Source organism: Nerophis lumbriciformis, linkage group LG38 (assembly GCF_033978685.3).
Source record: "Nerophis lumbriciformis linkage group LG38, RoL_Nlum_v2.1, whole genome shotgun sequence".
Taxonomy (NCBI): domain Eukaryota; kingdom Metazoa; phylum Chordata; class Actinopteri; order Syngnathiformes; family Syngnathidae; genus Nerophis; species Nerophis lumbriciformis.
In genome coordinates this window covers 19,634,086-19,706,174 of record NC_084585.2, presented here as the reverse complement: position 1 = coordinate 19,706,174, position 72,089 = coordinate 19,634,086, and the positions used below count along the sequence as shown (strand labels likewise).

Sequence of the window (72,089 nt, the reverse complement as noted above, 5' to 3'; positions counted from 1 at the left end):
TAGATTTTCCAGGACAAAAATTTTAAAAGCAATTCAAAAGACTTTGAAATAAGATTTAAATTTGATTCCACAGATTTTCTAGATTTGCCAGAATAATCTTTTTTGAATTTTAATCATAATAAGTTTGAAGAAATATTTCACAAATATTATTCGTCGAAAAACAGAAGCTAAAATGAAGAATTAAATTAAAATGTATTTATTATTCTTTACAATAAAAAAAATACATTTACTTGAACATTGATTTAAATTGTCAGGAAAGAAGAGGAAGGAATTTAAAAGGTAAAAAGGTATATGTGTTTAAAAATCCTAAAATCATTTTTAAGGCTGTATTTTTTCTCTAAAATTGTCTTTCTGAAAGTTATAAGAAGCAAAGTAAAAAAATTAATTAATTTATTTAAACAAGTGAAGACCAAGTTTTTAAAATATTTTCTTGGATTTTCAAATTCTATTTGAGTTTTGTCTCTCTTAGAATTAAAAAGGTCGAGCAAAGCGAGACCAGCTTGCTAGTAAATAAATAACATTTAAAAAAATAGAGGTAGCTCACTGGTAAGTGCTGCTATTTGAGCTATTTTTAGAACAGGTCAGCGGGCGACTCCTCTGGTCCTTACGGGCAACCTGATGCCCGCGGGCACCGCGTTGGTGACCCCTGATATAGAACATGCTATACGTTTACCAAACAATCTGTCACTCCTAATCGCTAAATCCCATGAAATCTTATACGTCTCGTCTCTTACGTGAATGAGCTAAATAATATTATTTGATATTTTACGGTAATGTGTTAATATTTCACACATAAGTCGCTCCTGAGTATAAGTCGCACCCCCGGCCAAACTATGAAAAAAACTGCGACTTATAGTCCGAAAAATACGGTAATATCATTTAAATAGATATAAAATATAAAATATTAATATTAAATGGATAAATAGTTGAAAAACATCAATTATTAGGGTTACTCCAGAGTTTCCCCTACATCGTGCCGCCACACCTGTAAAATATATTTTTTCCTTTTTTCCCATAACATTTTTTTTTAACCTGAAAACAAGCACTATATTGTATAAAAATGGGACCCATTACCTCCCTGCTTGGCACTCAGCATCAAGGGTTGGAATTGGGGGTTAAAGCACCAAAAATGATTCCCGGGCGCGGCCACTGCTGCTGCTCACTGTTCCCCTCACCTCCCAGGGAGTGATCAAGGGTGATAGGTCAAATGCAGAGAATAATTAGTGTGTGTGTGTGTGTGACAATCATTGGTAGAAGAGAAGAGAGAAGAGGAATTGATATACTGTGTATATAGTCAATTATTTACAAACATACTACTGGCCATAATATGTTTGAAAAACATCTCAAATACCATAAAAAAATTCCTCTATGCTTTATTTATAAAAAAAAAAAAAACGTGCATCGCCTGTTAGGAACGCAACAACTTGTCACTCGGCAAAAGTAAGGAGAGAAATTTGAAAAGAAAGGTATTTCAAGTTAATTAATGCATTTCTGGTTTAAGCTTGTGTAAACGACACAAATTATATTGTCAGTAATTACCGACTATAACGTTTGGACGTCTCTGTGTGGAGTGAGCATGTTGTCACTGTGCGTGTGTGGGTTTTCTCTGGGAACTTCAGTTTCCTCCCACATGCCATAAATATGCATGTTAGGTTAATTGGAAACTGTAAATCAGGCCTATTCAACTGGCGGCCTGCGGGCCATATCCGTATATGTTAGTGTATTATGATGGTCATCATCACCCAAGTAGGCATTTAAACTGGGGTTGCTCATTTATGCAGTACTTCCGCCACCCCACATGAGGGCAACAGCGAGGAATGTGTCACGATGAAGCAGCAGTGGGGTGAGTAGAAGAAAACTACTCATTCAACCCTGAAAAAAGGGGGTAGCACAAAAGAGGAAATAATTTCATCATGTATTTGATTAGGACACACCAGACTAAATAAGACACTGCACATTTTAAGGAAACACCCAGCAACATTATGTGACAGCTGCAAAGAGGTAGAGTCAGTGAAACATGCAATCATTCATTGAGGGAAATACAGTAGAGAAAGGAGAAAACTAAGAGAGGAAGTTAGAAGACATGGACAGAAGGAGTGTACTCTAAAAGGGGTACTAAGCAGCAACCAGAACATTTTAGTGAAGTTTCTAGAAAAGAGAGGTTAATGGAATTTAATTTTGTAGAGAAGGTATTTATGTATGTACTTATGTGAGGGAGGGCAAAGAGAGGGAACTCTGGTTCACACTCCAATCCAACAGATGGCGGTAATGCACCTTTAACGTTGAGTAGCCTGCCATAAAACAAGAACCCTGCACATGTTAATAAGACTTATGATAACACTGAGAGGGGCTGTTTACAACATTTACACAGGTGCCTGGAGGCAGCTAACTTTTCAATGTATTTATATCCCGCCCTCTTACGGCTTTTCATACGTAATGACTTAATTATGTGCGTACGTAGTTGTTGGCTAACAATAGCAGTTTGGATAGCTAGCATTAGCTGGCAGTGAATGTATATTTTGTCATAACAACATGACTGTAAATTAGTCATGGCCAAAAATATTGGCACCCCTGCATTTCTGTCAGATAATGCACCACTTCTCCCAGAAAATTGTGGAAATTACAAATGCTTTGGTATTCACATGTTTATTTATTTTGTTTGCATTGGAACAACACACCCCCCCCTCCTCCCAAAATAAAAATAAAAATGCCAAATCTGATATTATTTTACACAGAACTCCAAAAATGGACTAGACAAAATTATTAGCACCCTCAACTTAATATTTGGTAGCACACCCTTTGGAAAAAATAACTGAAATCAATCGCTTCCTGTAACCATCAATGAGCTTCTTACACCTTGCTACTGGAATTTTGGACCACTCTTGTTTTGCAAACTGCTTCAGGTCTCTCAGATTTGAAGGGTGCCTTCTCCCAACTGCTGTTTTCAGATCTCTGCACAGATGTTCTATAAGATTTATATCTGGACTCATTGATGGCCACTTCAGAACTCTCCACCGCTTTGTCTTAAGCCATTTTTGTGTGCTTTTTGAAGTATGCTTTGGGTCGTTGTCCTGCTCGAAGACCCATGACCTCTGACGGAGACCCAGCTTTCTGACACTGGGCCCTACATTATGCCCCAAAATTATTTATTAGTCCTCAGATTTCATGATGCCATGCACACAGTCAAGGCATCCGGTACCAGAAACAGCAAAGCAACCACAAAACATCAGTGAACCTCCACCATGTTTGATTGTAGGAATGGTGTTCTTTTTTTTGAAGGCCTCAATTTGTTTTCTGTAAACCGTGTGATGATGTGCTTTACCAAAAAGCTCCACTTTAGTCTCATCTGTCCACAGGATGTTCTCCCAGAAGGATTTTGGCTTCCTCGGGTAAGTTTTAGCAAATTCCAGTCTCGCTTTTTTATGTCTCTGTCAGCAGCGGGGTCCTCCTGGGTCTCCTACCGTAGTATCCCTTTTCATTGAGATGGCGACGGATAGTGTGAGCTGACACTGTTGTACCCTGTGTGTGCAGGTCAGCATGAATTTGTTTGGAAGTGGATTGAGGTTCTTTATCCACAATTCTAACAACCCTTCCTTGCAGTCTTTCATCAATTTTTGTCTTCCGTCCACGTCCAGGGAAGTTAGCTACAGAGTTTTTCCCCATGCTCAGTGTGGTACACACAACACAAAAGTTGAGTAAACTTTTCTCCATTTAAACTGGCTGCATGTGTGATTTATACATTGCCAGCACCTGTTACTTGCTACAGGTGAGTTGAATTACAAATTAAAGGAGCATCACAACTATTTCTTACAATTTTGAAAAAGTGCCAATTATTTTGTCCAGTCCATTTTTGGAGTTCTGTGTAAATTAATATCAGATTTGGATTCTTTTTTTTTTTTTTTTTTTGTTCCAATGCAAACAAAATATATATACATGTGGATACCAAAGCATTTGTAATTTCAACAATTTTCTGGGAGAAGTGGTGCGTTATCTGACAGAAATGCAGGGGTGCCAATATTTTTGGCCATGGCAGTATGTGTGCACGCACTCCCTGCGCGTACGTGGTGTCAAGACCGTGTGAGTGACCGCCGTAAACACCAATTGTTTTATTTGGGCCAGTAAAACTTGTTACATAAACTTTGTAATTGTGAAAAATATAAACAATTGTCAAACAAATGTGTTCTGTTAAACCACTAATTGTAACATAAGCTAGCCGGTGGTGTTCTTGTTATATTATTTGCTTTGAAAAATGTAACTGAGGAAGTTGCAAATGTCACCTTTAATTCAACCTATTTACATGAAAAAATTTAAAGAAAATATGTCAGGTTTTAAAAAGCTCCGGGCACGAAGCCATCTGCAATGGTCAAATATGAGGCTCTTTTTCAGGGTAAAGAGAGGAGTGAAGAGCACAGAGGTCGCTAAACATTACGAGAGTCGAGGTCTCATATTTTAACAAAAGTTTATATAACTGTCACCCCAGCTTTACATGTCTGGTTTTAGATGTTTAAATGAATAAATACAGCTATACTTACATTTTACATTCCTATTTTACCGTGGGAATGTTCAATAGGCAGCACTTTAAAAAAGAAGACAAGAAACACTATTTGATTCAAGAAATAACTAATAGCAAAGTACAAAGGTGGCAGCTCATTGCCAACAAGAGTCTTTAGTAAGGGTAAATTTGTTGATTTACACATTGTATGTGTCATTTATGTTTTCTGCATCTAAAGTGTAATTATTCTTGATAAATGTGTTTTGGAATTATTTGTTTGGAGCAGATTTATTTCTGTCTTTATTTCCTATGGGAAACAAAATTTTGAACACCATTAGCAAATCTTGCAAGACAAGAAATAGTACCAAGTTGTCCAGCTTGCTTTTTTGCTCAGCAAAAAAAAAAGACTGAATGGCCAAAACTGTAATCTCCTCCAGGAAAAACAAACCAACCCATATATTAATATTATACTGTTTTTAACTTATTTTTTACACTTACTGTATAACAATAGCAAAGTCATTTTGATGGCACCAGTTCTTAACAAACATGAGTTTAACCCACATTGTGTTTGATCTTAAAAGTTCCACTATTTAATTTCATATGCAGTACTTTGGAATTTGCCCACATGTGAGTCTGACATAAATATCATAAGAATGAATCATCCATTCTTCCTGAAAGAGAAGTGCTTTAATAAACTCTTGGCCTATGAAATGTCTAACGGTCATATCTCCTCGACGTCCTGTTGTTTAACAGTTTTCTTGTAAAGGACGCCAAACTAGTTTCACTTAGCGCCGAGGCAAGGACCAGCTACATAAAGAGGCTAGCAAGGGCGATGTGGAAGGAGAACAAAAAGTCAAAACGTGATCCAAGCTGAGACTAATGGAAAATGGCAAAATACTTAGACTGGCAAACAATCCACTTGACTCTGCGTGACGCCACCGTCGGCACAATAAAATGTGCTTCTTGCCGGGAGGAAAACATCTGCATTCTTTGAGCTCAGTCTAGCAAACTGCCAGCTGTGCAAAAGTGCCTCTCGTGGCCGAAGCAGCTCTGCAGCATATGTTCTGCTAAAGGCAATTGTTAAAGCTTGTTTATGGTGAATCTAATGTCATTTGCCAAGCTGATTAACAGTGTTTGAGACCACACCAACCATCCACCATTTATGTGAAAATGATAATCTTGTTGTGGTGTTGCTAACATTTAGTTTGGTTACTTGCAACATAGTGTTCTGTAACCACTGGTAAGCTTTTTTTTTGTATGTGTCAACAATCCATGTGATTAAAAAGGTAGTGGGTAGAATTTTGTCAAAGAATAAACAAATATTCCAAAAAAGGACGCTTTGAGCTTGGTGAGGATTTTCAGCCTTGCTGCCTGTAGCTGTTCTATTGCCATACAAATCTTTTCATTATGCCCACTGGAGGACAAGTTGATTCCAAAGGACATGCAGTGTTCCCTCAAACAAAGAGCAAGAAACATTGGGTCTTAAGTTGAACAAAATATTTGTATGAAAGCAAATGCATATGGTTTAGTGCTGATCTGGACTGATAAATGAAGATGAGCTTGTCGTATTTGACGTTTCTAAAGCTGTGTAATCGAAAACAGTCGGAGGGTTCTGGTTGAAGTGCATTGGTCATGCTGCATAGCTCTCTGAATCCAATTAAGAGTCAAGAGGGGCCCAAATCGCTGGTTTTATGTTTTCTGTACTTGCTGTTCTGCCATTGGGTGTGGTGTGGCCTGCAGCAAGGTGAAGCTCCGCATACAAACACATAATTCCTCAAGTACCTCTTCAGACGGAGACAAAACAAGCGTTGGCGATTTGTGTGCCACTGCCCAACTGTATGTCACATGGCATTGACCCCACAGGAGCATAATTCTTAGCTACGCGTAGCACCGTTTAACCTCCACACACCCTCCGGACCCTTTTCCCACCGAGGACCGCATACAGAAAAATTGAAAGATTTTATACATTTTGTGCATTAAAGATGCCAAAATAAATCCAAGTTAGGACAATATATGTGAAGATATCTGAGTAAAATACTCACATCCTAGCTTTGGGTATACATTTTGGCAAAGCAAATTAGAAGGCCGTAATGGCTCCGATGGTAGGGCGGTTGTCCAGAAACATGAAGGTTCCTGGTACAAATCCAACTCCTGCCATCTTAGTCACTTCACCCACGTTGCTCCCAGTTGTACCCACACTGGTGTGGGGAACTGCAGATGTAAATGAGCAACTATGCTACAATCTGGTTCTTTTACAGTATGTACATCATAATGTTCATTAATGTGCAATGTCCTAAATAAATCTAACAGGTTTAAAACCAAAGCATTTTTTCCCATGAGAAATAACGCAAAGCCAGTTAATCAGTCCCAGACACCCAAAAATATGAAAAAAAAACACATTTTATAAAAACAACTCAGAGAGAGCAACGACACGAAATCTTTAAAAAATGTCCTGACTTCAGAGATCTGGGTCACCCCTATAATCTGATCATAACTGCTTAGCAATGTAACTGTAGTTGTACATGCATTAAACGTGAAATAGGCAATACATATTAAATACAACAGAAATGTACAAATGAGCATTTTATATAAATTTTACCTTTTTATTGATGACTATTGGGGTGGCGTGGCTCGGTTGGTAGAGCGGCAGTGCCAGCAACTTGAGGGTTCCAGGTTTGAGTCCCGCTTCTGTTATCCTAGTCACTGCCGTTGTGTCCTGGGGCAAGACACTCTACCCACCTCTAACCAGTGCCAGCCACACTGGTTTAAATGTAGCTTACTTTTAATTTTCCTGAGGGAACTCTCCTGAAGGAATCAATAAAGTACTATCTATCTATCTATCTAAAGATGTAGACAATGGGTTTCAGTGTGTAAAACACTTTGAGACACTACAAAAAAGGAACTATATAAATATAATTCACTTCACTTCACTATTGTTGGAGCGAAAAGAGCAATAACATGGACGCCACCTTTGTACTTTGCTACGATTTATTTTTTGAATGTAATGTTTCTCACCTCCTATAAAAGTCCTGGCATTCTCTGTCACAACTTTGTTTGGGCCTGTGATGGATTATTTTGCGGAGAACACTGGGGTGTCTGAGAACCAAGGTGAAACTTGGGATACACTTTGAGTAGTCAAGGTACAGCTTGTATAAATTCACTGTCCACTAGAAATACCCCAACTTCATTCTTGTTTTACAAACTTTCACTTTTTGGAATTGTGTCAAAAGCTTTCATTGACTGTAAGAGATTTCCTTCTATGTTTTTGGGAGTTCTAAATGCACATGTATGCAAGCTTGGCCATTATTTCTCCCTGCAACAGAAGTTTATAATTTATTATTCCTTTATCCAAGTTATAGTTCACCTCATTTTTTTTTTTTAAAGTTTTGTCAAAAAACCTATTTCAACAGTATATATTTTCGATATTTGTGTGTGAATGTGAGTGTGAATGTTGTCTGTCTATCTGTGTTGGCCCTGCGATGAGGTTGTGACTTGTCCAGGGTGTACCCCGCCTTCCGCCCGAATGCAGCTGAGATAGGCTCCAGCACCACCCGCGACTCCAAAAGGGACAAGCGGTAGAAAATGGATGGATGGATGGTGTATGCAAGACAGTTTTAGGTAGGAAGTGCTCATAATGCTGTCTGTCTTCTCCTTTGCAGCAACAGGCCTTGGTGCGGGCATCTTCTTCTCGCTCATTTTCTTTAAACGTAAGTCGTGGCAGTAAAGAGAAGCAGGCTCTCCTCGTCTGCCTAATGAATGAGCGTTTTGTTCGCCCCACAGGACGCACATGGCCCGTCTCGTTTGGCTCCGGTTTGGGTCTGGGCATGGGCTACGCTAACTGCCAGAACGACTTCAAGTTGCCGTATTTGACTCACGGCCGCCCGGTGAAGGTGAGCATGGCTTGGCGTGCGAGAAGCGCTCTTGTTGTCTAGCCGTCTGTCGCACATGCACACCTCAGGCTACTTGTTTTCTGTTTCCTCTCAGGACCAGCAGTGAAGGATTAACAGGGATGCGGATTCACTACACAGGCATCTGTTTTCTGTTGCCCCGTCGCTTTAAGTCCAGCTCAGGGCAGTTGGTGTATATTTAATAAAGTAACAAAGGAGAACTCTCTGTCTCTCTGAGAGCAATGCAACGCGGATTGGGTGTGGGAGGTAATATTGTGTGTTAATGAGTTCAGAGACTTGAACTCCTGCTGCTTTGGAATGAAGGCCAGGTTCAACATCTGCAGCCATGTTGTAGAGTGGGAGAAGAAAGACTGTAGGAGAAATATGTTAAAATAATGGGGAAGAAAGACACTTGCTTAAAAAAAAGTTCATCTAAAATAAATTCTAGAAACTGACTTATCTAATGTATAGTTGATTGTAATGCTTTTCATAAGTTATGATCCTTTAGAACAGTGGTCCCCAACCACCGGGCCGCGGCCCAGTACCGGTCCGTGGATCGATTGGTACCGGGCTGCACAAGGAAGAAATAAAAAAAAAAAAAAAGTTTTTTTTTTTTTTTTTTTTTCAATTGTTGTAATTAAATCAACATAAAAAAACACAAGATATACTTACAGCTAGTGCACCAACCCAAAATATCTCCCTCCCCCATTTACACTCATTCACACAAATGGGTTGTTTATTTCTGTTAATATTTCTGGTTCCTACATTATATATCAATATAGATCAATACAGTCTGCAGGGATACAGTCCATAAGCACACATGATTGTATTTTTTTAAGGCAAAAAAAAAAAAAAAAAAAAAAAAGCCCCTCCAGCCCACCCCCCCTCCCCCGGTCCGTGGGACAAATTTACTAGCGTTGACCGGTCCGCAGTGACAAAAAGGTTGGGGACCACTGCTTTAGAATGTTGCAAAAAATTGCATTCCCAAAAACGGTCTATTTCTATATTATATAGAAAAGAGTGAATAGTATTGGCCTGAACTGTGGATAAAGTATCGCACAAATGTCACATTTAAGCTACCATTTTATTACAGTATATCTTGTCAAGGGACAATAGTAACAATAGTGAGTTTAATATACTTTAGAGCAGGGCTGGGTGTTGGCAATGCCTTCCATGACACAATCATATCAAGTTTACACTATTGTGATATTTGTACATGTTCACAACTCTATTTAAAATGCATCTTAAAATCCAAGTTCTATATTATACACTAGCTGACAGTAATAGTTCAATAGACAAACTAAGTGTACAGATTATACAGAAAGTCAAGTTTCGTGCCACTTAAATGTAAAAAGCGCTCTACTTACCACCACTTAACCCCACGCGAGGAGGTAGCAGTGCAATGACACTTTGCAAAGTGGAGGTGCAGAAGTCGTTCTTTAAAAAATACATCGTTAGAAGAAGTATCTATATATTTCCCCATTACTAATTTAAAATAGTACAAAATTATTCATATTCATTCTCCAAAACAATTACATCCATTGGCCTGCATATGTATTGATTATAATGCTCTACATTCACTATCACAATCCTTTAAAATGGCGCAAAAGATTGCATTTCCTCAAAATTGTCTGGTAAAATGTGAATATGAATATTTTCACAAAATAAACGATGAAAATGTCATGATTCGTAAGGTTTTATATCGATTAATCACTATTTGGGGCGGTATAGCTCGATTGGTAGAGTGGCCGTGCCAGCAACTTCAAGGGTTGCAGGTTCGATCTCCGCTTCCGCCATCCTAGTCACTGCCGTTGTGTCCTTGGGCAAGACACTTTACCCACCTACTCCCAGTGCCACCCACACTGGTTTAAAAATGTAACTTAGATATTGTGTTTCACAATGTAAAGCGCTTTGAGTCACTTGAGAAAAGCGCTATATAAATATAATTCAAATTCAAATTTGATTCGATTCGATATACACTTAAATATTGAAAATGTCTCATCTGTTCCAAAATACAAATACACTTAGATTTTTTATGCATCATAAAAAATTTTTGGACAGCTTAAACCTCAAGTGTCAAAAGTGCAATTTTGAAATAAAGGAATTGTCTCAGAGCAAAATAACAGTATATATGAAATTGTATTTTGTTAGCACAGTCACACTGGATGTAAAGCACAGCAATTTTATTGACATGACCAGAAGTGTCTGCTCCGTGTGGGAAATAAATATGTGAACAGAAGTGACCACCGTCTTCTCTTCAAGCGGTGATCTCAAGGCTTTCAGTTACATATACAGTATAATCAGTAATAATAACCGTTTCAGTCAGATGTTTACGTTGCATGATCATAACACAGTATCGGTATCGTATCGGAAGGGACACCCCTAAAAAAGATCTACAAATATTTGCATAAAACTTAGATATACGTTAGTCTGTGTACAGTTTGTGTAGCAGTACACATTTACTATCCACACTGCCATTATTGTCTAACAACTGGCAACATAAATGAGTACCAGGACAGTCAAAACATGGTGGCGGTAGTGTCAGGGTGTGTGGCTGCATGAGTGTTGCTGGTACTAAAGAACTGCGGTTCATTGAGGGCAATATGAGCATCGGCTCCCCACAGGGCTGTGTGCTGAGCCCCCTCCTCTACTGCCTTTACACCCATGACTGCAGTCCGGCCCACAGTGACAACCTTACCGTCAAGTTCGCCGACGATACCACAGTGGTCGGGCTCATCTCCAGGGGTGACGAGGCTGCCTACAGAGAGGAGGTCCTGAAGCTGACGGCCTGGTCTTCGGAGAACAACCTCGCTCTCAACACCAGCAAGACCAGAGAGATCATCTTCGACTTCAGGAGGAGCAGCACCGACCCTGCCCCCCTCTACATCAACGGCGAGCGTGTAGAGAGGGTCCACACCTTCAGGTACCTTGGAGTCCACATCTCTAATGACTTCTCCTGGACAGTCAACACCACATCAATCATCAAGAAGGCTCAGCAGCGGCTACACTTCCTTAGAGTCCTCGGGAAGTACAACCTGAAGCCTGACCTGCTGCTGACCTTCTACCGCTCGTCCATCGAGAGCCTGCTGACCTACTGTATTACGGTATGGTACGGCAGCTGCACTGCAGCAGACAGGGAGAGGCTGCAAAGAGTGGTCAAGACGGCTCAGAAGGTCATCGGCCGCCCTCTCCCCTCTCTGACGGACATCTACACCTCCCGCTGCCTCAACAGAGCCAGTGCCATCATCAAGGACAGCACCCACCCTGGCTCTGACCTGTTCCACCTGCTGCCCTCTGGGAAGCGCTACAGGTGCATTAAAACCAAAACAAACAGGCTAAAGAACAGCTTCTTCCGCAGGGCCATAACCATCCTGAACGGACTGCCCCATTGTCCCTCATAACTGCCTTCTCTTCGGTGCAATAACCCATTCCACCAACCACCCTGTTTTTTTTTGGTTTTTTTTCATGTATATATTCATTTCACACCATATTCATTGCACTTCTACATTTTTTATATTTTTATATATTTGCACATTGTTTTTCTAGCATGCACACATCGCACTGTATGGAATGGCCTCAATCTCGTTACCTTGCGTAATGACAATAAAGCTGATTCTGATTCTGATTTTGATCATGTCCTGAAGGTGATGGATTGTCAAAGTGTGTGTCCTCCACACATTTGAGCACCTCTGAAATTTTAAGCAGAAGGACGGAAGGTGGAGTGTAAGGTGTGTAACATTTACCAACTGCAGCAGTGACGTCATCATGAATTAAGAGAAGAGGATTCTAGTAACAAACAACCTGTGCTGCTCTGAAATTAAAGTTGATTCTTACAGTTTCCACTTTTCTGGACTTTCTACAAGATGTTACTTTATATGCCATTTTTCTCCGTTTGTGAGGTCACCTGAGAGAAGTCGTTATTGTTCACGTTTGCATTTTTCCACACCGGAGTCTTCCAAACCTGCTTTTATGGATCTTGCTTTGTCTGCTGGAACAGAAAATAGGTTCCACTAAAGATTGGAAGTATAGGATTGCCCTGGGCCAATAAATCAATGAATAAAGATGTATTTATATAGCCCTTAATCACAAGTGTTTCAAAGGGCTTCACAGCTCACGACGACATCCCCTGATCTAAACCCACATCCGGGCAAGGAAAAGCTCAAAAGACCCCTGCTGGGGGAAAATACAAGACCTTGAAAAAGGACCACAGATGTAGGGACCCCCAAGTGAGTATTATTATGGAATTGTTTAATAATAGATAATGTTGAAGTCCATTCCATCAGGTCGTCTACACAAAGACGTCCACAGCTGTGCATGGAAGTGGGATCCACGGCAAGTAACAACTCTGGTCAGCTAGTACCTCATCCAGACTGGTCTTGTTAAAGTGAAGAATTAAGATTCAAGAGGAACTAAAATGTGTAGTCCAACCTGTATTGTTATTTTGTGAACTCTTCTATTATATTTTTGACGCTCAACTACTTTCACATTTCTCAACGATTTTAAACCATTCACACATCAAAATGTCTAAAATTGTCACTTTTGCCGAAGTGCCACAAGACTAATTTCCTTTAATCTTGAGAAGTCTTACGACTTTCACGTTTGTCCATTGATTCAAAACATTTTGACGACAAAACCTTCCTGCATCTATCGAAATTTCACATCTTCTGGCACAACATTTCCAATGACGTTATTGGAACATTAACATTTCTCAAACCATTTGAACATCAAACCAGTCAGAAAAAAAAAAAAAACCTCCCAAAATTCTTAATTTTCACTTCAAATTTCCCATAACACCTAATCCCTTTGACCTGGAGACTTCTTACTACTTGGACATTTCTCAACTGATTCATACCATTTCAACATCCTAATCTTCAGTTCTTTCAAGACACACTTTCTCATATTCCCCAAATTCTCTTTTCTCCTTAAATTCCACATTTTTTCCATCACACTAATTTCCGTCTGATATTGAGACTTCTTACTACCACATTTCTCAACATAGTCAAACCATTCCATCATCGAAATATTGGAGCTAACATTTCCAACCCAACAAAACATTCAGTTCATTCAAAACATTGAGGCTATCAGTTTTTGCCTTTCCAAAAATTCCCGGTTTTCCTGGAATTCCACATTTTCCACAAATTCCCAATGAAATGAAGGGCCTTTTTCCAAATTCCTTGAACCATTTTAACTTAATATCATTCAGCCCCAAAAGTACCTAACTGCCTAAAATGCCACATTTTTCTTTACACCAATTTTGCTTGATTTTGAGACTTCTTAATACCGGATTCAACAGAGTCCAACTGTTCCATCATCAAAACATTCAGCCTAACAACATTCCGATTCCCCCAAAATTTCCACTTATCCTGAAATTTCGCATTTCCCTCGACACTATGACCCTTTGTCTTACAAATTCCACGTTTCTTTACTGATTCAAACATTTCAACGTCAAAGCATTGTTTATTCAAATCATGAGGCTGTATGTAATACCTGGAATGTCACATTGTACAGCCTGGAAATTCTAAACATTTTCACATCTCCAAAATGCCCACGTTTCCTCAATTTACTTTTTCTATCACACTTTTTGATTGTGAGCATTTTTTCAAACCACTCAAACATCAAAACAGTTAGGCTCCATGAAAGTAAAAAAAAAAAAAAAATTCCTGAAATCCTACATTTTGCAAATTACCTGTATCTTTGATCTACAGAAATGTTACACATTCCTCATTTACTTCAATCTAGCTTCAAAATATTCGGGTTAACTGTTTTCAACATTCTAGAAATCCAGTTTTCTCAGAATTCTGTTTTTTCTGGTACAGAAGAATCCCCATTAAAGCGGATGGCCTTTGTCCACCTGAAATCTCACAATTTCCATGATGGAAATGATCTTCAATCTTCAGAATTGTTACCACCTCTAAATTTCTTAACCGATTCAAAACATGTGTCTCATTCAAAACAATCAGTTTATTTGTTTTTGACATTCCAGAAAATCAGTTTTCCCGAGATTCCGCTTTTTCTGGTGAAAAAAAATCCCCATTAAAATGCATGACCTTGGCCCACATTTGTCAACCGATTTTAAAACAACTCCAATATAAACAATTCAGATGAACAATTTTCAAACTGCTCAAAAATCAGAAATTATCTTTTGATCTACACCAGGGGTAGGGAACCTGTGGCTCTTTTGATGACTGCATCTGGCTCTCAGATAAATCCTAGCTGACTTAAAACGACAAGTAATGAATAATTCCGCTGGTAATCACAGTGTTGAAAATAACGTTCAAAATATAAAACATTCTCATGCATTTTAATCCATCCATTCGTTTTCTACCGCACCCGTTCAAGAAGTCGCATTAATGCTAGGAAGTATTTTATTCATTATTGGTTAGCTTCAGAATAACAATGTTATTAAAGAGAATAAGAGACTTATTATACTCTAAAAATGTTGGTCTTACTTAAAAATGTAGGTTTTTTTCAGTGTTAAAAAATATTATATGGCTCTCACAGAAATACATTCTAAAATATTTGGCTTTCATGGCTCTCTAAGCCAAAAAGGTTACTGACCCCTGATCTACACAATTCTTACTCCTACCACATGTTCTCAACGGTTTCGAAACACGCTAGCGTCAAAACATACTTGAAAATCATGCGGGAAAATTCAGTTTTCCTGGAAATCCACATTTTTTGGTGAAAAAAATCTCCATTAAAACTGATGGCCTTTGTTCACATTTCTCAACTTTTTCAAACCATTCCAACACAGTTAAAAAAATCAGGATTACAATAATCAAACACCCAAAAATTCTAGCTTTTCCTGCTGTCCCGTATTTTCCATAATGCAAATTCTCCTTTATCTTCAGATTTATTACTACTTCCACATTTCTCAACTGATTCAAACCATGCCAGCGTCAAGACATCCAGACAATCTATCTGGTTTCGGCATTCTAGAAATTCACAGATTTCCACATTTTCTAGTGGCCTTAATCGATTCAAACCATTAAAAAAAAAAATCAAGTTAACAATTTACCAATTCACATAAGTTCCCACATGTGCGGTAATCGTACATTTTGCATAAAGCTACAGTTTCGTTTGTTGAGCATTCACAAGTTATTCTCTTTCTTCGTACGTTTTAGGTTTCCTTGCTGCATGTGTGCCTTTTCATGGTGAAGACGACCGCTTGTGTAATCACTGGCAGCCTCATCAAGATTGAGTACATGTGCTCGGACCACTCCTGTGCGCGGATTGAAGAGAAGGGCTGGTTAGCGTGGACATTCGTAGATGTTTAGCCCCCTGGTGAAGCAGAATCCCTGGAATGCAGACAAGGGCCGTTTCTGGACTGTAACTTGGGTCTTATAGCTAACAGGTGAGTGCAAGACTTTTGCATGTCTGAGCACACTTTGTCGTGTAGGACAACATGGAGGACGTGTTTTTAGTCGGTCCTCGCACAACACATTCCAGCTCACAAAAGAACAGAGGGTTTATAAGGTCTTTGACTGCCAGAAAGTGAGCCTGTCGCTCATCCCCTGTTCATAGAAAGATGTGTTTGCTCGTGAAACAGATAAGGGCGCTGGTGGACGGCCGCCAGGCTCGACACCTGTGCAGTAGGGACTTGGTGACAGGTAAGGTGAACGCATAAAGCCAGGGTTGTTTTTTGTTTGCACTGCGTAAGGCATCACCTTCCTGTCTTTGCCAGTCATTACATGCCCGCCTGGGCACGTCTCGGCTCACTTTTTGCACTGAGGCTCAGTTCTGCACATCTAAAGAGCTTTAAGACAATAGCTGCCTTTAAAACAATAACATTAGTTTATTTGATTTCAACAATTATTACTGCATCATGTTGAGAGACACTTCAAGCACTTCTTTTATTGTCCACTGATATCTAACATTTGTATTATTATTACAAAACCCAAAACCAGTGAAGTTGGCACGTAGTGTAATTCGTAAATAAAAACAGAATACAATGATTGAATTATATTACAATTGAATAGACATGCACCTGGGGATAAGTTGATTGGCAACACTAAATTGGCCCTAGTGTGTGGATGTGAGTGTGAATGTTGTCTGTCTATCTGTGTTGGCCCTGCGATGAGGTGGCGACTTGTCCAGGGTGTACCCCGCCTTCCGCCCGATTGTAGCTGAGATAGGCTCCAGCGCCCCCCGCGACCCCAAAGGGAATAAGCGGTAGAAAATGGATGGATGGATGGATGGATGAATAGACTGCAAAGACAAGATATTTAATGTTTGAACTGAGAAACTTGTTGGTTTTTTTTGTAAATAATCATGAAGTTAGAACTTAATGGCAGCAACACATTGCAAAAAAGTTGGCACAGAGGCATTTTTACCACTGTGTTACATGGCCTTTCCTTTTAACAACACTCAGTAAACGTTTGGGAACTGAGGAGACCAATTTTTGAAGCTTTTCAGGTGGAATTATTTCCCATTCTTGCTTTATGTACAGCTTAAGTTGTTCAACAATCTGGGGTCTCCGTTGTGGTATTTTAGGCTTCATATTGCGCCACACATTTTCAATGGGAGACAGGTCTGGACTACAGGCAGGCCAGTCTAGTACCCGCACTCGTTTACTATGAAGCTACGCTGTTGTAACACGTGGCTTGGCATTGTCTTGCTGAAATAAGCAGGGGCGTCCATGATAATGTTGCTTGGATGGCAATATATGTTGCTCCAAAACCTGTATGTACCTTTCAACATTAATGGTGCCTTTACAGATGTGTAAGTTACCTATGCCTTGGGCACTAATACACCCACATACCATCACACATGCTGGCTTTTCAACTTTGCGTCTGTACCAATCCAGATGGTTATTTTCCTCTTTGTTCCGAAGGACACAACGTCCACAGTTTCCAAAGACAATTTGGAATGTGGACTCGTCAGACCACAGAACACTTTTACACTTTGTATCAGTCCATCTTAGATGAGCTCGGGCACAGCGAAGCCGGCGGCGTTTCTGGGTGTTGTTGACAAATGGCTTTCGCTTTGCATAGTAGAGTTTTAACTTGCACTTACAGATGTAGCAACCAACTGTAGTTACTGACAGTGGTTTTCTGAAGTGTTTCTGAGCCCATGTGGTGATATCCTTTACACACTGATGTCGCTTTTTGATGCAGTACGGCCTGAGGGATCGAAGGTCCGTAATATCATCGCTTACGTGCAGTGATTTCTCCAAATTCTCTGAACCCTTTGATGATATTACGGACCATAGATGGTGAAATCTCTAAATTCCTTGCAATAGCTGGTTAAGAAATGTTGTTCTTAAACAATTTGCTGAGGCATTTGTTCACAAAGTGGTGACCCTCGCCCCATCCTTGTTTGTAAATGACTGAGCATTTCATGGGAGCTGCTTTTATACACAATCATGGCACCCACCTGTTCCCCATTAGCCTGTTCACCTGTGGGATGTTCCAAATAAGTGTTTTATGAGCATTCCTCAACTTTTTCAGTCTTTTTTGCCACTTGTGCCAGCTTTTTTTTTTAAAACATGTTGCAGGCATAAAATTACAAATGAGCTAATATTTGCAAAAAAATAAATTTGCCAGTTCGAACATCAATTGAATATAGGTTGAAAAGGATTTGCAAATCATTGTATTTTGTTTTTATTTTCGATTTACACAATGTGCCAACTGGCTTTGGGGTTTGTACAATAGTGTTCCTTATATAAAACAGTACACAAATTGAATATATTAAAATGTGTTGTGTTTAATTTAAGTCAACAATATGCACAATCATGCTTTACTTATATGCAAATTTTCAAAAATATATTCTGGGTATGTGGTATTGGTAGATATTGGCTTGATGAAGCATTTTTCAAGCATAAATATTAGGGATGTCCGATAATATCGGCCGATAAATGAGTTAAAATGTAATATTAGAAATTATCGGTATCGTTTTTTTAATCATCGGTATGGTTTTTTATTTTTTTTATTTTTTTATTTTTTATAAATCAACATAAAAAACACAAGATACACTTACAATTAGTGCACCAACCCAAAAAACCTCCCTCCCCCATTTACACTCATTCACACAAAAGGGTTGTTTCTTTCTGTTATTAATATTCTGGTTCCTACATTATATATCAATATATATCAATACAGTCTGCAAGGGATACAGTCTGTAAGCACACATGATTGTGTGTGCTGCTGGTCCACTAATAGTACTAACCTTTAACAGTTAATTTTACTAATTGTCATTAATTACTAGTTTCTATGTAACTGTTTTTATATTGTTTTACTTTCTTTTTTATTCAAGAAAATGTTTTTAATTTATTTCTTATTTTGTTAATTTTAAAAAAAAGTACTTTATCTTCACCATACCTGGTTGTCCAAATTAGGCATAATAATGTGTTAATTCTACGACTGCATATATCGGTTGATATTGGTATCGGTTGATATCGGTATCGGTAATTAAAGAGTTGGACAATATCGGAATATCGGATATCGGCAAAAAGCCATTATCGGACATCCCTAATAAATATTGCTAAATGAACTAAAAAATTCACTATTACAGTATTAATGGCAACCAGATGAAAACAAACTACAGTAATCAGAGTGCACTTTTCAGTATCTTGGCCACTGACTGGCTCAGCCTCAGGCAGCACTACTTGGTGTCAGGCTTGTCCCTGACAGTTTGACTGTGTTTTAGTTTTTTCTCTGCGTTTGTCTTAGTTTTCTGTCCAGCACTTTTATTTTGTCTTTATTTCCTACTTGTCTCCCTGAGTGCTGTGTCCCCTCAGCTGTGGCTGATTGGCACCTGGCCACACCTGGTGTCAATCAGCCAGCTGCTATTTAAACCTGCCTTCTCCTCCAGTCAGTGCTGGATCATTGTCATTTCTACTTGTCGTTGTCAGTGTAGCTGGATGCGGTAGCGGTAAGCTATATTCTGTAGCTGTTTGTAGTCTGCTGTCTTTTTGTTCCTCGTCTTCCAGTTCTTGTTTCCCTGGCATCCTGTTTCCTGTTCCTAGTTCCTGGTTTGTGTTTTTTTCCTTTATTTTATAAACATTAAATCATGTTTTCCCGTAAAACGCCTTCCGCCTTCTCTGCATCTTGGGGTTCGTGTCCTACAAACTCTGACACTTGGAATAAAAGAGGTAGAGGTGACTTTGCTTGTGTTATTTCATGTCTAGAGGGCCCTCATAATATTATACACCACATTTAACATGTAAAATATTTATTATACTCTCGCTATGAAAATATTTGATGTATAATTAATCATTCACTCTTGACAGAAATTCTTTCTGGCGAGGAATGTTCCGTTGTAATTCTGCACCTCTGCTTCTGCAAATGTTTTTCTTTGTTATTTAATGTACATGTTTCACATAAACAAATGTAATGATTTATTAGGTTATGTTTTTTTGCCAGGTAGCTGAAAGTGCCACCATCATGCCTTGCTACACTTGATACTTAAAGGCCTACTGAAACCCACTACTACCGACCACGCAGTCTGATAGTTTATATATCAATGATGAAATCTTAACATTGAAACACATGCCAATACGGCCGGGTTAGCTTACTAAAGTGCAATTTTAAATTTCGCGCGAAATATCCTGCTGAAAACGCCTTGGTATGATGACGTCAGTGCGTGACGTCACGGATTGTAGAGGACATTTTGGGACAACATGGTGGCCAGCTATTAAGTCGTCTGTTTTCATCGCAAAATTCCACAGTATTCTGGACATCTGTGTTGGTGAATCTTTTGCAATTTGTTCAATGAACAATGGAGACAGCAAAGAAGAAAGCTGTAGGTGGGAAGCGGTGTATTGCGGCAGGTGTTGTGCCGGATAACGCACCCCCGCCGTAGAATGCACCCCCTGACTGTTGTGCCGGATAACACAGCCGATGTTTCATTGTTTACATTCCCGGAAGATGACAGTCAAGCTTTACCATTGGCCTGTGGAGAACTGGGACAACAGAGACTCTTACCAGGAGGACTTTGAGTTGGATACGCAGACGCGGTACCGTGAGTACGCATGCAGCTGCGGCTTCCAAACATTTGATCGCTTGCCCATACGTGCGTGCCGCTATGTGCATGTCACGTACGTAACTTTGGGGACTTTGGGGAAATATATGTGCTGTATGAACTTTGGGGAGGTGAACGGTACTTTGGACTGTGGGATTGAGTGTGTTGTGCAGGTGTTTGAGTTGTATTGGCGAGTAATATGGACGGGAGGGGGGAGGTGTTTGTTATGCGGTATAAATTTGTGCCATATTAAATATAAGCCTGGTTGTGTTGTGGCTAATAGAGTATGTATATGTCTTGTGTTTATTTACTGTTTTAGTCATTCCCAGCTGAATATCAGGTCCCACCTGCCTCTCACAGCATCTTCCCTATCTGAATCGATCTTACTGCCCTCTAGTCCTTCACTCTCACTTTCCTCATCCACGAATCTTTCATCCTCGCTCAAATTAATGGGGAAATCGTCGCTTTCTCGGTCCAAATCGCTCTCGCTGCTGGTGGCCATGATTGTAAACAATGTGCAGATGCGAGGAGCTCCACAACCTGTGACGTCACGCGCACATCGTCTGCTACTTCTGGTAGAGGCAAGGCTTTTTTATCAGCGACCAAAAGTTGCGAACTTTATCGTCGATGTTCTCTACTAAATCCTTTCAGCAAAAATATGGCAATATCTTGAAATGATCAAGTATGACACATAGAATGGACCTGCTATCCCCGTTTAAATAAGAAAATCGCATTTCAGTAGGCCTTTAATATATCATACATTAGATTGTTTAATAGTTTGTAGTGTAAAACATATATATTCAATAGCAAAATACAAAAATATAGCGTTATTTAGTGGAACAAATGTATTCATATACCCATCCCTTCCATCCATTTTCTACCGCTTATTCCCTTTTGGGGTCGCGGGGGGCGCTGGAGCCTATCTCAGCTACAATCGGGCCGAAGGCGGGGTACACCCTGGACAAGTCGCCACCTCATCGCAGATATACATATATATGCACATATTTATATATATATATATATATATATATATATATATATATATATATATATATATACACACATATTTATATATATATATACATACACACACACACACACACACATATATACCGGTACAGGTAAAAGCCAGTAAATTAGAATATTTTGAAAAACTTGATTTATTTCAGTAATTGCATTCAAAAGGTGTAACTTGTACATTATATTTATTCATTGCACACAGACTGATGCATTCAAATGTCTATTTCATTTAATTTTGATGATTTGAAGTGGCAACAAATGAAAATCCAGAATTCCGTGTGTCACAAAATTAGAATATTACTTAAGGCTAATACAAAAAAGGGATTTTTAGAAATGTTGGCCAACTGAAAAGTATGAAAATGAAAAATATGAGCATGTACAATACTCAATACTTGGTTGGAGCTCCTTTTGCCTCAATTACTGCGTTAATGCGGCGTGGCATGGAGTCGATGAGTTTCTGGCACTGCTCAGGTGTTATGAGAGCCCAGGTTGCTCTGATAGTGGCCTTCAACTCTTCTGCGTTTTTGGGTCTGGCATTCTGCATCTTCCTTTTCACAATACCCCACAGATTTTCTATGGGGCTAAGGTCAGGGGAGTTGGCGGGCCAATTTAGAACAGAAATACCATGGTCCGTAAACCAGGCACGGGTAGATTTTGCGCTGTGTGCAGGCGCCAAGTCCTGTTGGAACTTGAAATCTCCATCTCCATAGAGCAGGTCAGCAGCAGGAAGCATGAAGTGCTCTAAAACTTGCTGGTAGACGGCTGCGTTGACCCTGGATCTCAGGAAACAGAGTGGACCGACACCAGCAGATGACATGGCACCCCAAACCATCACCCAACCATGCAAATTTTGCATTTCCTTTGGAAATCGAGGTCCCAGAGTCTGGAGGAAGACAGGAGAGGCACAGGATCCACGTTGCCTGAAGTCTAGTGTAAAGTTTCCACCATCAGTGATGGTTTGGGGTGCCATGTCATCTGCTGGTGTCGGTCCACTCTGTTTCCTGAGATCCAGGGTCAACGCAGCCGTCTACCAGCAAGTTTTAGAGCACTTCATGCTTCCTGCTGCTGACCTGCTCTATGGAGATGGAGATTTCAAGTTCCAACAGGACTTGGCGCCTGCACACAGCGCAAAATCTACCCGTGCCTGGTTTACGGACCATGGTATTTCTGTTCTAAATTGGCCAGCCAACTCCCCTGACCTTAGCCCCATAGAAAATCTGTGGGGTATTGTGAAAAGGAAGATGCAGAATGCCAGACCCAAAAACGCAGAAGAGTTGAAGGCCACTATCAGAGCAACCTGGGCTCTCATAACACCTGAGCAGTGCCAGAAACTCATCGACTCCATGCCACGCCGCATTAACGCAGTAATTGAGGCAAAAGGAGCTCCAACCAAGTATTGAGTATTGTACATGCTCATATTTTTCATTTTCATACTTTTCAGTGGGCCAACATTTCTAAAAATCCCTTTTTTGTATTAGCCTTAAGTAATATTCTAATTTTGTGACACACGGAATTTTGGATTTTCATTTGTTGCCACTTCAAATCATCAAAATTAAATGAAATAAACATTTGAATGCATCAGTCTGTGTGCAATTAATAAATATAATGTACAAGTTACACCTTTTGAATGCAATTACTGAAATAAATCAAGTTTTTCAAAATATTCTAATTTACTGGCTTTTACATATATATATATATATATATATATACACACATATTTATATATATATATATATATATATATATATACATACACACACACACACACACATATATGATATATATATATATATAAATATGTGTGTATATATATATATATATATATATATATATATATATATATATACACACACACACACACACACACATATATGATATATATATATATATATAAATATGTGTGTATATATATATATATATATATATATATATATATATATATATATATATATATATATATATATATATATATACACACACACACATATATAAATATACAGTATATAGGGATGGGAATTTATAAGATTTTTCCAATTCCGATTCCACTTTCGATTATGCTTAATGAGTCGGTTCCTTAACGGTTCTCTTATCAATTCTTATTTGGGAAAATAAAAGAGAAACAAAGGTGGATTAGCATCAATGTTGTTTAGTTTAGAGCAGGGGTGTCAAACGTATGAATTTGCTAAGTACAAAAATGAGCCGAAATTTTGAATGTAAGAAACTGCTGTTCTAAATGTGTCCTCTGGGTGTCGCAATAGCAATTCTTTGTATCTTTGTAGATGATGCTACATATGTAAAACAAAATAAACCAGTGATGTTAGTGCACCAGTCGAGGAAAATGAGCTAACTACATAAATAACATCCTGATTTTAATATTATTTTTTTATCTTGATAGATTGAAAATTAACACCAATGAGTTGACTGATGAACATGATCACATAATTTATTCAGAAAGTGTAAATAACGACAATAAAGATGGAATACTATTAACCGCAACATGTAAATGAAAAAAACAAAAAAACAACAACATTATGATTTGTACATTTTCAGAATGTGCTTGTTCTATTTTTAAACAAAGAAAACAATCTGAAGTTGTCTTTATTTCTAAGTTATCGTGCCGTGATTTTACCAGTTTGTCCAACTTGGGAGTAGATTTCTCTCCATGTGGCCCCCGATCTAAAATGAGTTTGACACCCCTGATTTATAGGTAACATTGCCTTACCTATGTTGGTTAGTACCTGTTGTATTCAGATGACATGCTAGCGTTACTGCTGCTCGGATGAGATAGGAGCGGTTAAAAAACGCGACTTCCATTTATAGTTATTAAATGCTGTGTTCAAATGTTTCAGCTCATTGCTCGTATGTCCCCTCTTGATGAAATAGCAGCCTTTTAATTATTACAAGTAGCGCTACTGCAATTTTTCTTGTAAAAAGTTAGTGTTTTGCTGCATTCCATTTACAAACCCCAAAGCCAGTGAAGTTGGCACGTTGTGTAATTCGTAAATAAAAACAGAACAGTTTTGTACATATGTAGACACACTGGTGTCGCCTGAGGGATTGAGCATTCAATGTTACGTGCAGTGATTTCTCCAGATTCTCTGAACCTTTTAAGGATATTACGGACCGTAGATGGTGAAATCCCTAAATTCCTTGCAATAGCTGATTGAGAAATGTTGTTTTTGAACAATTTGCTCAGGCATTTGTTGACAAAGTGGTGACCCTCGCTCCATCCTTGTTTGTGAATGACTGAGCATTTCATGGAAGCTGCTTTTATACCCAATCATGGCACCCACCTGTTCCCAATTAGCCTGTTCACCTGTGGGATGTTCCAAATAAGTGTTTGATGAGCATTCCTCAACTTTCTCAGTCTTATTGCTACTTGTGCCAGCTTTTTTTAAACATGTTGCAGGCATCAATTTCCAAATGAGCTAATATTTGCAAAATAAAACAAAGTTTTCCAGTTTGAACGTTAAGTATCTTGTCTTTGCAGTCTATTCAATTGAATATAGGTTGAAAAGGATTTGCGAATCATTGTATTCTGTTTTTATTTACCATTTACACAACCTGCCAGCTTCACTGGTTTTGTGGTTTGTACATTGGAAGTGGGAAGTGGGAGCTGGGAATGACGTCAGAGCCGAAGTGAGAGCGTTCCAGTAACGATGTCGGAAATCAAGATGGCCTCATCCACGACAGTTGTTTTTGCGCTTGCCTTGTCTGAATATAAACATTTTATGGGAAAATATGCACTCTTCCTCCAAACCTTAAAACACGGTGGATGAAGCGGAAACACTAACATGGAAGTATTATAGTTTAGTATCCATCCATCCATCCATCCATCTTCTTCCGCTTATCCGAGGTCGGGTCGCGGGGGCAGCAGCCTAAGCAGGGAAGCCCAGACTTCCCTCTCCCCAGCCACTTCGTCCAGCTCCTCCCGGGGGATCCCGAGGCGTTCCCAGGCCAGCCGGAAGACATAGTCTTCCCAACGTGTCCTGGTCTTCCCCGTTGCCTCCTACCGGTCGGACGTGCCCTAAACACCTCCCGAGGGAGGCGATCAGATGGCATCCTGACCAGATGCCCGAACCACCTCATCTGGCTCCTCTCGATGTGGAGGAGCAGCGGCTTTACTTTGAGCTCCCCCCGGATGGCAGAGCTTCTCACCCTATCTCTAAGGGAGAGCCCCGCCACCCGGCGGAGGAAACTCATTTCGGCCGCTTGTACCCGTGATCTTGTCCTTTCGGTCATAACCCAAAGCTCACGACCATAGGTGAGGATGGGAACGTAGATCGACCGGTAAATTGAGAGGTTTGCCTTCCGGCTCAGCTCCTTCTTCACCACAACGGATCGATACAGCGTCCGCATTACTGAAGATGCCGCACCGATCCACCTGTCGATCTCACGATCCACTCTTCCCTCACTTGTGAACAAGACTCCGAGGTACTTGAACTCCTCCACTTGGGGCAGGGTCTCCTCCCCAACCCGAAGATGGCATTCCACCCTTTTCCGGGCGAGAACCATGGACTCGGACTTGGAGGTGCTGATTCTCATCCCAGTCGCTTCACACTTGGCTGAGAACCGATCCAGCGAGAACTGAAGATCCTGGCCAGATGAAGCCATCAGGACCACATCATCTGCAAAAAGCAGAGACCTAATCCTGCAGCCACCAAACCAGATCCCCTCAACGCCTTGACTGCGCCTAGAAATTCTGTCCATAAAAGTTATGAACAGAATCGGTGACAAAGGGCAGCCTTGGCGGAGTCCAACCCTCACTGGAAACGTGTCCGACTTACTGCCGGCAATGCGGACCAAGCTCTGACACTGATCATACAGGGAGCGGACCGCCAAAATCATACAGTCCGATACCCCATACTCTCTGAGCACTCCCCACAGGACTTCCCGAGGGACACGGTCGAATGCCTTCTCCAAGTCCACAAAGCACATGTAGACTGGTTGGGCAAACTCCCATGCACCCTCAAGGACCCTGCCGAGAGTATAGAGCTGGTCCACAGTTCCACGACCAGGACGAAAACCACACTGTTCCTCCTGAATCCGAGGTTCGACTATCCGGCGTAGCCTCCTCTTCAGTACACTTGAATAGACCTTACCGGGAAGGCTGAGGAGTGTGATCCCACGATAGTTAGAACACACCCTCCGGTTCCCCTTCTTAAAGAGAGGAACCACCCCCCCGGTCTGCCAATCCAGAGGTACCACCCCCGATGTCCACGCAATGCTGCAGAGTCTTGTCAACCAAGACAGCCCCACAGCATCCAGAGCCTTAAGGAACTCCGGGCTGATCTCATCCACCCCCGGGGCCTTGCCACCGAGGAGCTTTTTAACTACCTCAGCAACCTCCTCCCCAGAAATAGAAGAGCCCACCACAGATTCCCCAGGCACTGCTTCCTCATAGGAAGACGTGTTGGTGGGATTGAGGAGGTCTTCGAAGTATGCCCTCCACCGATCCACAACATCCGCAGTCGAGGTCAGCAGAACACCATCCTCACCATACACGGTGTTGATAGTGCACTGCTTCCCCTTCCTGAGGCGGCGTATGGTGGTCCAGAATTGCTTCGAAGCCGTCCGGAAGTCGTTTTCCATGGCTTCCCCGAACTCCTCCCATGTCCGAGTTTTTGCCTCCGCAACCGCTGAAGCCGCACACCGCTTGGCCTGTCGGTACCTGTCCGCTGCCTCAGGAGTCCTATGAGCCAAAAGAACCCGATAGGACTCCTTCTTCAGCTTGACGGCATCCCTCACCGCCGGTGTCCACCAACGGGTTCTAGGATTACCGCCACGACAGGCACCAACTACCTTGCGGCCACAACTCCAATCAGCTGCCTCGACAATAGAGGCGCGGAACATGGTCCACTCGGACTCAATGTCCAGCACCCTCATGACATGTTCAAAGTTCTTCCGGAGGTGGGAATTGAAACTCTCTCTGACAGGAGACTCTGCCAGACGTTCCCAGCAAACCCTCACAATGCGTTTGGGCCTGCCAGGTCTGTCTGGCATCCTCCCCCACCATCGCAGCCAACTCACCACCAGGTGGTGATCGGTTGAAAGCTCCGCCCCTCTCTTCACCCGAGTGTCCAAAACATGAGGCCGCAAATCCGATGACACAACTACAAAGTCGATCATGGAACTGCGGCCTAGGGTGTCCTGGTGCCAAGTGCACATATGGACACCCTTATGTTCGAACATGGTGTTCATTATGGACAATCTGTGACGGGCACAAAAGTCCAATAACAAAACACCACTCGGGTTCAGATCGTGGCGGCCATTCTTCCCAATCACGCCTCTCCAGGTTTCACTGTCGCTGCCAACATGAGCATTGAAGTCCCCCAGTAGAACGAGGGAATATCACCCGGGGGAGCACTCTCAAGTACTCCCTTGAGCGAATCCAAAAAGGGTGGGTACTCTGAGCTGCCGCTTGGCGCGTAAGCGCAAACCACAGTCAGGACCCGTCCCCCCCACCCGAAGGCGGAGGGAAGCTACCCTCTCGTCCACCGGGTTGAACTCCAACGTGCAGGCTCTGAGCCGGGGGGGCAACAAGAATTGCCACCCCAGCCCGTCGCCTCTCATTGCCGGCAACGCCAAAGTGGAAGAGAGTCCAGCCCCTCTCGAGAACTGGTTCAAGAACCCTTGCTGTGCGTCGAAGTGAGTCCGACTATATCTAGCCGGAACTTCTCGACCTCGCGCACTAGCTCAGGCTCCTTCCCCCCCAGCGAGGTGACGTTCCACATCCCAAGAGCTAGCTTCTGTAGCCAAGGATCGGACCGCCAAGTGTCCTGCCCTCGGCTCCCGCCCAGCTCACACTGCACCCGACCTCTATGGCCCCTGCTATGGGTGGTGAGCCCATTGGAGGGGTGACCCACGTTGCCTCTTCGGGCTGTGCCACCAGGCGCTCGCCATCGTGCTCCAGAGGGGGGCCCCGGTGACCCGCGTCCGGGCGAGGGAAATCTGGGTCCTTTATTTTTATTCATCATGGAGGTCTTCGAACTGCTATTTGTCTGATCCCTCACCTAGGACCAGTTTATCTTGAGATACATAGTATAGTATCATGTATCTCAATCTGTGTGCGTGTAACCCAATTTGCACATACTAATTTGTGTGTCTGTATATACATGTGAGTGTGTGTATTCAGATCCGTTTGACTTTTGTGACACTTCTGTCGTGTAAGATTTGAGCGCGCACATCCAGATTTGTGAGCGTGTAATACAGTTTGTGCGAGCACATTCAGAAGTGCATGCGTGTAATACAATCTGCGTGTGCGTATCTGAGGTGTGCCTACATTCAGGCCCGGCCCTAACCAATCTGGCGCCCTAGGCAAGATTTTAGGTGCCGCCCCCCCACATCGGCAGTGAAGTGTATATACTCACAAGAAACCGAATAGCTTTGTCTTTGACCTTTTTTTGACTTAAAGAAAGCAAATTAACAATCAGAATAGTTAACAAGATAAAAAAAATATGAATAAATAAATGAATGCAAAAAATAAAAAATTAATATATGAAATACAATATTTTTTACATACATATTGCTTAATTTACATTAATGATGTGCACTTTAACAACTAGGCTTACAACTATACCTAATATAAAAGGGGTGGAAAAGTGACTATTACCTGCAGGGCAAACATTAGCTAACCAGAAGGCAATAACAATGTAAACAAAAACACCTGCTTAAAAGATCTAATACAAATGTCCCTGAGGAATGTAAGGTGGGAGTACTGTAATTACCTAACGTTACATTATTATTTTCCATAACAATTTAGCCCCCTCCACAATATTAACCGGACGTTAAAACAGAACTAGCTATTTATTGATTAGCAATTGCCGAATCATGTAACATTAGCTTAATGCTAAAAAGCCAGGTTACTATCACATTCTGTAACAGACAAATAATTTCATGTAGGCTAACGTTACCTACCTGCTACCTCTTGTCTTTTTCTCGTTTCTCCTCCTCTTCTTTTCTCTTTTTTCTTCCCTGGGCACCTGACAGTTTTGGCCGTTTTGACATCTTGTGTTGATTTTTTGATGTGGTGACGTCCAAAAAGAGTCATGATACGGGGCGGGGGGCGTAATGTTGTAACAAATAATATTTCTATTATATAGGCTTTACTTTTCATTTTAATTAACGTGGGATTATTTTTTGTATTTAGAAATAATAGTACCAACTTTTTATTTTTTTTCTCCAACATTTGTGGCACTGGCGTGGCGCCCCCTGATGGACGGCGCCCTTAGCATTTGCCTATACGGCCTATGCCACGGGCCGGCCCTGCCTACATTTAACCAACCACGAAAGACACCATGCAATTTAAACCAATTAGAAACAACATACAGCTGAGGTGCGTGAAAGAGACTTGGTCCGGAATTGGTTATTTCGATCAATGAATCAGAGTTGCTCGAACTACGGCAAGGTTGCGAAAAGCAAAAATTATTATTATTTAAAAAAAATATAGAGTATAGTGAATGAGGAATATAAGCGTGAAACAATGTCAAATGTGGCGTGAGAAAGGGTTAAATTGCGTGACTGTCACTTTCAAAGCGTGAAGCTTGGCAGCTCTGAGAAAGTGTTCGAGTTTGGTCCATCGTTGACATCATTGCAGAATACACAAACACTAGTGGTGAGTATAAGGAAAGGCAAGGGGGAGTTACAGACAAACAACTCTTTTTACACGTTCAAATTGCTGTACAGACAGATCGAAATAACCAATCCATCAATCCACCGTGCCTACATTTAACCAACCACAGAAGACACTACACAATTCAAACCAATCAGAAACAACGTAAGGCGGGTCTTTGTTCCTCTCTTTCACGCACCTAGACTGTATGTTGTTTCTGATTGGTTTAAATTGCGTAGTGTCTTCCATGGTTAGTTGAATGTAGGCACACCTCAGATATGCACACGCAGATTTTATTACACGCACACACTTCTAAATTCGCGCGCACAAGTTGTATTACACACTCATGAATCTAGATGGATTCATGAGTGAGTAAGGTGAATGAGTAAATCTAGATTTATCTGTCTTGTCTTTTAACAAAGAAACAAGGAAGTCACAATCTTCGTTCAATGAATGTTCTGCAATTTGTCGTCCCCAAAGTAAGAACTGAACTGGGCAAGAAAGCATTTAGGTTTTCAGCACCGAAGGCATGGAATAACCTACAATCGAATATCAAACTTCAAACCCTAGTTACGTTGAATGAGTTTAAAACTTCTGTGAAAGGACTGCAGTCTACCTTGTCTGTATGCACATGTGTCATGTGAGCAAGTTTTAATGTTGTAAATGTGATGTTTTATGTATTTGTTTACTGTTTTTAATGTAACCTTGCTGCTGCCCTCTTGGCCAGGTCTCCCTTGGAAAAGAGATCTTTGATCTCAATGGAATTTTACCTGGTTAAATAAAGGCTAATAATAATAAATGGGCTCGCTCAAATCGTGTGTGTCACAAAAGTCACGTGTAAGTAGACAGCCTATCAAAGGTTCTTTCTGAATACGTACGCGGATCTGAATACACACACGCCCAGATTGAGATACACGTTTGCAAATAACTTTGCTACAAAAATGAAACTTGACCACAGAACTTTCCTCCAGAAGGTCTTATCTTTGTCCATGTGATGTCAGATGAAACAAACATTGAGTCGTTTTGCCACAATACCCAGCAATATGTTTGGAGGAGAAAAGGTGAGACCTTTAATCCCAGGAACACCATGTCCACCGTCAAGCATGGTGGTGATAGTATTATGCTCTGGGTCTGTTTTGCTGCCAATGGAACTGGTGCTTTAAATGGGACAATGAAAAAGGAGAATTACCTCCAAATTCTTCAGGACAAGCTAAAATCATCAGCCTAGAGGTTGGGTCTTGGGCGCAGTTGGGTGTTCCAACAGGATAATGACCCCAAACACATGTCAAAAGTGGTAAAGGAATGGCTAAATCAGGCTAGAATTAAGGTTTTAGAATGGCCTTCCCAAAGTCCTGACTTAAACGTGTGGACAATGCTGAAGAAACAAGTCCATGTCAGAAAACCAACAAATTTAGCTGAACTGCACCAATTTTGTCAAGAGGAATGGTCAAAAATTCAACCAGAAGCTTGTGGATGGCTACCAAAAGCGCCTTATTGCAGTGAAACTTGCCAAGGAACATGTAACCAAATATTAACATTGCTGTAGTATTCTTTTGACCCAGCAGATTTGCTCACATTTTCAGTAGATCCATAATAAATTCATAAAACAACAAAACTTCATTAATGTTTTTTGTGACCAACAAGTATGTGCTCCAATCACAAAAATAAGAGTTGTAGAAATTATTGGAAACTCAAGACAGCCATGACATTATATTCTTTACAAGTGTATGTAAACTATATATATATATATATATATAGATTTAAGATGATTTATTGTCAATTCTTAACATGCACAAGACACATAAGAACTGAAAAGTACATTTTCGGCACAGTTCCACTAAGAGCAGACATACGTTACAGGGAGACAAGACGAGACCGCCAACGGAGCAGCCATTTTTACGGCGCTCCTTAAAAAAGGTGGGAAAAAGGTGATATTCGGAAAGGGTGGAAGAGTAAAAAAAAATATCAGTCAAAGGCTGGACCCAAGGGAGGGGGTCCAGACTGAGTCCAAAAGAAAAAACCTAATTTGCAATGCACACATAAACACGTTACATTTAGTCACAACAAACTCGCAACGGAGGGAGGGGGAGTTGGAGCAAACAAGCAGTGGTGAAGGCGTGGGTTGGGGAAGGGGCGGGTGCGTGCATGTATGCCCAATTATCTTGGGTGTGATGTTGAAATGTTTCTGTGGACTAGGGCCGATCTGCAAAAGTTCGACACCAGGTGTTGTTGAGAGAAAGGGAGTTCAAAAGCGTCCATCGTTGAGGTGTCCTCGGGGGTGTTTTTCAGAACAGCCTGTTCCTGATAACACAGCGTCAAGGCCATTCGAGGGAGTCAAATCGTAGATTAGGATGTTGTTTTCCGCTAGCAGTCAAAAAAAAACAATGACTTGCCTGCTCTATTTGTCCATGCCGGTTTTTCTCAAATTCAATTACATTTTCCTTCTCAGCAAACTTCTCCATGATGTGATCCATCTTGCGATTAAGATCAGAAATCGCCGCAGTCTGTGATCCCACAGCCCTGCCCAAACCTTCCATTGCGACGAACAGCCTTTGGGCTCCTTGAGTGGCTGCCATCGTCTTCCGAATTTGACGATACACCAGAGCAATGCCCAGCCCAATCAGCAGGTGCCCCGCGATCACGGTTCCAAATAGGTAGATGTCTTCCACGTCCTCAATGGAAAGGACTGAGAGGCACATGATTCTCCATTTATCCCAGGAATCTCTCACGTACCCCGCAGCAATGGTTCCATCAGGGCAGCCAGGCTCCCCCGAAACCTCTTTTCCTTGTCGAAAAGAATTTGTCAACTGCGTCGAGAGTCCAGCTGATCATATCCATGTTTGATGTTTAGATTTGAGGACAGCGCAAAGAAAGAGGCTTCAAAAAAGTTCCGACAAGACAAAAACGAAGAGAGGCAAGACAGAAACCATATATATACATGTGTATATATGCATGTGTATATATGTAATGTGTTCTAGGGTTACGTGATATAGACAATATACGATATAAATGGTATACATTTGGCCGACGCTAGAGCTTCTAATATACTATTGTTATATCGTGATAATGATGTTGATGATGACACAGTCTAGCTATGTGACACAAATTTGACATTGACAAGCAAACATCCTCAACGTAATGCAACATTCTTGCTAGCGGCTAATGTTCCTCCACAGTGCAAAATCACTTTTAAGTCAGCAATCTGTTGTACATTAATAATAGTTTTGAGAAAATTATACAACTCAAAATGATACATGTTACTGCATAAAATTAGAGGCTCTTGTAACCCGTTATTTATTATTTAAATGCAGAAAAACATATAGAGATACGGTACCGCAGGAGGCTGCAATATATATCACTATTAAGATTTTAGGCTGTTATATATTGTATATATTATATAAAAATATAATATAATAATATAATATATCAGTACATATTATATACTGTATATATAATATCTAAATATTACATATGTTATATTTTATATTAGTTTTGTTTTCGCCCTCTTTTTGTGCCCTTGTGTGCATTATCCTTTCCAGCCTTACCCTTTCCATCTTTTGTAACTGAGCTACTGTGTGGAACAATTTCCCTTGTGGATCAATAAAGTTTGTCTAAGTCTAATAGGTTCTAAAAGAGTTACATTAAAGTTGCGACTAGAGTTGAGGAAAGAGTACAAACAAATCGCAATGTGCCTGGTATTCAAAATACTCAGAGAAAGTGTCCCCAAGTACCTGTCCAACTATTTCACCAGAGTAAGTGATGCTCACAGGTACTACATGCACGAGAGGAAGTTCCTCAGACCTCGTTCCCCCCCAAATTCAAGACTCTTATGGGAAAAAATGCATTCTACTATTTTGCCACCACACAGTGGAATGCACTACCAACAGACCTTAAAATTCGAGCGTCCCAACTAAATTTTAAAACTGCCATAAAATCATGTCTCAGCTCAATCTCTACCTGATCTGAACCTAAATTGATTCCTAGCAACTCTTCGAAGCATCAAGCAGGTTTATAAGTGGTTATAGTGTATATATATTTTCTCATTCTGTTTTGCACACTCTTGGAGTCAACATGTGCATAGTCATGTACATAATGTCATGTACATAGTGTATATATACCCCCCCCCCCCCATTGTTTGTATATATTGTTTTTCAAATCACCTGACAGGTGATTTTTTTAACGTCACTTTTTTATATACATGTTACAGGTTATATATATTTTATTATTGAATGTATCAAATGTGATGAATATTTAATGGTCCACAATGGAAACAAGCCTTTTGGTTTTTAAGTTAAGTTAAAGTACCAATGATTGTCACACACACACTAGGTGTGGCGAAATTATTCTCTGCATTTGACCCATCACCCTTGATCACCCCCTGGGAGGTGAGGGGAGCAGTGAGCAGCAACGGTGGCCGTGCCCGGGAATCATTTTTTGGTGATTCAACCCCCAATTCCAACCCTTGATGCTCAATGCCAAGCAGGGAGGTAATGGGTCCCATTTTTATAGTCTTTGGTATGACTCGGCCGGGGTTTGAACTCACAACCTACCGATCTCAGGGCAGACACTCTAACCACTTTGTGCCATCCATTTGCCTTTTTAAAGCATTACATGAATTCAATTCTTTAAGATGTCAATACACTTGTCAATCAATCAACCAAAACTCCACATAGCAATGTTTTTTTTTGGCGAGGACAAATATTTTTCTTGCCTTATTTGCCATTTTTACCAGGACAAGATAACATATTGTAAATGAAGTCACCAGAGAAACTCAGTACAGCTACATAAAGGTGCCTTTTAGTTGTGTTGTTCAGGTGTCCCTAATGAAGTGTCCCTGCATGCTTCATTTATGCTAATTTCAGCGGTGCGTGTGCGTAAAAGTGTGTGTGCGTGCGCCCGTGTGTGTGTGTGTGTGTGTGTGTGTGTGTGTGTTTTAAAACAGTGTGAGTAATCCGTGTTATCATCACCTGATCAGTCTCGCCTCGCCCCATTTGTTATTTTTTTCTCCCTCGGACTTTCCAGCCAGCTGCTGGTGCGCAGCAGGATCTCCTTTGGATGTGAAACTTGTAAAAAGCTCAGGTTCGGAAAGTGCCAGAAAGCAAAGAAGGGGAGGGTCGCTCCGTGGATTTGTCCTGATGGAAGCTGCTGTGAAGATCTCCTCCCCATCCTCCTTCTCTCTCGGCCTGCGTGGATGATGACACGCGGATGGAGCACCATGGATTAGACAACGCGCCTTCGTTTCCCTTTTAAACACGCATTTTTTTTCCAATCGAATTCGGAATGCAAAGTGTTCAAGTTTGGAGGCGCAGCGACGGTAAGATCTGCGTGGACTTACTTTGTTTTTAAAGTGGTTGCGTCATCGCCTTTATTAGTTTGTTCAAGTTATTTCTTCGAGGAGATGGCTGCGCACATAAGGAGACACTAGCATTTGAAATGTTCTATTGTATATGTGGCTCTACTCCATTATGTTGTGCAAATAACATTCTAAACTCGGAGTTTGAACCGTGCTGCACATAAAACAAGAGTGTTCAAAGGCTCCTGGGGCCATTTGTCCCCCAACATACACTGTAAATGCTCAAAAATAATTAATTCGAGTAAGTAGTGTAAACTTAAAACGTTGTTAAAAGTTGTACTTTCTTAAAAATGTTGAGTGTGAGTAACATTTTCCTTCTTTTTAAGTTGAATACACTTGTTATTTTTAGTTAATATTAACTTGTTTGCAGATTATGTAACTGCTACTTAAAATAATTAACTCACAGTTACTTAAAACGCAGTGGATTGAACATAATTTTGTCTTATTTTGAAAGAACAAATCATTAAATCGAATCAAGAATAAATTAAGAATGAATCAATCGCATTATAGATTTGTATTGTTATTATACTCTGTGTGTGTGTGTGTGTGTATGTATATATAAATTATTACATACACGCACGCACACACACACGGAGGAAGTGCTTTTATTTTGTAGCATTTGCGTGCACTTCCTCTTAAGGCAGCAGACACGAGGAGGAACATTTTTGAGTTGGCTTAATTGGTAAGTTTAATTTAATATAAACTCCAAATATTTACGATCTGATATACTCAAATATTTAAGTTTATGAAATTAAAAAATATTTTATATCACTTTTTTTGTGTTCTGCTTACTTATACGGTTTTACAGTGTATTAAACATCCATAATGGCTCAAACATACAACGGTAATAGCCTATTGCAATTATATATTTCATTGTTTTATCATATTATTTACCTACGTGGTTTTAGTGGCTTACAGCATGTTTAAAACACTTTATAGAACTTTTTTTTTTTTTAAGTGAGCCTCTCCTTCATGTAATATAATACAGGAGTGTCGAACTCATTTTCATCATTGGGCCCCTTGTAACAGGATGTGCCACATGCTATTCATACATTATTTGATTATTGTATGCCAACAAACTGATGGAAAAAATGACTTTGCAATCAGAAGGCAAGGTGACAAGCAGAAAAAAAGGCTTGAAATAGCTTATTGCATGAAAAAATATTGAGTCAAGATTTTTTTACACATTTGACACAAATGAGGAAATAAGTTATTGAGACATTTCCGCCGTTTTGTGGGCCGCATAAGATGAAGCGGCGTTCCAAATGGGGCCCTCAGGCCTTGCGTTTGATACCTGGGGTTATTATAGTTTTGGCCTCGACTATCACAAAATACTTTTTCTTGAGCAAATTAGTGACATTTTCCGCATCAAATAGCAACAAAAAAATAGGTTTATTCTGACTTTTAACATAAGATATAGTTCAGGGGTCCCCAAACTACAGTCCCAAGTTTAAAAAAATTAAAAATACAATTTTTGTAAATGTATTTTTTATTTTTAAGTACGTCCTTTCTAATCCATTGTTTTACCACTTGTAACTCTGTGTCTCCTAGCCGCTCAGGCAAATCATATTGTCTAAAAATGCATTTTCCCATCGATAACGTGACATCGCTCTTGGCATATTTCTTTACTTTTGTGTCTCTGAAAATCCATTTGTGTGCGTCTTAGTGTGTCTCTCCAAATAAGTCATGCCGCAGTAAAAAGTGTCAGTGAGGAGACATTTTTAATGTGTTTTCCATTTACTACACGCAGAAAAACTACAGTATTATCTCCAGCTTTAAGGAATTGATATTATTGCAAAAAAATGAAAGCATGAACAAACAATTAGAATTGTGTTTTCTCTCCGTGACTTAAATGTACTAAATATGTAATAGCTTTGTCTCCAATGGAATACTTCCATTATACATGTCAATACTGTGTACAGTGCATACAGAAGTACCTCGGTGTTTGCAGGCAATTTGTTCCAAAATTAGACAGAATCTATACTGTATTGAAGTAGTGTAAATCCAATTATAATGTGAACACAAAACACATCTATACAGAATAATTGTGTTTTTACATTCATAAAACAAAGTGAAAATACATACAAATGACAGCTAGTATGAACTTTTAACATCACTTTTATTTAGGGGTATGCCAACAAACTGATGGAAAAAATGACTTTGCAATCAAAAGGCAAGGTGACAAGCAGAAAAAAGGCTTGAAATAGCTTTTTGCGTCAAAAAATGTTGAGTCAAGATTTTTTTTTACACATTTGACACAAATGAGGAAATAAAGTAATTGAGACATTTCCAGCGTTTTGTGGGCCGTATAAGATGAAGTGGGGTTCCAAATGTGGCCCTCAAGCCTTGCGTTTGTCACCTGGGCTATTATTGTTTTGCCCTCAACTATCACTAAAAAAAATTCCTTCAGCAAATTAGTGAGATTTTCCGCATCGTATAGAAATGTGTTTATGCTGACTTTTGACATAAGTTTAGTTTAGTCTTTATTTGAAGGGACAATACACAGAAACATTAAGCTCAAAGACAGATATGTTCTGCACCAGATTATAGCTAAATAGCTCATTTCCATCTGCAGTCCCTGGCACCTAAATTAAAGAGATACAAAAAACATGCAATACAAATATAACAAGGAAATTATACTATAGGATGTAATCAAATGAAGAAAAGTCATAAAATGCCCTTTTCATTGACACATACTTATTATACAATACAACCACCCCTCCTTTACATCATAACACATAGACAATACATAAAACAATTAACTCACAGTTACTTAAAACGCAGTAGATTGAACATAATTTTGTCTTATTTTGAAAGAACAAATCATTAAATCGAATCAAGAATAAATTAAGAATGAATCAATCGCATTATAGATTTGTATTGTTATTATACTCTGTGTGTATGTATATATAAATAATTACACACACACACACACACACCACGGAGGAAGTGTGCAAAAACAACCAAGATTTTAACACACACACCTCACAGCTTACAGCAAAATGTTGTCATGCATAAATATAATACACATTAAGTTGACATGTCAAACATAGTGCCCACCTGTGTGAGCAGCTTTTTTAACTTCAATTGTGAATGAAGAGTAATCTGTTAGACTTTTCAAGTTTGTTGTGAGATATATGTAGTTTATGGGGAAAATGAGGTTAAAAGTGCCAAAAAAAAGTTATGAAAATTAGTATTTCTTTTGTCACCTATTTGTCATTTAGGCTACTTTTGCTTTTTTTAAAGGGGCCCACTCCACGGCTTATTTTAAAAAGCTCTTTTGATAATTGAGAATAAACATTCGGGCCAAAAAACAAGGAGTTATGGGGGAAAAAGTAAAATATAAACAACAACAAAACACACAGAAAACAAAAAATAGGATTCTGTAAGCAGGCACTGATCAATCAATCAATCAATCAATCAATCAATCAATCAATCAATCAATCGATCGATCGATCAGTTTGATTACACAAATAATGCTACAAGAGAAGTATTCCACAGTTTTATTTTATTAAGTAAATCAAAATCAATATTATTTGCCCGTAAGGCTGGACATTTTCAAATGTTTTTATTTTATTTTATTATAAATGGCTGTGATGATAATGTCAATGAGGGATTTCTAATCACTGCTATGTTGGAATTCTTATTAATATTGACACTGTTGTTGATACTATTCATTTTTGTTTGACTACTTTTGGATTGTTTTGTGACATGTTTGTGTGTCCTCTCAATTGCTCTGTCGATTGCTATTCTGAATGTTGCTGGGCCGGCTTTGGTTTTGGAATTGGAATTGTATTATTATGCAGCTGAGATAGGCTCCAGCACCCCCCGTGACCCCGAAAGGGATAAGCGGTAGAAAATGGATGGATGGATGCATGGTATTATTGTGTATTATTTTAGTGGACTGATTAATAATAATAATAATAAATAAATAAAATATATATATATATATATATATATATATATATATATATATATAAACAAAAAATCAACAATATTATTTGCCCGTGAGGCTGGACAGGACATGTTTAAAAAAATATTAATTAAAAAATTAATTAATTAATTAATAACTTACAGTATTTGGAACATGTTGAACAATGTTGCTCCATGAATACATGTCCGAAAGGAGTCGGAAGAAGCGGAGCTTGCCTGCTGCCGTCATTTAATAGTGGTATCAGTCACTGTGCTTCAACAGTACTTCTTCGTACTTTGTGTGCACCATATGCTTATACTCTATGTTAACACTCACTGTGCTTCAAAATTTGTTCTCCACACTTTTGAGCACCATATGTTTATACAGTTTCTTCGCAGTCACTCTGCTTCAAAAGTTCTTCTTCATACTTAGTGAGCACCAAGTGCTTATAGATTCCTAACAGACACTGTGCTTCAATAGTTCTTCTCTGTACTTTGTGAGCACCATATGCTTACACGTTTTTTTTAAAAGTCACTGTTCTTCAATAGTTCTTCTGTATACTTTCTGAGCACCAAATATTTTATTTCAATTTTTTTAAACCAGCCAACTATTCGTACAATGATTTTGGGAAATGTTAGGACACCGCCATCCAAAGCCTTAACTTCTTAAAAGAGCACCACCATAGATGGCAAAGAGGAAAAAGTGTGATGATAACCACAGAACCAAAACTTTATTATAAGGCTGCTTGGTACAACATGACAAGTGGTTTTGATCAAATATCAACTATTATGCACGTATCTCTGTCTATGTGCACCGTTAGATAACTTTGGCTTGTGTTGCTGGGATCCTTTCTAAGGTGCAGTCATGTGGCAGAGCCTTCTCACTTGCTGCGCCCTGTTCGCTGTCTACGCAGCGGCGCCGCCCGCACACATCAACCGCCTGGCGCTGTTTCCTGACAAGAGTGCCTGGTGCGAGGCCAAGAACATCACGCAGATAGTCGGGCACACGGGATGTGAAGCTCGCTCCATTCAAAACAGGTCAGAAAAAAATCCGACTCGGCTATTTCTTTACTTTTGTGTCTCTGAAAATCCATTTGTGTGCGTCTCTACAAATAAGTCATGCCGCAGTTAAACGTGTCAGTGAGGAGCCGTTTCTAATGTGTTTTCCATTTACTACATGCAGAAAAACTACAGTATTATCTCCAGCTTTAAGGAATTGATATCATTGCAAAAAATGAAAGTATGCACAAATAATTAGAATTGTGTTTTCTCTCCGTGACTTAAATGTACTAAATATGTGATAGCTTTGTCTCCAATGGAATACTTGAATTATACCCGTCATTACTGTGTACACTGCATACAGAAGTACCTCGGTGTTTGCAGGCAATCTGTTCCAAAGGTAGACGGAATATTATGTACTGTACTATACTGTAATGAAGTAGTGTAAATCCAATTATAATGTGAACACAAAACACATTTATAGAGAATAATTATGGTTTTACATGCATAAAACAAAGTGAAATGCATACAAATGACAACTAGTATGAACTTTTAACATTACTTTTATCTCGGGGTGAGTAGCAACAGGTGGGGCCCTAAATATTTGATCTTTTTCATAGTATTTGCTTATTATTATTATTAGACTCCTGAAGGGCACCACACACTCCATATGTTTACATGCACTAAAAACTAAATATTAACTTATTTTGGTTGAAACTAAATTTGTTTTTTTTTTTAAACATTTTTGAAATATTTTTCTATGTAGCTTGTAATGTCTCCAATATTTTACATGGAAACATCTTTGATAGTGTTGTTTTTTTATTATCTGATTAATGCAGATATAATATTATATCATTATTATAGTTATAATTATTTGTGCATCTAATGGGGATTGCACATTCCTAATATAACTTGGACCAAAATGATTCAATCTCTGTATAAGTGACATTTGTAAAGTTACAAAAGATTTAACGTTAGTATTATTTGCGGATGAAACAGCGTTTTGTTCAGGAGTGAACACACAGAAGCTAATACAAATAACAGAAGAAATGAACTAATTAAAAAGATGGTTTGACAAAAACAGACTATTTTTGAATCTCAGTAAAACTAAAATGATGCTATTTGGTAACAGTAGAAGAGAAAGTCAAACACAAATACAAATAGACAGAATAGAAATTGAAAGAGTAAATGAAACCAAGTTTCTAGGCATACAACATAAAGTAGCAAGAAACACGTCAATAATGAATAGAGCAAAATATGTTCTAGATCAAAAATCACTTCATATTCTCTACTGCTTGCTAGTGTTACCATATCTGAGTTATTGTGCAGAAATATGGGGAAACAACTACAAAAGTACACTTCATTCATTAACGGTGTTACAAAAAAGATCAGTTAGAATAATACATAATGTTGGATATAGATGTCAGAGTTTGTAGTTGACGAACCCCAAGATGCAGAGATGGCAGCAGGCTTGGTACAAGAAAACATATTTTTAATGTTCAAAAATAAGAAAACGAGAACACGAACCAGAAAACAGGAAGCAGGAACAGGAGTCAGGATCCAGGGAATAGCTTAACGACAGCATACAGCAAACAACGACACGACAGGTAGTAACGACAATGATCCAGCAATGACTGGAGGAGAAGGCAGGTTTAAATAGTAGCTGGCTGATTGACACCGGGGAGGATGGCGGTGGCGCCCTCTGCTGGCCCACCGGGGAGGATGGCGGTGGCGCCCTCTGCTAGCCCACCGGGGAGGATGGCGGTGGCGCCCTCTGCTGGCCCACCGGGGAGGATGGCGGTGGCGCCCTCTGCTGGCCCACCGGGGAGGATGGCGGTGGCGCCCTCTGCTGGCCCACCGGAGTGCATGGTGGCGGCGTCTGTTGGCTCACCGGAGAGGAGGATGGTGGCGCCCTCTGCTGCTGGCCCACCGGAGAAGAGGATGGTGGCGCCCTCTGCTGCTGGCCCACCGGAGAAGAGGATGGTGGCGCCCTCTGCTGCTGGCCCACCGGAGAAGAGGATGGTGGCGCCCTCTGCTGCTGGCCCACCGGAGAAGAGGATGGTGGCGCCCTCTGCTGCTGGCCCACCGGAGAAGAGGATGGTGGCGCCCTCTGCTGCTGGCCCACCGGAGAGGAGGATGGTGGCGCCGTCTGCTGCTGGCCCACCGGAGAGGAGGATGGTGGCGCTGTTGGTTGTAGACCCACCGGAGTGCATGGTGGCGTCTGCCGGCCCACCGGACTGCATGGTGGCGTCTGCCGGCCCACCGGACTGCATGGTGGCGTCTGCCGGCCCACCGGACTGCATGGTGGCGTCTGCCGGCCCACCGGACTGCATGGTGGCGTCTGCCGGCCCACCGGACTGCATGGTGGCGTCTGCCGGCCCACCGGACTGCATGGTGGCGTCTGCCGGCCCACCGGACTGCATGGTGGCGTCTGCCGGCCCACCGGACTGCATGGTGGCGTCTGCCGGCCCACCGGACTGCATGGTGGCGTCTGCCGGCCCACCGGACTGCATGGTGGCGTCTGCCGGCCCACCGGACTGCATGGTGGCGTCTGCCGGCCCACCGGAGTGCATGGTGGCGTCGTAGGTTGCAGACCCACCGGAGTGCATGGTGGCGTCTGCTGGCCCACCGGACTGCATGGTGGCGTCTGCTGGTCCACCGAAGAGGATGGCGCCGTCTGTTGCAGACCCACTGGGGTGAGGAGTAGCTGTGCCTCCCCAGCTGCACAGCCACTCCTAGCCCCCCCCTCAAGGGACGGATCCCAGACGTCCCTAGACAGGCCCACAGACGAAAAGGATGGGTGGGAGAGGGCTTGAAATGCGGCCGAACTCCTCTTCAATTTAGCCATTAATTCTAATGCTTTGTTAAGCCTCTCCGCCATGGAAATCTCCGCGGGGAACGTGTTAACAGGCTGGATCATTATGTCAGAGTTTGTAGTTGACGAACCCCAAGATGCAGAGATGGCAGCAGGCTTGGTACAAGAAAACATATTTTTAATGTTCAAAAATAAGAAAATGAGAACACGAACCAGAAAACAGGAAGCAGGAACAGGAGTCAGGATCCAGGGAATAGCTTAACGACAGCATACAGCAAACAACGACACGACAGGTAGTAACGACAATGATCCAGCAATGACTGGAGGAGAAGGCAGGTTTAAATAGTAGCTGGCTGATTGACACCAGGTGTGGCCAGGTGCCAATCAGCCACAGCTGAGGGGAAGCAGCACTCAGGGAGACACTCAGGAAATGAAGAAAAAATAAAAGCGCTGACAGGAAACTAAGACAAACAGAGAAAAAACTAAAACATAGTCAAACTGTCATGGACAAGCCTGACAATAGAGAACATACAAACCCTTTATTGAATCAAAGATACTGAAATTCCACGACATAGTGAATTTGCAAACTGCTAAAATTATACACAAAGCAAACTATAACCTGCTACCTAAGAATGTACAACATTTCTTCTCAAAAAAAGAGGAGAAAAATTTAATTCAAAACATTTGTATGCACGTACAACACTTAAGACCTTCAGTATATCAGTATGTGGAATTAATTTATGGAATGGACTAAGCAAAGAAATCAAACAATGTACTGATATGATCCACTTCAAGAAACTCTTCAAACTTAAAGTGTTTACAAAGTACAAAGAAGAAGAACCATGATAAACATTCTGAATTTATTTCATCCATCCATTCATTTTCTAAATAATCTTACTCATCTCACCTTTTGAAATACAACTTACTTCACCAAGTATTATTTATTTATTTGTATTGTGATTACTTATGGAGTATATTGTGAATAAATTGAGAACAGGAAGTGAACAAAGGTTTTCGCAACTTTTATGTAAAGGAAAAGGGGTAGGATTAAATAAGCTCTGCTTCTTCCTACTCCTTTTCGAACATGTTGAAAAGAGAAACTGGAAATTGTGATGTATCATGTTGTATGCTTGCATGTTCCAAGTAAAAATAAACTCAAACTCAAAATAAACTCAAACTCAATATGACTCAAACAACCTTATTATTGAACATTGACAGCAACATTTATTACATCTGTACTTTTATGACATATTTCATAACTAAAGGATTCAAATGAAAGAAAACAATATTTAAATCTTTACAAAAGCCCAGGCCATTATTATGTGGCCCACCTTTGGTGGTTCTGGCCCCAAACAACTGCATAGAGTGTTTATGCCAAGGCTACTGAATTCCATACTTTTATAGGGCCGACAGAATTTTGTAAGTACTGCCGGGTATCGATTCACATAAAATCACATCACGTCACGTCCGGTTGCAGATGCCTCCAACGCCTGGCGGGTAAACAAGCACTCAGAGCGGACTCAGGCATACTGCCTCTCGGTAATGTTGCAATTTTCCTTGCCAACAAAGCAAGTATGCTTGATAGAAAACATGCAAATGTATTTTCCAAAATGCACTAGTTTGACGCTAATATGCCATATACATGCTACTGATTAGCATATGTGATTTTACACGGCGACCTCTAAATTTGGTAATTAAAACTACAACCAAAATGCATGTTACAATGAAATAGCTGGTGTGTAATAAGTACGATACCTACAGTATAAACACTCTGTAGGGTGCAACAAAAAATGTGATTCTCTTTAATGCCAAAGACTACTTTCTGGCTAGGCAACACTCCGTAGCCTATACACTACTGCCATCTAACATCTTGGAATTGCAACTACAAGCAAAGTCTACTTTATAAAACTTACAAATGAGACTCAAAAGGGTACGAAAACAATATATAGCAACTGTACAGCACAGTTATCATTATTGGATCTCTGTTTGATGTAAAAAACAATTAAATTTTTTTATCAAATGGACTCCTGAAAATTGAAAACCGGCATCGATTTCCAGCTACCGGAAATTGGTAGCGTATCGATTCAAATGTAAAAGGCACCCATCCCTAATGTTACCTTTAATTGAAGACTTTTGTTGGCATTGAGAAGGTGCCAGTCTCACGGACGCCACCCTCGTACCTTGCGAGGAGTTCTTTCTAGAATTGAGTAGTGTTTCTCACCTTCCGCATTGAAGTGCTGGCACTCGCAACTTTCTTTGGCCCCATGGTGAATTATTTAGTAGAGAGACTGAGTCACCAACACGTGGACTTTTTTTTTAGGCTCTCGGTGCTACGGAACAATATGCAGGCAAACAGACAAGTTTATGTGCAATGATTGGCTGAATAATGGCCAGGGGCAAAATGTTGACATTTGTGAAAAATCAAAAATACTGTACTTTTTTACAAAGTGCATGTAGCTTCCCAAATCAGTCACTTAAACCAGAAACGACGACCGCAATACAGTACTGACCTTTTTCTTGTGTTAATTGCAAGGACTTCAGATGGTTCGAGCTTCAATGGGGCACTGAGCCCATGTTGGGGAAGTGTGCGTGCAGGCTTCCCAGCATGCCTTGGGTTCCTGTAGATCACTATATGAGCGAGACAGTGGTTTAAGTTGACGACCCTGTGCTCTTTTCTGCTGTGTAGGTTTGCTAGGAGGCTACAGTATAAAAGCACTTCCTTAAAGCAAGTTCAAGTTTTCTATTGACCATTTCCACACATACACATCATAGACCTGGTGACACAGAGGAGAAAGTTGGAAGCTAGTTCGCAAACAATCAAGCAAGGAGTTATTGTTTTTATTGTAAGATAATGTTGATTAATAAAGCAAAGTCATTAAACAAATGTCCTTTTTATTGCTATATTGTTATTTCCTGTTATTTTCATTGACCAAAAAAGGTCCACATATGTGCCACGACACAGTGGTTGGGAGTCACAGCTCGAGCTGACGCAGAAAAGTGGGATGGAATAGTTTTTTGACTCCTCACTGGCCACTTGTTGCTAGGCAGAATTCACAGGGCTCAAGCATACCTGAGACATCGGCCAATGAAAAAACAAATAGTAAATGCCAGTCCCGCCCACTCAGTTGTTGTTTATGTTGGTTATTTGTCCTCCATGAAAGCGGATCTCTTTGCAGGCAGCCATGATTCAGCATTGTTACTCGTGCCATCACTCCACAACACAACAAAGCATTAGTGCACTTTTTCCAACTTCTTGGATTATTTTGGATAATTGGTGTTTGCGTTCAATGTTCAAGGTGGCGGTTATTTTTAATCGTGGTCTTAATTATGCAACACATTGCCTTTAATTAGTGGATTATTTTGAGTTTTGTTTTTGTTTTTTTGCTGCAGCTGTTACATATACTGTAATAATATACATGGTAATTGGGATTTGTTATATACTATTTATATTATATACAAATATAATATAATAATAAAATATATCAGTATATATTACATACTGTATATATAATATGTAAATATTACATGTATGTTATATATTACATTGCTACTATGGTACATTTTTAGTCTACTTTATACCTTCTGCCCGAATGCAGCTGAGATAGGCTCCAGCACCCCCCGTGACCCCAAAAGGGACAAGTGGTAGAAAATGGATGGATGGATAATACCTGGGGATAGGTTGATTGGCAACACTAAATTGGCCCTAGTGTGTGAATGTGATTGGGAATGTTGTCTGTCTATCTGTGTTGGCCCTGTGATGAGGTGGCGACTTGTCCAGGGTGTAGCCCGTCTTCCGCCCGAACGCAGCTGAGATAGGCTCCAGCACCCCCCGTGACCCCAAAAGGGACAATCGGTAGAAAATGGATGGATGGATAATACCTACATTATGCTTTCCATCCCTACCCTTTCCATCCTTTGAAACTGAGCTACTGTGTGGAACACTTTCCCTTCTGGATCAATAAAGTTTGTCTAAGTCTAAGTCTAAGTATACAGTACAAATAAAATGAAATGCCTATATTTCACAATTAATATGACTGTAAGAATGCAATAACATTAGGTAAGCAACTTTGTTAGATTTATAAAATAATAGTTAAAGAAAATATATACAGTAAAGAATAAACTTGTTAAATTAAAGTTAAACATAATACACAAATAAAAATGTATGTTTCTAGTTTTCAGGAATACAATGAAATGTATTGACAGCATTTTAACCACACAGTGCAACACAATGAGGCAAGTAGTTATGTTAGAAAATACATTAAAAACATGTACAAAATAAACATACTGAAATAATTTTAAAATTATTTAAAAACAATGACTTCTTTAAGAAATAATAAAATGTTTATTTTCAGTTTCAGGACTAGAATAGCATGTACTGACAATAGATTTATTTGCACAGTGTAACAAAATGAGGGAAACAACTCTTAGAGTCAGAGAATAATAACAAATGAAAAATAAAATAAAAATAAACCTAATAAATGTATGTAAAATATTATCCAATTAAAAAAAAAATAAAGTTCATGATTTTAATTTCAAAAATATAATTGATTTCAGTGTACAGTGCAATAATTTAACTGCACAATGCAACAAAATAAGGTAAGCAACTCTTAGAGCCATATAATAATAATAATAATAATAATGATAATAATAGTAATAGTAAAAATGATAATAATAATGATAAAGAAATTACAAATATTTAAAATAAACCTAATTCGGTAATGTAAAAATATAAATATGACTTATAATAGTATTGATAAAAAAAACCATAAAAATTTGTGTTTTTATTTTCAAGAATAGAATTGACTGCCTATATTGACAATTAATGTCACTGTACAGTGCAACAAAATAAGGTAAGCAACTCTTACAGCCATAATACAACAATAAAATTAGTAGCACTAATAATAATGACGAAAAAAGAAAACATATTAAAATATAAACCTAATTAATTCATGTACAAATATAATAAATAGTATTAACTAAAACGATGTAAAATTAATGTTGTTATTTTCAAGAATAGAAATAAGTGTCTATGTTGTTTCACTGCACAGTGAAAACATTAATGCAAGAAGGTTGTTAGGCAATTATTATTTTGGTTTCATTTCAAAATCAAGATAAAAAATATGTTGGAAAAAAATATAACACATGAAGTAAGTAAATTAGGTTAAACTATTAACTAAATAAAAACATTACATTTATGTTTTTAATTTCAAAAACAGGATACAATGCCTTATATTGACAATTTCACTGTACAGTTTAAAAATGAAGATAAAACGCTCTGTTAGAAAATGATTACTTTTAAATAAAAAACCTAATAAAGGAATTAAATTAAATAGGCAGGTAAGGACTCTGTTAGAACTTTTTATTGACAAAATAATACATATATCTAAAAATATAAAAATAAAAGTTTTTTAATTTGAAAAAATATATATCTATATGTATACGTTTATAAGATTGAAAGAAAACACTTCTAAAACAAACTCATTAAATTATGTTTAAAAAATAAATAATATACTGTATATTACATATATGTTTCATTATTTCTAGAAATGAAATAATCTACGATGTATAAAACACAATGAGAAAATGTAAATAAAGAAAATGACAACGTGGTCTGTCTCCTTGCAGAGCCTGTCTGGGCCAGTGTTTCAGCTACAGCGTCCCCAACACGTTCCCCCAGTCCACGGAGTCCCTGGTGCACTGTGACTCCTGCATGCCCGCCCAGACTCAGTGGGAAGTGGTAAGAGTTATTGCACGTTCAAAGTCAGCTCACATAGCCAGCGTGCTTTTTACTGCTGGCACACCAAAATGCTCGGCTGTGACGTTAATAGGTGGGCCCTGCAGTTCCTCTGCTTCCTGCTGGGAATGTTACCTTTTAAACTCGTCCTCGTGTTCCCTGGCCTTGTGGGGAGGAGGGCAGGGCGGCCATGTTTGTATGTACTGGTCACCTGTAGTCGTGTCTCAGTGGAAAACATTGCAGCTGTTACCTGATTGAGTAGTCACTTTGCTCCTTGTGTGTGTGTGTGTGTGTGTGTGTGTGTGTGTGTGTGTGTGTGTGTGTGTGTGTGTGTGTGTGTGTGTGTGTGTGTGTGTTCTTGTATTTCTACCCTTCTTGAGACATCAACAAGGAAAAGTACCTTCCATATGAGGACCGGTGAACAAGTTAGGACCGAAGTCATGGTCCCAATACGGAAAACCATTGCATTTAATAGAGAACCAAATACTGGAGTCTGTGAACATTGCTCCAAAGTCAGGATTTTTTGTTGATTTGATGTGCATACAAAAGTAAACATTGACAGGTTCAAATGCAGCAATATATGATAAAACAAGACGGCAGCTAAGGAAGGACTTCCCTATTTATGCCTGAAAAAAAACGCCAGGTGAACAGCTGATTTTACGACTTCCGGTGCTGACGTAAGACAACCCGCGTCCCATATGACTATCATTATGAGAGGAGCGCTCTGCTCTTTTTAGGAACCTACTTCAAAAATGCTCGTTAAAGATCCTTTATGTCACAAGAGCGATTCTGTTGTTTTCAGTTAACTTCTACAGCTGGGTTGCCCAAAGTGCGGCACAGGGGCCATCTGTGTTTTGTGACTCATTTGTCATCGGCCTTAAGCACATTACAAAAAACAACAAATAGAGATTTTGTTTGCACCCCTGGTAATGAAATCTATCAAAATGAGGGTGGTCCCAAAAAGGAGGGATTTTTCACGTTGACTGTGTGTCAATTTTAAAAGTGCTCCTCCTCTGGTCAACATATGAAATAACAAGTGTGTGTAAGAAATTGAAATGCGCCCCCTTTGGCCAAACTTAATTAAAAACATTTAATAAATATGTATATAGAGACATACTGTAATAACTTGAAGTAAATAAAAAAACAAAAAACAAAGACATTCATTAAAAGCAGTCTTTTTCTCACCATTTGTAGACTTTTTTCTTATAAAATTGGGAACAATTTCTCATATTCTTTCTGTTTCTGTAATATTGCAATATTTTCTCGTAAAATGATTACTTTTTATGTAAAATGATTGCTTTTTATGTAAAATTATTACTTTTTTTATGTAAAATTATTACTTTTTAATGCAAAATGGTGACATTTGTCATATAAAATTCTGACTTTTGTCATAATTTTGCCTGATAAAATTCCGATGATTATAATATTGCCAACATTTTTAAGTTTTCTTTTAAAATTGTGACTTTTGTCGAGTAAAATTACGACTGTTTTCATAAAATTGCCAACATTTTAGGTTTTTTTTTGTAAAATTGCGACTGTTATAGAGTAAAATTCCAACTTTTATCATGATATTGCACAAATATTCAGTTTTTCTTGTAACATTTTGACTTGCGTTGACTAAAATTATGACTTTATTATAATACTCCCAAAATTCTACTTTTTTCTTGTGAAATTGTGAACTTTTTCTTGTGAAATTCCAACTAATTTTTCACAACATTTCCATAGTATGCATATATTATTAATGTTGTAAATACAAATATTTATATATCTAGAAAGGGTGGTCCTAAGGAGGTAGGCATTTTTCGGAGGTCTCAAGAAGGTAACAAATACAAGAATGTGTGTGTGTGCGCGCGTGTGACAGAGAATCCAAGCCCAACTCACTTTTAATTAGCCTCAAATGGATGTTTATGTTGGTGGTTATGATTATTGTTGCATGACTTTAACTGTGGCTGGAAATAACAAAGTCAGTTCTCATGAAAGAGGATACGACTGGAAGCAGCTCGATCCCGATGAAAGTGCTGAATGATCGCTTTCAATGCAAACAGCGAAGGCAACGTTGTGTGAGGTCTGGAGCTCCCGCTTAGCTTGTGCAACATCTCCCACTTGATAGGAATTTATACCGAGGAATGGCTCCACACCAAATATTCTGGGGGAAAAAGTCTAAAGAAAGGGCGTTCAAAGTGTGTCCCCGCAGGCCGCTTTCTTTTTTTGGCCTAATAAAAAGATGAATTCATTGTTTATGATGTATTGTCAGATACCATCTTCTCTGTCACATATGGCTGAGATGTGGATGTTTTTTTTTTTTATCTAAATGGCCCTCGTCCTTCCATTTTTTGGTATGTGACCCTCGCAGCAAAAAGTTCTCACACGATGTCAAGTAAAGCAGGCTTCACTACACATCTTAAAATGCAGCATTTCCAATACATTATTGTGGGACCTTATTATTATTATTGTTATTTCAGATAATTGAAAAATAGCTTACTGTAGTACTTTACTTATTACAAGTATAAGATGTCTGTTCATACAGGTTGTCTCCAATTGAAAGCCTTTTAAGAGTACTGACTTTCAAAACACTTTAAAACTGAACACACATGACATATGTCAATGTAACTTATATGACATTAGATAACTTTTATGTGACTTTCTAACATAAAAGAAATGCTTTAAAGGTCGAAGGTAAAAAGCTCTGTTAGAATTTTACTTTAAAATATTGTTTTAAAATACAAAAAAATATATTTGTCACAATGTGTTGATGACGAACCCCAAGATGCAGAGAAGACAGGCTTGGTACAGGAAAACATGATTTAATGTCCATAAAATTAAGAAAAAACACAAACCAGGAACCAGGAACGGACAAACTGGAAACAGGGAACAGGAACCAGCAAACAGGAACTAGGAACAAAAAGACAGAAAGCTGCAAACAGCTACAGAATACAGCTTACCGTTACAACGACAATACTCCAGCACAGACTGGATGGCAAGGCAGGTTTAAATAGTAGCTGGCTGATTGACACCAGGTGTGGCCAGGTGCCAATCAGCCGCAGCTGAGGGGTTAACAGTGCTCAGGGAGACAAGAAGGAAATAAAGACAAACAGAGGAAAAACTAAAACATAACCAAACTGTCAGGGACAAGCCTGACAATATTGTATTCCATTCATCCATTTTCTACCGCTTGTCCCGTTCGTGGTCGCGGGGGGTGCTGGAGCTTATCTCAGCTGCGTTCGGGCGGAAGATGGGCTACACCCTGGACAAGTCGCCACCTCATCACAGGGCCAACACAGATAGACAGACAACATTCCCACTCACATTCACACACTAGGGCCAATTTAGTGTTGCCAATCAACCTATCCCCAGGTGCATGTTTTTGGAGGTGGGAGGAAGCCGGAGTATTCGGAGGGAACCCACGCAGTCACATGCAAACTCCACACAGAAAGATCCCGAGCCCGGGATTGAACTCAGGACTACCGGTACTCAGGACCTTCGTACTGTGATTTAAAATAATAAATATTAAATATTTTTAAATAAAGATATTTTTAAATTAAGATAAAAAGTTGTGTTAATTTAAAAAAAATTTTTTTTTAATTAGGTTAAAAAAGAAAAAAAGAAAAAGAAAAACATTGCATTTGTTTCATTTCTGTAGAAATTAAACTATTGAATGTTTTCAAAACAAAATAACTTCTCTGTGACATTTCAACATAAAATAAATGCTTTTAAAAAATTTGAGCTTGAAGCTAATTTTCTTTTTGGTTATGCAATACAATTTCACTGTACAGAGTCAACATTAAGGAAAGAAGCTATGTTAGAACACACACACACACACACACACACACACACACACACACACACACACACACACACACACACACACACACACACACACACACACACAGACACGCATATAGTAAATATTTATATTATGAATATATATATATACATATATATATATATATATATATATATATATATATATATATACATATATATATACATATAATATATATATATATATATATATGTATATATATAATATATATATATAATTACATTAAGGAAAGAAGCTATGTTAGAACACACACACACACACACACACACACACACACACACACACACACACACACACACACACACAGACACGCATATAGTAAATATTTATATTATGAATATATATATATATACATATATATATATATATATATATATATATATATATACACATATATATATATACATATAATATATATATATATATATGTTATGAGTATGATGCATTTAAAAATATAAAATATATTTTAGTTAAAAATAATACACGTTTGTATATTTTTGAATTAGGATCAAAAGTTATGTCATAAAAAATCTACAACATAGATTAATTAAATTAGGTGAACAAAAATTACGAATAAGGATATTGCATTTGTTTCATTACTATAAATATTAAATTATTATGTTTTATTAAGTTGTATTGTATTTAGTTTAAAAAATAGAATAACTTACAACAATCAAAGAAATGCTTTAAAACAAATGCCCTAGCTCAATGCTAATTTAGGTTGGATATGCAATTTAGTGCAAAAAATAAGGGAAGAAGCTTTTTTAAAATGTTGTATGAACATTTTTTAAACATTTGTTATATATGCTATATTCCAAAATATAAATATAAAATATTTTTAGTTTAAAAATATACTTTTAAATTAGGATACAAAGTTATGTTGGAAAAAAATTCTAAAACATATATTAATTTAATTAGGTTTGAAAAGAAATACCCAACTAAATAAAGACAATTACATTTATGTTTCGTTATAATAGAAATTAAATTATATATTTCTTTTAAATTACAGTAACTTCTCTGCCACATACCATCATAAAATAAACACATGAAAACAAATATTGCCAATTTACGGGCTACAAATTAGCATTAGTCTTTTACATGGGCTCTTCAACACCTCCACATTTGGTCATTAAAACTATACCTAAGATGCACCTTACAACCAATCAGCTGGTGTGTAATTAGAACAATACTTAAAACATAAGCACAGACAAAAAAAAAAGACTTGCACATTCAACTGAATGCCAAAGACTACTTCCTGACTACAGCAACACACATCGGAAATGGAATAAAAAGAATGCATATGCTTGCCAATGAGACTCACAAGTGTGAGAAAACAAGATATGACAGCGAAAAAATAACTTATTTTCTATCCAGCATGCAGAGCCCACGTCAGTACAACAACAGATCACTTCATCAAAACTTGTCCAACATTGCACACCACAAAATAAGTCCAAAGTATGTATTATTAGTGCTGATATCGGTACAAGGCTGCAATATAGGTATCGCATTGGCAGTGAAAAAGTTGTATCAACACTCTGCCATAAATGTATTCATTTCATAAATAAAGTTTGTGTTGACATGGGTGTGTTTTAATAGTGTACGAGTTTAAATGTACATTCAGTGCGTGCCTGTATGTGTGTGTGTGCGTGCGTGTGCGTGTGTGTGTGTGTGTGTGTGTGTGTGTGTTCACACAGGTGACTCTGGACTGCCCAGGTAACAACGAGACTCCCCGCGTGGACAAGCTGGTAGAGCGGATCTTCCACTGCAGCTGCCAGTCGTGCAGTAAGGAAAGTGTCCAGGATGGCGCGACCATGCAGTTGTATGCAGACAACAGCCTGGAGACGCCATCTTTACCCGACACCCTCATGGAGGCTCAGTCCCGCCCGCCTCCCCCCAGCCCAGATAGCCACTCCACGCACAGTCACACACACCATCACCACCCACTTCCACACACATCAGACGGAGGGTAGGTTTGACCTTTGACCCCCCCTCTCCCACTAAAAGAAGATTTTCTCCTTTTTTACGTGTGTGGTTATGCTGTGACCATATGGTTTCACTTGTGCATTTGCAAAGTCTTTTCATTCAATAAAACGTCATTGTTGATATTCCTGTAAACACACCAGCCTATAAATGCAATGCTCTCTGCTTGTTTGCATGTGTATCTATTCACAACATCAACTTATTTTGATCTGCAATAAATTATCTTGTTCTGGTAACTCTACTTGAGCCAAGTCGGTTTTTATTGGACCCCACAGCCTGATAGCCAAAACTGCATATTTAAGTTTATAGATAATAATTCAATTATATATCTGTTGCCCATAGTTACAGAGAAAAATGAACAATTTAACATGTCATGCTTACAACCTCCTTTAGAGGACGCCAAACACTGCAATTGCGGCTGGCACAAACACAATGGGCAAAGGCTGCAGATGTACTGTGTAAATAGTATATTAATTCTAAAGCTGTCAAAATGTAATAGTTAACTCATGATTAATCACAAAATAATGATCAAATTAATCATGTACACACTTAGATTAATCATGTAATTAATTTTTTTTTACCGTACATGATGTTCAACCTTAACCCAGGGGTGTTAAATTCATTTTAGCTCAGGGGCCGCATGGTGGAAAATCTGTGCACATGTGGGCAGGACTATTAAAGTCATGGCATTAAAACTAAAAAATGAAAACAACTTCAGATTGTTTTCTTTGTCTTAGTTTGGCCAAAAATAGAACAAAGAAGTCCTGAAAATATTACAATAAAAATATAGAAAAAAATACCGGCAGCGGTAAAGTTTAGATCCATGACGGAACGAAGAAAGTGAATGAATGTTTATAACTGATTACATTTACTTATGCACATTTGTACTATTTTTTTTAAAATTAAGTAACGTTTATGACAACCTTTTTCCAAAACACAATATAGAATGTGAGATATAGCAGGATAATGCATACATTTATCATTTGCTTTTAAAACGGCTACAAAAACGTGGGACCCCAAAAATTTACTGTGGGACCCCATTTTTATGACTTGACGGGCTCCCATTTTGAAAATTCTTAGCGTCAACACTGATGGAGTATTGGTGCGTGCAAAACAGCAGCAGTTATAATACTAATCAAATAGGCCATAGATAATTCATTGGCGGGCCGGATTTGGCCCGCGGGCCTTGACTTTGACACCCTTGTTTTAACCGCTATTCGGTCAGTGTTTAGATGAAAGCATATTTCCGTACAAATATAGTACTAGTGTGCTCGCTGGCAAATGTCACTCCAAACTGCAGCCTGAAAGGACTTCAGATAAAAATGTCACCAATTTTTGTGCAAATAAATAACATGCATTCCAGTTAAAAGTTTAAAAACATTCCTGGATGACATTCTGACAATACAATTGCATTTGTGTACAAATATTGGGGTATTTTCTTAAGAAAGTTTTAACGATGCAAGCAAGTCATCATCACCAATCAATCATGATTAATCAAAATTCCAAAATGTGATGAATTTGATTAAAACAATTGATCAATTGACAGGCCTGATTAATACAAACAGCAATATTCATGTATTTGATTTTTAACTGCAGATCATTCATGCCATCCATCCATCCATTTTCTACCGCTTATTCCCTTTTTGGAGTCGCGGGGGGCGCTGGAGCCTATCTCAGCTACAATCGGGCAGAAGGCGAGGTACACCCTGGACAAGTCGCCACCTCATCGCAGGGCCAACACAGATAGGCAGACAACATTCACACTCACATTCACACACTAGGGCCAATTTAGTGTTGCCAATCAACCTATCCCCAGTGCATGTCTTTGGAGGTGGGAGGAAGCCGGAATACCCGGAGGGAACCCACGCAGTCACGGGGAGAACATGCAAACTCCACACAGAAAGATCCCGAGTTAATTAACCAGTTACTACTATGGACAACGAGCCATGTCAATCCCATGAATAATGATTTATTGATGAATAATATATTGCTTAACAGTATTAATATATCCTGGAGGTGCCCCGATACAACATTTTCACTTCTGATACGATACTGACATTGATCCAATACAATATCAGACGGAATCATACATACTTTTATTATCTTGTAGGGTGGAATGTTAGAAAAGGTTTGATCAAGTGAAATTAGTCAAATAGAGAATAATGATAGGTATGAAAAACACTAACCTATTTATTATTATACATCTGGAATATATTTATGCTGTCCCTAAGTTGAAATGGAGTGGTATTTTTATTTTTTTGTGACACCAGTGGTCACAATAATTACACTTTCTATTACGCTTCTGCCTTGAAGACTTTGTATGTGTAAGTAATATGCAACTATAATTATTTGGTACTTCTTTATATTAGAATAGAATAGAAAGTACTTTATTGATCCCTGGGGGAAATTCAGTACCACAGTTCGCTCACAATAGACAATAATAATTATAAATAATATATAATACATATAATATGTATATAATATATAATATATAAATAATATAAATATATTGACACATGTGCTGCTTTGGACTGCAATATTGTTCACTTAAGGACACGTATTATGTATGTATAGCTTGTGTGCTATTATGTGCTTAACTGTTGTGTAGCTGCTAGTTTTATGAGCCGATGCACCGGATCCTGTTTTGTACTGTTAGTTTGACTACCTCAGTTCTGTTTTCAGCACCCCTGGGTTTGTGTTTTGGTTACCATGGGTGCTGATTAGTTTCACCTGCCTCTGATTAGTGTTTGTGGCGCTCACCTGCTCCTGGGCACTAATCAGAGAGCTACCCCACCTGTTTTTTGCCACACACTGTCTGGCTTTCTTGTTTGTCTATGCAACACGTTACATTGAGCAAAGTCTCACGCTATCCGCACGCTTTTCTGTCTTTTTGTATTTTAATGATTTATGAGGAATAAATAATTTCCTTACCTGCACATTGCCTCCGGAGTTCCTGCTGCATCTTGGGAGAATGATCCGCGCCGTAAAATGCGAGGACAGCGTAACAGCTAGCTCCTAATAGCCTATAGCCTACCATGTTTACCTTTTGTCACTGACTTGACTTAAATAGAAGAAAACAACAACCTTGTGTGCTGATTGGAGGACATTTAGATGTTAACTGTCTGTCTGGCTTTGCACAAGTAAACACGCTGCAGGACTGCTCGTATCTGAGTGCTGATATCTGAGATTTTACTAGTTTTTTGCTGATATTGGTCCGATATCCGATATCAATATTGGATCGGGACACCCCCACACTCAAATATTAATTAATTAACTGTCATAATATGGTATCTATGGACTATGAATATTTTTAGCTATTAATATGCTAATTCAATTATTATTTTAGTCATTATTTAATATTTTGTTTTGTTTTGATTTATTTACTAATAATGGTGGATCAGCACTCTTCATTTGAATGTTAGTTAAGTTAATAATTTAAGCTTATTATTATTAATTTTTATTTAAAATAAGTTTATGTTATTTTAATCACTATTAATGTTAGTAATATTATACTATGTAGTGTTAGAATCAGATTGTTTTCTATTATTATTCATGAAGTTGCTCCATGTCCAAAGAAAGCAGTTCATTACATGAACGTATGAATTCTTTGCAGTTATGAAATAATATGCACAACTTTCCCTGTACCGGTACTTACAAAGCGATGCAATGACATGTGGACATTGGAAGAAGATGCTAATAGGAAATTACATTTGCTGACGCAGCCCCTTCGTGGGGGGCCCCGTATTGCATAAATAAGCTCATGTAAAATGTTAAATAATGAATGGCATTTTGCCGTAAATAAATATATTCCTAGCCCCTTCCTGTTCTGTCACTGATAAGAAAATAAAATCACACTTCCCCTTTTTGACACGCTATGTTACTACTTGCCTGATAAATAATTGTTCTGTGTCAGGAAGCTATGCAAATTTATGTTTTTGTGGTGTTACATTTATTTTGCATTGTGAAGTGAAGTGAAGTGAATTATAGTTATATATCGCTTTTCTCAAGTGACTCAAAGCGCTATACACTGTGAAACCCAATATCTAAGTTACATTTTTAAACCAGTGTGGGTGGCACTGGGAGCAGATGGGTAAAGTGTCTTGCCCAAGGACACAACGGCAGTGACTAGGATGGCGGAAGCAGGGATCGAACCTGCAATCCTGAAGTTGCTGGCACGGCTGCTCTACCAACCGAGCTACACCGCCCCAAATTGATTTTTTTTTTTTTTTTTTAACAATTCGTTTTAGTACTAACATGCATCAATTCATATTACAATTTTTTTTATTTTTTTTATTTATTTATTTATTTATTTTTTTTTTTTATTTTTTTATGTCCTGTCCAGCTTCTCAGGCAAATCATATAGTTGATGTAGATGCCCATGTCGGCTGTTCAGATTTACTTTACAAAAGAGAAGTGTAGGATACTTCTCTTGTTGCCTTATTTGTATTTGACTTTATTAAATGTATTTATATTATCATTTAGTGCAGCCGGGCCGGAGCAGGAGGGGATAGAAAGAGAAAAAAAAAAGAAGACAGAGGGGGAAATTGTGGGGACAAGAGGGGGATTAGACAGAGAGACAAAAACAACAACAGCAAACAACAACAACAACAACAATAGAGCAACATCAGCAAATATGACATGTACAAATATGATGGTAAAAGTAATAGCAAATAAGCAGTTAGCGAAAAATAAAAAATAATACAGAAATAACAATGAGCATTATTACACTACAAATGGATCAATACAAATACCAATAGAAATAGCGCTATTGATAATGAACAATACCAATAATTTACCTTTATTATCAACAATACAGTTGTTTAAATGCAACAATACATATACGTAATGATAACTTGAGATACGAAAGAATGCAGAAAAATGGAGGGGGAGAAAGAGAAGCAACCTACATTAACCTTGTAGATTGTTATAGTCACAATAGGTTAAGCTTTGTCAGTGTGCCATGTGTTACACCCAGTTTACCCTAGGGCAACAACGTTAATATATGTTTGATGAAACGTGATTATGTGCATGAGTGTAAGTATGCATATGTACTTGTATATGTACAGAATGTGTATATGTGTTTGTACAATGAATGTATATGTACAGAATGTGTATATGTGTTTGTACAGTGAATGTATATGTACAGTATGTGTATGTGTATGTTTGTATATTGAATGTGCGTGTGGATGTACGAACATTAGGTAGGTAAATATGTACTGTATTTGTGTATGTATGTGGGAGCGTAGGTACCTATGTACGTATGTGAGCATACGTGAATTTGCATGTACAATACATTCGACTCCCAGAGTGCGTGGGAGCCAGAGCACGGCCCCATCACCCCCGAGAGCCCAACCCACAAACAGGAGGCGTGGTGCCCAGGGAACCAGGGACCACCGCCCCCACGCAGCCAAGCCGGCCAGCGACAGGAAACCCAGAGCCCGACCCACCGTACCGCCCACAAGCGCCAGCAGCAGGCCGCAGACAGACGCACCCGGCAGAGGACAGGGCACGAGAAAAGCAGGGGACAGCCAGACCCCAAGCCAGCGAGAGACCACACCCCACACGGGCAGAAAGGCGAGACGCCCCGCCCGAGGGACCCAGAGACTCCCCGCAACCGGACGGGAAGACCGCCCCCGCCCCACCGGCAACCGGGCCCCCACGAGCCCACCCCCCACCCCCGGAGAGCGCGGCGAGGCCAGCCCCCGGCCACCCCACCCAAACCGGCCGCCGCAGGACCACCCAGGCACAGGGCCACGGGAACCACCCACCCCACCCGCAGGGACCCCAACGATGGAGATGGAACAACCAGCAACCGCCCCGCCGAGCCCCCCCCCTGAGGGAGGGGAAAATTAAAAAATAATATTAATAAAATAATAAAATAAAATTAAAAAAAATAAAATAAAATTCATATTACAATTTAAAAAAAGTATCAAAATAGTTTCACATAAATAAGAAAACAAATAATATATTTTAAAATAAAATTATGCAAAAAGGGAAGAGTGTGATGACAACCACAGAACTGCAACATGTTCAGAGCAACATCAGTGCAATAAGCAATTATATTGATCAACTTTACCAATAAGATGTTTGCGTAAAGCAGTGCTTCTTAAGTATTTTCTGGTTCTTGGCCCTGCACTCTTTGGTAATTACATGCTGCCGCTAGGCGACATCATACGCAAATACGGTGTTAGCTTTCATTGTTATGCTGATGACACCCAACTCTACATGCCCCTAAAGCTGACCAACACGCCGGATTGTAGTCAGCTGGAGGCGTGTCTTAATGAAATTAAACAATGGAGGTCCGCTAACTTCTTGCAACTCAACGCCAAGAAAACGGAAATGCTGATTATCGGTCCTGCTAAACACCGACATTTATTTAATAATACCACCTTAACATTTGACAACCAAACAATTACACAAGGCGAATCAGTAAAGAATCTGGGTATTATCTTCGACCCAACTCTCTCGTTTGAATCACACATTAAGAGTGTTACTAAAACGGCCTTCTTTCATCTCTGTAATATCGCTAAAATCCGTTCTATTTTATCCACTAGCGACGCTGAGATCATTATTCATGCGTTCGTTACGTCTCGTCTCGACTACTGTAACGTATTATTTTCGGGTCTCCCTATGTCTAGCATTAAAAGATTACAGTTGGTACAAAATGCGGCTGCTAGACTTTTGACAAGAACAAGAAAGTTTGATCATATTACGCCTATACTGGCTCACCTGCACTGGCTTCCTGTGCACTTAAGATGTGACTTTAAGGTTTTACTACTTACGTATAAAATACTACACGGTCTAGCTCCGTTCTATCTTGTCGATTGCATTGTACCATATGTCCCGGCAAGAAATCTGCGTTCAATGAACTCTGGCTTATTAGTGATTCCCAGAGCCCAAAAAAAGTCTGCGGGCTATAGAGCGTTTTCTATTCGGGCTCCAGTACTATGGAATGCCCTCCCGGTAACAATTAGAGATGCTACCTCAGTAGAAGCATTTAAGTCCCATCTTAAAACTCATTTGTATACTCTAGCCTTTTAATAGCCCCCCTGTTAGACCAGTTGATCTGCCGTTTCTTTTCTTTTCTCCTCTGCTCCCCTTTTCCTTGAGGGGGGGGGGGGGGGGGGGGGGGCACAGGTCCGGTGGCCATGGATGAAGTGCTGGCTGTCCAGAGTCGTGACCCGGGGTGGACCGCTCGCCTGTGCATCGGCTGGGAACATCTCTGCGCTGCTGACCCGTCTCCGCTCGGGATGGTGTCCTGCTGGCCCCACTATGGACTGGACTCTTACTATTATGTTGGATCCACTATGGACTGGACTCTCACAATATTATGTCAGACCCACTCGATATCCATTGCTTTCGGTCTCCCCTAGAGGGGGGGGGTTACCCACATATGCGGTCCTCTCCAAGGTTTCTCATAGTCATTCACATCGACGTCCCACTGGGGTGAGTTTTTCCTTGCCCGTATGTGGGCTTTGTACCGAGGATGTCGTTGTGGCTTGTGCAGCCCTTTGAGACACTTGTGATTTAGGGCTATATAAATAAAGATTGATTGATTGATTGATATTTTCTGTTACGCCGTCCCTAGGAAAAAGAAGACATTTCTCAACCATCCCCCCGCCCATACTCTCTATAAAAAATAACATTTGTTTCTAAAATTGTTATTAGTACACCTCTGCATACAATTGCATTCTTATTAACATTAAAGAAAACAAAAAATAAGTAATACACATCAACCTACAACAAATAATAACTTTATTAATGTTGTTTTTTAGTCTGTAACATCAATTTGCCTCAAATTAGAAACAAATGTTCAACCTTATTTAAACTACAAATATGTTTTAACCGACTAGAAACATTTAATACTGAAAACTAAATTAAACTCAATAAATAATGATACATTAAAATTGATCAGCAACAATAACTCATATATAGAACATTTGAACCTACAGAACAGAATGAATAAAACAAGTTGTGCTGATTTATTTTATTTTTTTTAAATCAAAATGAGGACGTGAGGATTAATGGCTACAAAAAGCATGTCTTGTCAAAGCGGGGTTTGAAAAATTATACTGCATGATACTGATAAAGCATGTTTCCCGGGGTCCCATTTCACTCTCCCAGGGGGCCCCGCTTCACTTTTTGAGAAGAACTGGCATAAACCAGGAGACACAACATGCTGCCTGATTACATGAACCATTCTTTATCAATCAGTCCTTATCAATCGTTTTTTTCCCGTCCTCCTTCCCTTCCGTCTCTTATCAGCTCTCTTCCCGTAGCATTTTCTTCTAATCCATTTGTGCTGCAAAACAAATCAATCACCTTCTTCTTATCTCACAGTTCACACAACAGATCTTTGCCATAGCCAGACACTGTCTCACATGTCACATGTTATTGTTACTACATCAATGCCCTGTGGTGTGTGTGTGTGTGTGTGTGTGTGTGTGTGTGTGTGTGTGTGTGTGTGTGTGTGTGTGTGTGTGTGTGTGTGTGTGTGTGTGTGTGTGTGTGTGTGTGTGTGTCTGTGTGTGTGTGTGTGTGTGTGTGTCTGTGTGTGTGTGTGTGTGTGTGTGTGTGTGTGTGTGGAAAGTATTCACAGCGCTTCACTTTTTCCACATTTGGTCATCTTACAGCCGTATTTACAATGGAATGCATTTATTTTTGTCCTCAAAATTCTACAGACTACCCTTATATTGACGGTGTTTTTTTAAAATAATTTTACAAATGTATTAAACAAAAGAAAACAAAATTAAAATCACTTGAACATAAGTATTCACAACCTTTGCTCAGTAATGTGTTGATACACCTTTGTTAGCATTTTTTTAATATGATGCCACAAGCTTGGCACATATATCTTTGGGCAGTTTGGCTGCCACCACCATGCTTCACTGTAGTGATGGTATCGCCCTGGTTATGAGCGGTGCCTGCTTTCCTCCAAACATGATGTCTGGCATTCAGGCCAAAGAGTTTAAGCTTTGTCTCATCAGACCAGATCATTTTATTTCTCATGGTCTGAGAGTCTTTAAGGTGCATTTTTGGCAAACATTTTTACTAAGAACTAGCTTCCTTTTGGCCAATCTACCATACAGGCCTAATTGGTAGATTGATGCAGAGATGGCTGTCCTTCTGGAAGGTTCGCCTCTCTCCACTGAGGAATGCTGTAGCTGTGACAAAGTGATCATTGGCTTCTTGGTCACCTCCCTGACTAGACTAAGATGAATGCAGCAATGTAGAGAGACATCCTGGATGAAAACTTACGCTTCCCATCCAACCTGATGTAGCTTGAGAGGTGCTGCATAAAGGAATGGGGTAAACTGCCCAAAGATAGGTGTGCCAAGCTTGTGTCATCATATTCAAAAAGACTTGAGGCTGTAATTTCTGCCAAAGGTACATCAACAAAATATTGCGCAAAGATTGTGAATATCTATGTAAATGTGATTTTTTTTTTCCATTATTATTATTATTATTATTTTTTTTTTTACATTTTCTACTGCTTGTCCCTTTCGAGGTCGAGGGGTGGCTGCAGCCTATCCCAGCTGAAACGGGCGAAAGGCGGGGGAAACCCTGGACAAGTAGCCACCTCATCGCAGGGCCAACACAGATATACAGAAAACATTCACACACCAGGGCAAAATGACTTCACATTAAAAGCCCCCTTTTGTTTTATTAAATTTGCTAAATTAAAAAAACACGTTTCACTTTTTCATTATCGGTATTGTTTGTAAAATTTTGAGAACATAAATGAACATATTCCATTTTGGAATAAGGCTGTAATAAAACAACATGTGGAAAAAGGGAAGTGAATACTTTTCGGATGCACTGTACCGCCCCTTCTGATACTAAAGAGCACGAGCGCTCAAAGGTTTTGACTCCAGGAACAAAAGTGAAAATGTGCCAGTGGTCATTTTCTGCAGATGTTTGCCATTTCCAGGTGTTTTTCTGTAACCACCTCCTCCTAGATATTTCATTTGATCGCTTTCATATTTTACCCAGACACGTTAAACATATGGAGGATGTTAAATATCTAACTAAGCGTTTTGGTTTTCATAATCAGATGTGAGTGAAGCCTGGCAATCAAGATTATCCTTCTTCATAGCATGTCAAAAGTCACAATTTTACAGTACGCAACTAGTTAGCCTGTAAATGTGTATTTATATATATATATATATATATATATATATATATATATATATATATATATATATATATATATATATATATATATATTAGGGTTTTACGGTATACCAATACAAGTACTGCGATACTAATGAATCATATTCGGTACTATACCCTGGCCCCCTTTTTTTAACTGGCATGACAGCCCGTCGTCACGTTGTGACATTGCTGGTTTACCGAGCAGAGGAGCATGTTCGGCGGCACACAATCACAAAGTACTCACAAACAGACAAGGTGTGTAGACATAAAAGGGAGAATGGACGCATTTTGGCTTGAAAACTAACAATAAAGGTGAAGTTGTAATACTGAAACGCTCTCAGGAAGAGGTGCTTTAAAGGGGAACATTATCACAATTTCAGAAGGGTTAAAACCATTAAAAATCAGTTCCCAGTGGCTTATTTTATTTTTCGAGGTTTTTTTCAAAATTTTACCCATCACACAATATCCCTAAAAAAGCTTCAAAGTGCCTGATTTTAACCATCGTTATATACACCCGTCCATTTTCCTGTGACGTCACATAGTGATGCCAACACAAACAAACATGGCGCATAGAACAGCAAGCTATAGCGACATTAGCTCGGATTCAGACTCAGATTTCAGCGGCTTAAGCGATTCAACAGATTACGCATGTATTGAAACGGATGGTTGTAGTGTGGAGGCAGGTAGCGAAAACGAAATTGAAGAAGAAACTGAAGCTATTGAGCCATATCGGTTTGAACCGTATGCAAGCAAAACCGACGAAAACGACACGACAGCCAGCAACACGGGAGAAAGCGAGGACGAATTCGGCGATCGCCTTCTAATCAACGATTGGTATGTTTGTTTGGCATTAAAGGAAACTAACAACTATGAACTAGGTTTACAGCATATGAAATACATTTGGCAACAACATGCACTTTGAGAGTGCAGACAGCCCAATTTTCATCAATTAATATATTCTGTAGACATACCCTCATGTCTGCAGGCCAGGGAAGCTAGGGTCGATATTCTTCTCTTGATCATCTTCGGTGGCATAAGGGACGGTGTGAGCCAAGACATCCAGGGGGTTTAGCTCGCTTGTCTGCGGGAACAAACTGCCGCCATTGCTTGCCGTGCTACCGAGGTCCTTTGTCCCTGAATTGCTCACACACTCCGGCAGATTCAATGAGGGTCTGGCGGCAGATTTCTTTGACTTTATCGTTGGAAATGCATCTGCTTTGAGTGTCGCAGGATATCCACACTTTCTTGCCATCTCTGTTGTAGCATAGCTTTCGTTGGTAAAGTGTGCGGAACAAACGTCCAATTTCTTGCCACTTTGGCATCTTTGGGCCACTGGTGCAACTTGAATCCGTCCCTGTTCGTGTTGTTACACCCTCCGACAACACACCGACGAGGCATGATGTCTCCAAGGTACGGAAAACAGTCGAACAAACGGAAAATAACAGAGCTGATTTGACTAGGTGTTTGTAATGTGTTTGAGAAAATGGCGGATTGCTTCCCGATGTGACGTCACGTTGTGACGTCATCGCTCCGAGAGCGAATAATAGAAAGGTGTTTAATTCGCCAAAATTCACCCATTTAGAGTTCGGAAATCGGTTAAAAATATATACAGTCTTTTTTCTGCAACATCAAGGTATATATTGACGCTTACATAGGTCTGGTGATAATGTTCCCCCTTAAGACATGGCTAGCTAACTAGCGTCTAACGTCCAGCCGCAGTCGGCAGTGTTTTAGCTACTTCTAAATCACTAATCCTCGCCTCCATGGTGACAAATAAAGTACGTTTCTTACAAGTATCATCCCTGCAGGACAAGGAATAGCTAAACATGTTTCACTACACACCGTAGGAGGATACAATAGCTCACCGGCGTCACAATGTAAACAAATGCCATGGGTGGATCTACACCTAACATCCACTGTAATGATACCAAGTACAGGCGCGTATCCAGTCAATACTACATTGATTACATCGATATTTTTCTAGCATCACAAAATCTTTAAAAAAAATTTACATTATTTTTATAAACTCAAGAAATACGTCCCTGGACACATGAGGACTTTGATTATGACCAATGTATGATCCTGTAACTACTTGGTATCGGATCGATACCTACATTTGTGGTCTCATCCAAAACTAATATAAAGCATCCAAACAACAGAAGAATAAGTGATTATTACATTTTAACAGAAGTGTAGATAGAAAATGTTAAAAGAGAAAGTAAGCAGATAACAAGTGGATTAATAATTAATTTTCTACCACTTGTCCTTCATAATTAAAAAAAAACAATAGAATGGAAAATGACACGATATATTACTGCATATGTCAGCAGACTAAATTAGGAGCCTCTGTTTGCTTACTTACTACTAAAAGACAAGTTGTCTAGTATGTTCATTATTTTATTTAAGGAAAAAATGGCAATAAGAATCATATCTTTAATGTACCCTAAGATTTTTGGTTAAAATAAAGTCAATAATGCAATTTTTTGTTGTCCCCTTTATTTAGAAAAGTATCGGAAACTATCAAAAAGTATGGAAATACAAATAATATATTGTATGTTGTCCCAATACCAAAATATTTGTATCGGGACAACCCTACTATATATATATATATATATATATATATATATATATATATATATATATATATATATATATATATATATATATATATATATTTTTTTTTTTTTTTTTTTTTTTTTTTAAATTTTATTTATTTATTTATTTTTTTCTCACGGTATATTAGAGTGTCAGCTCAGTTACCAGAATTTTACCTTAAAGTTTACAATGTTGTTTTTTTTTTTACACCAATTGCTGTAAATGGAAAAATAGTACCACTGGTGGTTTTACAGTAAATTTCTAGAAATTGAGCTGCCAGGTTTTGACAGCAAAATCAACATATGTTTTTTGGCCTTGCGGACATGCCATCAATGATCATGCAGCTGGAAAGAGGTCAGTATAAATATGTGTTCTATTTGCTAGCCTGTCCAAACAAAATGACACGACAGGCCAAATTTGTCCCGTGGGCCCCATTTTGGGCATCTGTGCTATAGAGCATGCTTTTATTGATGAAACCTGACCCTGTGTCATAGCAGAGGTTGTTGCATTCGGGCAGATAACAAGACGAATGCAGGTGTATACAAGCGACCATTAGTGTGATGGATGTCGTTTTAAAAGCACTCACTTCATCATTATTCGTGTCATTTGCAAAAAAGCTGCAAATGCCAGAGTAAACATAAGATGGCCCACTGCCATCGAGTGCGTTCTACAAGTGTGAAGTAGATGTGAGCCCGCACTTTGGACAAAACTACTGTAGGTTAAAATGTGTGCAGCAGTAATAAAGCGGTCATAAAACTTAATTCATTCAACTTTTTATATAATCAATCTACAGTATTTTTGTTTGTGGAATGCTGGTGCCAGCAACTCATACAGTGTTTTTTATACTGACAATAGATCAACATGATCAGCATCTCAATAGTACAGTCAAACCTGTTTAAAGCAGCCACTCAAGGGATAAGTGGCCACTATACAAAGGTTATCACGACCATCTCACACCTTCCAGTTGGATATAACGGGAAGCGTTGGGTTACTAAACAGAGGCAATGACAAGTTGAGTAAAGCTGATACACTGAAAGTTTGAGAACAAATGATACGACGTGTTGTGAGGTACAAACAATTAAATGGTATGAATTTAGTTTAAAATAGAGCTTTTATTGCTATCATGATATCGTGACGATGACTGTTGATTTTTCATTTGACAGCGATAAGTGCACAAACGTGTGTGCAATGTAGCATCCTCGCCAGCGGCTAACGTCCCTCCACAGTGCAAAGCCACTTCTCAGTCAGTAATCCTCGCTTCTATGGCAGAAAATAAACTATGTTTCTTGCACGTGTCATTACCATCGAGGGATAGCTAAACATGCTGCTCTCCGCACCTTAGGACAGAACTGGGCAAATTAAGGCCCGGGGTCCGCATGCGGCCCATTAAGCTTTTCAATCTGGCCCGCCGGTCATTCCCAAATAATTTTTTTAGATATTCAAGATTGAAACTGTAGCCGCCATTATGATGTGCAGTGATGTTTTCAAATGACCGTAAGTCTTGAACTATACAAAGTATTTCAATGGTTGGAATCTGCGCTTTTGCATGATATACTAGTTACTGTAGTAATCTAATTAGTTACTATGGTAGTATAATTAGTTACTATGGTAATCTAATTAGTTACTATGGCAATCTAAGTCACAGCAGCTCAGACGAGGCACCAAGCAGTGTGGGTGGGGAGCGTTTCCACAGTGTTTCCAGAGCGGCCAGCCTGAAATGCGGGTGTCAGGGACAAACGCGGAAGGAGATTTTGACAACAAAGTTCTAAAGCTTAGTGATGTATTAGATATATCAGATAGTCTGTGTTTTTTTTTTTAACCCTTCGCGTTCATTTTTCGCTGTGTTGCATTTTTGGTGCGTTTCGCTTGATTGAAAAATATGTCGATCGAGAGGGGGTGTGACGTTCAAATGTTGTCAATATTCAGTGTTTTATTGTTCATAGTTAATATTGTAAATCACACATTCTTTATTTTCATGTTTTGATTGATTGATTGATTGAGACTTTTATTAGTAGGTTGCACAGTTAAGTACATACTCCGTACAATTGACCACTAAATGGTAACACCCGAATAAGTTTTTCAACTTGTTTAAGTCGGGGTCCACTTAAATTGATTCATGATACAGATATATACTATCATATATACTATCATCATAATACAGTCATCACACAAGATAATGATCAGAGTGTTAAGAATTCTCCATGTTTATCTATGTTTTCAGATACTTTATTTTGAAGCATTTCTTGACAGTGTCACTTCCGCTTCCTTCCTGTAGGGGTCACTTCCGCTTCCCTTTTGACGTGTGTTAATGTGTGCTGACTTGTTTCTCTGCTACGTTTAATCGGTGCTCTAGTCTTTGACGATGTGAGTATGTTGATTATTATATAAGACTAATTTAGTTTATTAATAGACATCACTGTGTTTGTGTAACATTTAGTGGTGTTTTATGAGTATTATTGGTGCTGTGTTGTCAGAATGCTACGAGCTAACATCTCCCTGTTAAGGATAGCATTGTTGCTGCTAATGTGGCTAGCTCACATGCCATTGTAGAAATGCAATATATTATGTCTCTAGTATTTTACTTTGAGCATACATTTATATTGTTGTTTAGTTAAATGACATAAATGTTGATGGGTGTTTGCTTCTGCTTTACAGATACTAACTAAATAAATGAACCTAAACCAATATGCACCATTAAAGTTGGAAGAGTCCAAATGATGACTGTGTGTTCTCTGACCGGAACCCCAAAGTGGTCAATATCCGAAAAAACCCAGTCGCAGAGTTTAATACTCAACAAAGGTCCTTCGAGCCGGATATAATTGGCTACAATGGAAATGTCATCAGAGGATGAATCTGCTTCTCCATTCCATCCTGATGTACGAGACCAATCGGTGAGGGAACGCTGTACCCCAAAACATCTTGAAGACTACATCCTTGCCTATAATGTGCACCGACCTGCCCTTTCCTCCCCCCCTGCCGAGATGGAGGAGCAGAGAGGAGCAGCGGCCGCAGTGAACAGTAGCCAAGCAGATGCATTGCTTCAAATAGATGACAGAGTAACCTCACATCGTGCCACGTCAGTCGACATGCTGAATGTTTCTTCACTCAGGAAACTAATGGAATCAGTATCAGTAAAGGAAAAGGAGGAGACGGATGAAATTACTCGACTTACTGCTAAACTCCGCCAATATGAGAGCAGACAACGGCGACGGCAACAGCTGACGGAACACATATCTTCCTTTCTCATGGAAGAAGAAATGGATGGAAATGACCTTCATACGGACAAGGAGCCTTCACCAGCACAACCTCTTTCAGTGAGCGACAGTTGTGCTGCAATTTCCATTCCACATACTCCCTCACCTGAACCAGTAACAAAGCAGCTGCACTTTGTAAAGCCTCCACTTGGGGGATGTATAACAGCAAGCACGCATTCAGTGTCAGGGAATGAAACTAATAAAGTGGACATCATTCCCGCAGCTGCACGTGAGAGAGCTGCTTCCCCACTTACATTAACACAAGCATTCTCACCACGATGCCCAAGCTCCCCCTCCTCTGTTGCTTCATATAGAATGGTGTTGCCTGCTGTACATCAGGAACAACTCCCCAGCCAAGACACATTATTACTACAACTCAAGGGCCCCCCCCAGCACTGTGGCAAATCTGGAGAATACATCCAACCAGCCGATCATCAACGCACTACAGCAACCTGTACACCTGCAGTTGCTTCTTACAACCCCCTGAATGTGCTCAGTCATCCCTTTCCACCTGCAATACCGGACGCTCACTCAGGTGCGAACGTAACTCATTACCTCCCTGGGCTCACAGCAGTAACAACACCTCAGTACCCATTATACACTTCACCACTAGAGGGTAGCATGCCCACAGTCTATCAGCCACAGATGCTGTCAAGTCACAATGTTCCCCCATTACCCACTAACTTGTCACAACGCTCAACATATGGTGTGTCACAACGCTCAACTTACGGGGTGCCACAACCTAAAATTCCAGATTTTACTGCAGATAGTGAAAGAGAGTTTGCTAACCTCAATCTTGCTCTTTGTAACCTACTCGAACCCCATCCAGACTTAAGTGAGAATTATAAATATCATGTGCTACTTGAACATCTCAAGCTTCCAGAAGCCCAAATGATAGGTCAGTCGTGCCGCCACCATCCATACCCATATACAGCCACAATGCAAGCTTTGCAGTTCCAGTATGGTCAGCCACATCAGCTTGCTCAAAGCGAAATAGCTGCCATTCTGACCTCCCCAGATGTCAAGCCGACTGATGCTCGCACCTTTCAGAGCTTTGCTCTGCGTGTCCATCTCCTAGTAAGCATGCTGCTCTCCTTAGAGGGACCACAAGGCATGGAACTGAACTGCTGCTCACATGTCGATCGCCTACTTAGCAAGCTGCCAAAGTACCACAGAGATGGGTTCATCGAGCATCTACAGTTACAAGGCAAATTAAATGGCACAAGTCTGAACCCCTACAACCTGCAGGACCTAAATGGATGGCTTCAAGGTAAAGCACAACAGCAGCGCCTTTCCAGCAGATTGGTGCAACGCTATCAACAGGAGAAACCATCGGGGAGCGCAACAGAAAAAGTTCCCTTCAGGGTCAAAGGTCAAGCTACAGCTGTATATCATGGAGCAGCGCCAACACGACAGGGTGCCTCCACTAAGCACGCTCTTGCTGACACCAACAAAGCTAACAAAATGCATTGTCTCTTCTGCAATAGCAAGGAACACT

At 39.5% G+C, this 72,089-nt stretch overlaps 2 protein-coding genes across 5 annotated transcripts in view; both read left to right on the top strand.

Annotated features, from left to right (window-relative positions):
- Positions 1–8,600, top strand: part of micos10 (mitochondrial contact site and cristae organizing system subunit 10) — a 16,502-nt gene extending 7,902 nt beyond the window's left edge. The window contains exons 2-4 of the mRNA XM_061932545.1: positions 8,152–8,199; positions 8,273–8,382; positions 8,477–8,600. Coding sequence (XP_061788529.1) covers positions 8,152–8,199; positions 8,273–8,382; positions 8,477–8,488 — 170 coding nt within the window. The 3' untranslated portion in view covers positions 8,489–8,600. The remainder of the gene's footprint in view (positions 1–8,151; positions 8,200–8,272; positions 8,383–8,476) is intronic.
- A 7,003-nt stretch (positions 8,601–15,603) lies between these two features.
- Positions 15,604–54,828, top strand: nbl1 (NBL1, DAN family BMP antagonist). 4 transcript variants are annotated; one of them, XM_061932638.1, is made up of 4 exons: positions 15,604–15,733; positions 40,094–40,274; positions 48,676–48,787; positions 54,302–54,828. In XM_061932638.1, exons 2-4 carry the CDS (start codon positions 40,102–40,104, stop codon positions 54,575–54,577), a joined length of 561 nt encoding a protein of 186 aa, XP_061788622.1. In that variant the 5' UTR covers positions 15,604–15,733; positions 40,094–40,101; the 3' UTR covers positions 54,578–54,828. The 4 variants fall into 4 exon arrangements, with proteins under 4 accessions (XP_061788622.1, XP_061788621.1, XP_061788620.1 ...); XM_061932637.2 differs by lacking the exon at positions 15,604–15,733 and adding an exon at positions 34,972–35,285 and having other exon boundaries at positions 40,100–40,274; XM_061932636.1 differs by lacking the exon at positions 15,604–15,733 and adding an exon at positions 34,976–35,285.
- The last annotated feature ends 17,261 nt before the right edge of the window (positions 54,829–72,089 follow it).

Coding starts and splice junctions, on each gene's coding strand:
- nbl1 (XM_061932636.1), top strand. CDS start 35,252: ATGCAAAGTGTTCAAGTTTGGAGGCGCAGCGACG. Junction 40,275..48,675: donor GCTCGCTCCATTCAAAACAG/GTCAGAAAAAAA, acceptor GTCTCCTTGCAG/AGCCTGTCTGGGCCAGTGTT. Junction 48,788..54,301: donor CCCAGACTCAGTGGGAAGTG/GTAAGAGTTATT, acceptor GTGTTCACACAG/GTGACTCTGGACTGCCCAGG.